Source organism: Cetorhinus maximus, unplaced genomic scaffold, assembly GCF_964194155.1.
Source record: "Cetorhinus maximus unplaced genomic scaffold, sCetMax3.hap1.1 HAP1_SCAFFOLD_1395, whole genome shotgun sequence".
Classification (NCBI taxonomy): domain Eukaryota; kingdom Metazoa; phylum Chordata; class Chondrichthyes; order Lamniformes; family Cetorhinidae; genus Cetorhinus; species Cetorhinus maximus.
The window spans coordinates 14,405-86,250 of NW_027597336.1; the positions used below are offsets into that span (position 1 = coordinate 14,405).

General features: G+C 49.5%; 3 protein-coding genes across 3 annotated transcripts in view; all 3 read left to right on the forward strand.

Moving 5' to 3' along the window:
- Positions 1-5,771, forward strand: part of LOC144676164 (CD209 antigen-like protein C) — a 10,845-nt gene extending 5,074 nt beyond the window's left edge. The window contains exons 3-6 of the mRNA XM_078536659.1: positions 78-197; positions 2,472-2,614; positions 3,594-3,700; positions 4,728-5,771. Of these exons, the coding sequence (XP_078392785.1) occupies positions 78-197; positions 2,472-2,614; positions 3,594-3,700; positions 4,728-4,902 (545 nt within the window). The 3' untranslated portion in view covers positions 4,903-5,771. The remainder of the gene's footprint in view (positions 1-77; positions 198-2,471; positions 2,615-3,593; positions 3,701-4,727) is intronic.
- Positions 5,772-36,514: 30,743 nt separating this feature from the next.
- Positions 36,515-41,576, forward strand: LOC144676166 (C-type lectin domain family 17, member A-like). The gene is made up of 5 exons (XM_078536661.1): positions 36,515-36,628; positions 37,674-37,793; positions 38,095-38,237; positions 39,377-39,483; positions 40,565-41,576. Exons 2-5 carry the CDS (start codon positions 37,682-37,684, stop codon positions 40,737-40,739), a joined length of 537 nt encoding a protein of 178 aa, XP_078392787.1. The 5' UTR covers positions 36,515-36,628; positions 37,674-37,681; the 3' UTR covers positions 40,740-41,576.
- Positions 41,577-63,878: 22,302 nt separating this feature from the next.
- Positions 63,879-66,961, forward strand: LOC144676165 (C-type lectin domain family 17, member A-like). The gene is made up of 4 exons (XM_078536660.1): positions 63,879-63,992; positions 64,252-64,394; positions 65,386-65,492; positions 65,826-66,961. Exons 1-4 carry the CDS (start codon positions 63,881-63,883, stop codon positions 65,998-66,000), a joined length of 537 nt encoding a protein of 178 aa, XP_078392786.1. The 5' UTR covers positions 63,879-63,880; the 3' UTR covers positions 66,001-66,961.
- Positions 66,962-71,846: the final 4,885 nt, after the last annotated feature.

Below are 71,846 nucleotides of genomic sequence, written 5' to 3' on the forward strand. Positions count from 1 at the left end.
AAATGGCCTCCTTCTGTGCACTTCAGACCCTGTGGTTCTTTGACCCTGTAAGTTCTGTGACCCTGTGATTCTCTCAGTCCTACAGATGGACAAGAACATGACGGGGCTGAATGGAAAGATCCGGAATATGTCCGAGACCCTTGAACAGACGCTCCAGGACCGAAGATCTTTCTGCGCCATCCTCCGGAACTACTCGGGTGAGTTGGTGCTGTCGGCCCCCACCCCCTTCCCCACTCTCCCACCATCCCACACTCTGTCCCATTGGGATCGCCCCCACCCCCTGTCTCCCCAACCCCACCCCCTCACCCACTCTCCCATTCTCCCCCGCTCTGTCCTATTGGGATCGCCCCCACCCCCTGTCTCCCCAACCCCACCCCCACCCCCAGCCCTGTCTCCCCGCCCCCACACCCCGTCTCCCTGCCCCCACACCCCGTCTCCCCGCCCCCACACCCCGTCTCCCCGCGCCCACACCCCGTCTCCCCGCCCCCACACCCCGTCTCCCCGGCCCCACACCCCGTCTCCCCGGCCCCACACCCCGTCTCCCCGGCCCCACACCCTGTCTCCCCGACCCCCTGTCTCCCCCCACCTGCCTCCCCACCCGCTGTCCCCCCACCCCACCCCCTATCTCCCCACCCCCACCCCCTGTCTCCCCACCCCCACCCCCACCCTGTCTACCCACCCCACACGTTGTCTCCTCTCCCCCACCCCCTGTCTACCCACTCCAACCCCCTGTCTACCCACCCCCACCCCCACCCCCTGTCTCCCCTCCCTCACCCCCTGTCTCCCCTCCCTCATCCCCTGTCTCCCCTCCCTCACCCCCACCCCCTGTCTACCCGCCCCTGTCTCCCCGCCCCCATCCCCTGTCTCTCCGCCCTCGCCCCCTGTCTCCCGCCCCCGCCCCGTCACCCCGCCCCCTGTCTCCCTGTCTCCCTGACTCCCCACCCCCGCCCCCTGTCTGCCCACCCTGCCCCCTGTCTCCCCACCCCCACCCCACGCCCTGTCTCCCCACCCCCACCCTCCCCAGCCTCCCCACCCCACCCCCACGCCCTGTCTCCCCACCCCCACCCCATCACCCCACCCCCACCCCCTGTCTCTCCACCCCCACCCCCTGTCTCCCCCCCCACCCCCTGTCTCCCCATCCCCACCCCCTGTCTTCCCATCCCTACCCCCTGTCTCCCCACCCCCACCCCCTGTCTCCCCCCCAACCCCGTGTCTCCTCACCCCCACCCCTTGTCTCCCCACCCCCTCCCCCCTGTCTCCCCACCCCCACCCCTTGTCTCCCCACCCCCACCCCCTGTCTCTCCACTCCCACCCCCTGTCTCCCCCCCCACCCCCTGTCTCCTCATCCCCACCCCCTGTCTCCTCACCCCCACCCCCTGTCTCCCCCCCCACCCCCTGTCTCCCCATCCCCACCCCCTGTCTTCCCACCCCTACCCCCTGTCTCCCCACCCCCACCCCCTGTCTCCCCCCCAACCCCGTGTCTCCTCACCCCCACCCCCTGTCTCCCCACCCCCTCCCCCTGTCTCCCCACCCCCACCCCTTGTCTCCCCACCCCCACCCCCTTTCTCCCCACCCCCACCCCCTGTCTCCCCCCCCACCCCCTGTCTCCTCACCCCCACCCACTGTCTCCCCACCCCCTGTCTCCCCCCCAACCCCCTGTCTCCACTCCCCCACCCCCAACCCCTGTCTACCCACCCCCAAGCCCTGTCTCCCCACCCCCATACCCTGTCTCCCCACCCCCACCCCCTGTCTCCCCACCCCTACCCCCTGTCTCCCCACCCCTACTCCCTGTCTCCCCACTCCCACCCCCTGTCTGGGGGTCTGTCCGACAGATTGAGGAGATTGGATAAGGTGCAGGCGGGTGAGCCAAACTCGAAGCCTGAGGCTGACAAACAAAACCACAGCGACCGGACCCGAGGCATTTAAAGCAATAAAGAGATTCGATTGGGTCGATGGAGAGAAACTATTTCCTCTGGTCCGGTGGGTTGTGGGGGAGCCGGGGAGGGGGAGTCGAGAACAAGCGGGAAGAAGGTTAAAATTCGAGCCAGGATGTTCAGGGGGGACATCAGGAAACACCTCTTCACACAAAGGGGAGCAGAAATCAGGAACTCTCCCCCCCAACCCCTGAAATAAACTGTGGGGGCCGGAGGTCAAAGGGGAACGTCAAAACTGAGATTGAGGGATTGTTGTTGGGGATGGAGGGTCACGGAACCGAGGGAGTTAAGGTACAGAGCAGATCCAATAGAATGGTGTAAAATACCCGAGAGGGGCTGAATGGCCTCCTCCTGTTCCTGTGTAACAGGCTCGAGAGGGGCTGAATGGGATCCTCCTGTTCCTGTGTAACAGGCTCGAGAGGGGCCGAATGGGATCCTCCTGTTCCTGTGTAACAGGCTCGAGAGGCGCTGAATGGCCTCCTCCAGTTCCTAATGTCCCGATGTATTTCTCTGAATTAAGTCTTTATAATTTTGCAGAGTCTCTCTGTCCGAACGGCTGGAAAGTTCATAATCATCATTGCTATAGATTCTCAACGGAGAGAGTAAACTGGAACTCGGCAAAACAACAATGTGAATCCCAAAATTCACACTTCATCATCATAAATACAGAACAGGAACAGGTGAGAATGACAGACGCATCTGTCAGAATGAGATAGAGAGAAAATATCCCTCTGCACCGTCCCCATCAAACATACAGCACGGGGTTAGATACAGAGTAAAGCTCCCTCTACACTGTCCCCATCAAACACTCCCAGGACAGGTACAGCACGGGGTTAGATACAGAGTAAAGCTCCCTCTACACTGTCCCCATCAAACACTCCCAGGACAGGTACAGCACGGGGTTAGATACAGAGTAAAGCTCCCTCTACACTGTCCACATCAAACACTCCCAGGACAGGTACAGCACGGGGTTAGATACAGAGTAAAGCTCCCTCTACAGTGTCCCCATCAAACAATCCCAGGGCAGGTACAGCACGGGGTTAGATACAGAGTAAAGCTCCCTCTACACTGTCCCCATCAAACACTCCCAGGACAGGTACAGCACGGGGTTAGATACAGAGTAAAGCTCCTCTACACTGTCCACATCAAACACTCCCAGGACAGGTACAGCACGGGGTTAGATACAGAGTAAAGCTCCCTCTACAGTGTCCCCATCAAACAATCCCAGGGCAGGTACAGCACGGGGTTAGATACAGAGTAAAGCTCCCTCTACACTACATGAACGAGGGTTTCAGTAGTCGATGAGCTGAGCCCGGGGTGGTTCTGGGCGATGTTACGGAGTTGTGAAGAGGCCGTCTTGGTGACGATGTGGATATGAGGTGGGAATCCCATCTCCAGGTTAAACACAACCCCAGGGTTGTGAACAGTCTGGTTCAGACTCAGAGAGTTCCCAGGATGGAGTCGGTAACTCAGGAATGGAGTTTGGAACAGAGACGGAAAAAAACAGCTTCAGTCTTCCCGATATTGAATCAGAGGGAATGAGGGAGAATTTCCTGAGGAAGGGTTTGGTGTATTTTGGGTATCAGTTGTGTGTGCGCGTTTGTGTGAGTTAAGGCAGTCATACTAACTGAACACATTCCATCATTGTATCTGCTGCAGAATTTCATAAAGAAATCTATCGAGAATAATCCTGGGGATTACTGGATCGGATTAACAGATCGACAGAGTGAAGGAAACTGGAAATGGGTGGATGGGACCCCAGTGAGGTGGGTCCCAGCGTCGCATGGAGAGAGAGAGCAGGACAAGGGGATTAGTTTGGGATTGATACAGGGCGATGGGGAGAGAGTGGGACAGTGGGATTAGTTTGGGGATTTGTACAGGACTATGGGGAGAGAGCGGGGCAGTGGGATTAGTTTGGGGATTGATACAGGGTTATGGGGAGAGAGTGGGACAGTGGGATTAGTTTGGGGATTTGTACAGGGCTATGGGGAGAGAGCAGGACAGTGGGATTAGTTTGGGATTGATACAGGGCTATGGGGAGAGAGTGGGACAGTAGGATTAGTTTGGGATTGATACAGGGCTATGGGGAGAGAGTGGGACAGTGGGATTAGTTTGGGGATTTGTACAGGGCTATGGGGAGAGAGCAGGACAGTGGGATTAGTTTGGGATTGATACAGGGCTATGGGGAGAGAGTGGGACAGTGGGATTAGTTTGGGGATTTGTACAGGGCTATGGGGAGAGAGCAGGACAGTGGGATTAGTTTGGGATTGATACAGGGCTATGGGGAGAGTGCGGGGCAGTGGGATTAGTTTGGGATTGATACAGGGCTATGGGGAGAGAGCGGGACAGTGGGATTAGTTTGGGATTTGTACAGGGCTATGGGGAGAGAGCAGGACAGTGGGATTAGTTTGGGATTGATACAGGGCTATGGGGAGAGAGCAGGACAGGGATTAGTTTGGGATTTGTACAGGGCTATGGGGAGAGAGCAGGACAGTGGGATTAGTTTGGGATTGATACAGGGCTATGGGGAGAGAGCAGGACAGTGGGATTAGTTTGGGATTGATACAGGGCTATGGGGAGAGAGCGGGACAGTGGGATTAGTTTGGGGATTTGTACAGGGCTATGGGGAGAGAGCGGGACAGTGGGATTAGTTTGGGTTTTGTACAGGGCTATGGGGAGAGAGCGGGACAGTGGGATTAGTTTGGGTTTTGTACAGGGCTGTAGGAATCTTGCTGATTCTGTGCAGGAATGTGTCGGATTTTTATCGGTATTTTTTATTTCCCCATTTCCCAGTTTTACCCGATGGGAGCAGGGTGAACCGAATAATGCAAAAGGAAATGAAAACTGCGCCATTATCAGAATGAACGGCTGGAATGATGTCAGATGTACCGATCACTTCCCTTTCATCTGTGAGAAAAGGGCACTGCCCTGCGTCGAGGCAGCTGATATTGAGAAATATTGTTCCTGAAGAGAGACTGGGACACAGAACGAGAGTGTCAGGATTGTCCAAAGATCCCCAGCCCCTCCTCCTTCCCCACAATCTCCGGCTGCCCGAGGCCACGTCCAAAAGGTGAAAGTTCACCTGTTCCCCTACTCCCCCAGGAGGAGCCCCCTACAGCGCCACCAGTGGTGGGAGGTGGGAATGACAGCGTGACGTTTGACATTGGAAAACCCCATTATAAATCCAGGCAGGAGTCCGGCGACATGGAACAGGACAGAAGTCCTGCATTTCTCTAGCAACTTTCACTAATTCAGATGATCACCAGCCTGCTTTTGCAGCCAATGAAGCAACTCCTTACAGTGCTTTCATAGTTGTCATGTCAGAAACAAGGCTTTCAATTTGCGTGCAGTAAGCTCCCACTGGACTCAGGATTAAACTCGGTCACATCTGAAATACCCTTTGGACTTTTTCTTCTCGGACTCTGTAAATCACGTCAACTCATTTCAATCTCCCTGGTTCTTGTACTGTTACTATCCATAATTGTAAAAGTTTCCTTTTTCTATCCTCCATTACTGTGTCTGTGCATTTGTGTACGTGTGTGTGTGTGTGTGTGTAAATGTCTATGTGTGTGGGTGTGTGAGTGTTTGAATGTGAGGGTGTGAGCGTGAATGTGTTTGTGTGTGTGTGTGTGTGAGTAGGCGTGTATGTGTGTTTGTGAGAATATGTTTGTGTGAGTGTGTGTGTTTGTGTGAGTGCGCATGAGAGTGGATACGTGTGTGTGTGTGTGTGTGTGAGCGGGTGTGCGAGTGTGTGTGGGTGTGAATGTGGAGGTTGACATTGTGAACATTCCTGCCCCGGGTTTTAAATGTAAATAAACTAACCCGAGTTGATCATAATGTGAGTTTGCTGTGAGTGATTAGTAAAGTGGATCAGACACACTGAGGGTTTGGGAAAACACACCACAACACACTTCACAAAGAATTCAAAACACCTTCTGCGTTCGGACAGTTGGTGAGAGACAGAAGTACAGTTTGCCTGTCTCTCTCCTGTCCGGATCAGTTCGTTCTGAGGAACCTCCCAACTCAGACATGTGTACAAGATCTCCAACTTTGTAATACTGCTCCCAACTTCTCAATTCCTTCATACACCAGCCTACATACTTTTGCTGTAACCAATCCCTTAGGCATGTTCGGTGTCCTGATGAGCAGGAAAACACAATTGCTTCTTTTACCGATTAACTGAAATCTGTGTCCCTCTCGTCCTCGCTCCTCCCCCCAACGAGACAGTTTCTCCCGATCTATCCATGATGCTGCTATCCCTTTCATAGAAACATAGAAACTAGGAGCAGGAGTAGGCCATTCGGCCCTTCGAGCCTGCTCCGCCATTCATTATGATCATGGCTGATCATCCAACTCAATAGCCTGCTCCCGCTTTCTCCCCATACCCTTTGATCCCTTTCGCCCCATGAACTATATCTAACTCCTCCTTGAAAACATACAATGTTTTGGTCTCAACTACTTTCTGTGGTAATGAATTCCACAGGCTCACCACTCTCTGGGTGAAGAAATTTCTCCTCATCTCAGTCCTAAATGGTCGACCCCATATCATCAGACTGTGACCCCTGGTTCTGGACTCCCCCACCATTGGGAACATCCTTCCTGCATCTACCCTGTCTAGTCCTGTTAGAATTTTATAGGTTTCTATGAGATTCCCCCCCTCATTCTTCTGAACTCCAGCGAATATAATCCTAATCGAATCAATCTATCAACATATGTCAGTCCCGCCATGCCAGGAATCAGTCGGGTAAACCATCGCTGCACTCCCTCTATAGCAAGTACATCCTTCCTCAGATAAGGAGACCAAAACTGAACACAATGTTCCAGGTGTGGTCTCACCAAGGCCCTGCACAATTGTAGCAAGACATCCCTGTTCCTGTACTCAAATCCTCTGGCTATGAAGGCCAACGTACCATTTGCCTTCTTTACCGCCTGCTGCACCTGCATGCTTACCTTCAGCGACTGGTGTACAAGGACACCCAGGTCTCGTTGCACATTCCCCTCTCTCAATTTATAGCCATTCAGATAATAATCTGCCTTCCTGTTTTTGCTACCAAAATGGATAACCTCACATTTACCCACATTATACTGCATCTGCCAAGCATTTGCCCACTCACTCAGCTTGTCCAAATCACACTGAAGCATCTCTGCATCCTCCTCACAGCTCACCCTCCCACCCAGCTTTGTGTCATCTGCAAACCTGGAGATATTACATTAATTCCCTCATCTAAATCATTAATATATAATGTGAATAACTGGGATCCCAGCACCGATCCGTGCGGTACCCCACTAGTCACTGCCTGCCATTCGGAAAAAGACCCGTTTCTTCCTTCTCTTTGTTTCCTGTCTGCCAACCAGTTTTCTATCCATCTCAATACACTACCCCTAATCCTACGTGCTTTAATTTTACACGCCAATCTCTTATGTGGGACTTTGTCGAAAGCCTTCTGAAAGTCCAAATGAACCACATCCACTGGCTCCCCCTCATCAACTCTGCTAGTTACATCCTCGAAAAATTCCAGTAGATTTGTCAAGCATGATTTACCTTTCATAAATCCATGCTGACTCTGTCCGATTCTGCCACTGTTTTCCACGTGCTCAGCTATTAAGTCTTTTATAATGGACTCTAGAATTTTCCCCACTACCGATGTCAGGCTGACTGGTCTATAATTCCCTGTTTTCTCTCTGACTCCCTTTTTAAATAGTGGGGTTACATTAGCTATCCTCCAATCTGTAGGAACTGTTCCAGAGTCTATTGAATCTCGGAAGATGACCACCAATGCAGCCGCTATTTCTAGGGCCACATCCTTAAGTACTCTGGGATGTAGATTATCAGGCCAACCCAATTAAAACGTATAGCAACCAACTTCCCCAACCGGAGAACCAACCTAGTATTACAGACCACCAAGAATCTTTTTTATAAAAATTACTCAAACCTTCTGTTTCAATACATAATACAAGTTAGATCACTTGGTAACAGCTGCTATATTGTTGCCGGACAATGTCTTTTTTTACAGTGAGTGGCGTGGACCCAGTCTTCCTTCCCTTTAAACTTCAGGGCCGTTCGAGTTGTTAGCAACAAAAGGTAGGGTCCTTTCCACCCTCTCATGCAATTCAGCTGCTGTTTTGCATAGAGGAAAATGAGTACAAATCCAACATTTAGTCCGATTAACTTGCGAGGCTACGGCCAGCATTCGTTGAACCGCAGAATTGGTATTCCACTCCCCGCAAGGACCACGCAGGAGAGGATCCAAATCAGAGTCAGCATTCTGACGGCTCAGTTAAATTTCTTGCACAAGCCCTTCCGTCCAAGGTCAGCGTCCACTTGACGTGCGATGTGTGGATCCACAAGGGCGCCCTTCAACCTTTACGGCCATATGGGTGGTGAGCAGGACTTGGAAAGGCCCTTCCCATCGAGGTTCCAAACAGTTCTTTCTCCTGAAGGTCTTTACAAGGACTAGGTCCCCGGGCTGGTATTGATGGCAATCTTCAATAATGGGCTTTTTCTGAGCTTCTACTACCTGTATATGTAAGCTCTTGAGAGAATTAGTGAGCACTATACAATATGTAATCATTCCCTCATCCATAGCGTGGATGTCCATTTCCCTAGCAGACAAGGGTGGGGTCACTGGGAGGTGCATAGGACATCCCATTACAACTTCATAAGGAGAGAGGGAGGTGGTACGGTTAGCGTGAGAGTGCATAGCCATGAGCGCCAAGGGTAGAGCTTCAGGCCATTTCAAACCAGTTTCTTCACATAATTTAGGTTGTTTTTCAGAATACCATTTTGTCTTTCCATCGCTCCAGTAGACTTGGGGGTGGTATGGGCAGGAAAGGTGATGGTTGCATTGTAAGGCCTTCGACAGTTCCTTTTTCACTTTAGCAGTAAAATGAACAACAATTTTACAACAACAACAGCATCATTTCGTCGGGTGAGATACGCCTCCACCCGTCGCGAGAACAAACATACTAGAACTAAAACATAATTATATTCCATACATTTAGGCATTTGTATAAAGTCCATTTGTAAGTGTACAAACGGGCACCATGGCTGGGGTCCCGTACCAGCAGTCACTGTGGGCGTCTTGCCTGGGTTATGTCATTGACATAGGTATGACAGGTATTACTAATACAATACCTATTAGCATATTACTATTCACTATACATTCAACATTCATTCTATATACACGTGTTAAACCCCTGAGCTGCCAACCGGTCAAGTCATGATTCCTGTGTCGTGAGAGATTCAATAGATGCTCATTAGTTACCCATAAAGGGACTACCCCTTCTTTAGTCTGTCTTAAATTTTCTCGGGCTTGTTCCAGTGCCCAAGATCCATAGGTGTTGCAAACATCATTTCTGCTCGCTTTGTCTGAAATATTTTTTCCTATTTCAATTAATTTATTGATAGTCCCCACATGACTTTCAAGCACGGTAGCCAGACTTTGGATTAACCAATGATGTCCAACAATGTTGAGTATCATAGTGGCATCATTTATCAGGCTGCGCTTAACACGGTTCCCTCCCAAGCCTGATCGTATCTCGCCACTGAACTGAACTGCTTCAGTCATCAATTGGCGCCTCAGAGCCGTATAGAGTGCTTGGGTATGGGTTGAGCACCATTGGGGCAGGACGACACCGGATACATTCAAGACTACGGGTACCAGCTCATGGTGTATATTATCATACAAAACTTCTGATTAACCAGTACCAAATCATTCGTCGGTCCTGGATGCATAGTCGGACAAGATGGGTCAGTCAGTGTGGTTTGAGGGGCTTCAATTATCTCTACTCAGACTGTGAAAGTAGAGGTGGGCGGTGGCTGGGTAGTGGCTCTTTTGGGCGAACCTCCCATGCTGGATCTGAAGCAAACCCTTACTACAATTTGAAAGCACTTGTTCTCCTACTGTCACATTTATCATTCCCCGTTGCGTCGCATTCGGCACTGTCCGTGCTGTACCAAAGTTCCTCCTGCGGTGCGGGATGGGCAGTGATGATCCCCGACCTTGTTGCCAGTACTGATAGGCCCACGACCAGGATCGTAGATCTGTGGAGACATTAACATCGGCTCCCGTTCTCTGGGTTACCGCTTGGTCAATTGTCATGTATCTTTAACTGTGTGTAATGCCTCCATTTACTTCCCGTTCTCATATCTACAAGTGTGCATGTATCACCTGTCATAATTACCTGGTATGGTCCATTGTTGCTCTTTGGATTTGCCTGTTTCCATATCCTTAATCACCTGTCGGTCTCTGACTTCCTCTCTCCACTCATGTAATTGCCTACTTAATTCCCTTACATTGTCCTGTATTTCTCCTTTCTGTGGCCCTACATCTCCTACTATAATACCTTCAGGTAATAGCATGGCCCTTCCTGTTATCATTTCAAATGGGGTGAACCTGTCGGTCCTGCTTGGGGTAGCCCACGGCGCATTAGAATATTGGGCTGTTCCCTGTCTCTTGATTGATGTTTTTTTTTAAGTTCAGTTCATCCTTTCCACCATCCCTGGACTCTGGGGGTGGTAAGGAATATGGAATTTCTGTTTAAGCTTCATAAGATTACACACTTCTTTAATGTCTCTCCCTGTGAAATGAGTTCCCTGATCTGAATCCATCTGGGTAAACTCCTTCCAGTTTACTCCCTCCTGCTGCTGTCTCATGTCAGACCTCAATTCCTTAAACAACTCTACAATGCACCTTCTTATCCTATCTTTCAATGGCTCAGTATTTTCACTTCCAGTGATGGTTCTCTCTGGGAACCGCTTAACTCTGCCTGTCATCAAGGTGTTAATCCTGTGGTTTTACTTTTTGTAGCTTGCAGGCACATTAATATAGTCAGTAATACATCTGTTTAGCCTTTTTCCAGCTTTCCCTTTACCTCTAAGTTTTCTTTCCTGACCATGATCATCCTAAGGTTCTCTGGAGTTCAGTTTCTCTATTGTCTTGGATTGTTTAAAATGTTTCCTTACTCTTTAGGCCATATTAACTATTCCATTTCAACGGGGATCTCTGTCTCTAGATCTTTGCTTATCTCCCCCTGTGCAGTTCCAATGCTTCAGTTGATGGCCAGATTATCAAATTCATTTCCCTTAAAACAGTTTGTACATTATGTCCTCTTTCCCTGACTCATTCTCCTACTTGCCTCATACCATATTACACTTGCAACAGCTACCATCTTATCTTGTTCATGTTGCCTGGAGAGACTTTAAAATATTCGCATAACAGTTTTAAAAACAGAAATCAGGTATTGACAAGTTTTGCTTCCTTTTCTTCTTCTCAAAGATTTTATTGTCTTAAAAGAAACCCACTAAATTGTGTCTGACCCGTTTCTTTTAGAATTATCCCAGATTCATTAACTCGGCCAAAAATTGGATTTCTGCCAAACTTTGCCAAGGTCTTGAGCTTAGCTTCATATTTTGGGAACAGACTTACAAACACAAAAGCTCGCAGCATTTGAATTAGTGCCAATTGTTGTCAGACCTTTTAAAATGAAAATTCCCTTTTGAGAACTTTATCAAGAACCAAACCTCAAATTTTTAAACTTTGTAAGAACTGTAATTTACACTATCAGAATTAAAACAACTTCTTTTTCATGTGTAACGATTTGTATCCAAGTTATAATTTCCGTATGTTTATCAACACATTCTTTATCTTAGACAGCATCCTAGTGATTCAAAAGTAACCTGTTAAATTACACTGCACTTTACATCTCAAGATTGTCCCAAATTCAAATTACAGTGCTGTTGGAAAGCAGATTTCCTTTCATATTTAATTCATCTCTTCTTAAGAAACCCCTTTTTATCCATTGGAACCATCTAGACCTTGTGTTTACGTCTTTTCATTTTCCTAGAATCCTTCTGAATTTCAAGTAATTTCTTTTTCTCAGAATTTTAGAATACAAACTCGTATGTATTAATCCCAATCAGCTTGGAAGCTGCTGATGAGGGTTATTCCCTACTAGTCTACAAGGGGGTGGTACAAAGGTTGGTTCATCTCAAGGATGAGATAAAGGCAAGCCCTGTTTTATCTTTACACTCCCTTCAAATTACGATTTTTGCCAGAAATCTCAACTCAAACCTTATACTCAAGACTTTGGAATATTTGAATAAACTTTTCCTTTAATCTAATATGGGGCTTTCGACTCTAAAGTGCCCAACTACACACACAAAAGACAATTCAGGGAAGAAAACACATTAAAGCTCACATACAAATGCTTCCTTCCACACAAACAAACACATACATAAAGGTATGTATCGATACTCCTGTAATATTGAACTTAACTCTAAACGAAGCTTCGAGTAGCAGTGGGGGGAATAAAGGGATCGTGAAGGCTCCACCTATAGGGACCTTCAAACTGACGAAAGCTCCACATTTTCTCTGCTGCTGCTTGTGAGTTACTCATTAACCCCCTAGGGGTACCCTTTCTCTCTCTCTCTCTCTCTTCAACACAAACAGCTCTTGTAACTTAGATCAATTCAATTTTTTTTTTAAGTTACAGAAAATTCAGTGGCGAACTATCTACCTCCCTTAAAACATATTATAAGCGGCTCAAATCTGTCCCGATTAAAAGTTCCAGCTGGTGGGAAGCTCTCTCCTTTACTTTGAGTCCATTTAACCCAATCAGAAACATATTGGACAATTTCAGGACCATAATGGACACAAAAGAAAACACAGAAATTACTTACTTTTCACCTCCATGGGACTCGAACCGCTGGGTATACTACTACTACTTTTTTTTAACCTCCATCCATTTTTCATTCCGTTTTCTTGCCCATCTTCAAAGTTTCTGATTTAAGCTCCGGTTTCAGTTTGTTCCTAGTACTTTGCGAAGCGGGGGGAGTGGCAGAGCCCGCTCTGCTGTTGCGATCTCCCATTTTTCTGAAAAGAAAACACAATTAACAGCGCGGCGCGTTTCCTACCCTATGCGCTCACCGGTGTTTAAGAGTTCCTGAACAAGTCCTCCAGTTCCTTGGGTCTTTTGAGTCTGGCCGGTAGCTACCCTTTTTCTAGCACTCCCCCTTTCAGCTAGGATGCTTTCACTGCAATCCCCCTCTCAGCCAGGATGCAGTTCGTACTCTCCCTAACTTAGGAGAGTTAATCCTCCCTTTCTCCGTGAGGGTTCTTTTTTTTAGAGATTCGACAGCCCAGGATTTCAATCACCTCTCCAATTTAAGAGGTTACTGGACTTCATTCGGATCCCATCCTCGTCGCCAATTTGTCGCGGAAAACGGAGTGAATACTCAGACCCAGGAGGTTTGTCTTGGAAGTCTTTATTGAATCATGATATCATAGAGAGCCCAGCAGCATACAACGGAGTTAGCCGGCACTCTGAGGAAGCATCACAGTACACACATATTTATAGTAAAAGTTGTACATATCAAAGAGCTTGAAGGTGATAAGACTGCCTAACCTTCATTAGTTAATTACATTGAGAATCATTGTCTTTGGCATGCAACACACAATTAGTCTATTCTAATTTATGACTATACAGGATATTGGGGGAAGCTCATCTGGTAATAAAAAAGTGAGACAGAGAATAGATAACCATACTTGACCTTATCTTTAGTGCTAGGGGGTGTACACTCTAGAGAACAGATGACCATTGCTTGATCCTGTCTCTTTGTGTTGGGGGCAGACATCCTAGCCTTGTCTCAAGGATTCTAGGAAGCTTGTTTATGATACTCCTTTTCTCCTTTCCTGCTCAACTAGCTGGCAGCTGCAGGTGTACCTGCTAGAACAAAAGAGGGAACTGTGCTGTAGTATTCCACTATGGTTTTAACCGTTTAACCCTTAGTTGTCCTGTAGATGTATTTTATTCTTCCACACCAACATTTCTGGTATGTTATTTGTGTCCTCCTTTGTGGAAACAGAACACAAGTATGTATTTAGTTGGTCAGCCATTTCTTTGTTCTCCATTATAAATTCCCCTGTTTCTGACTGTAAGGGACCTACATTTGTCTTCACCAATCTGTTTCTCTTCACATACCTATAGAAACCTTTACAGTCAGTTTTTATGTTCCCTGCAAGCTTACTATCATGCTCTATTTTCCCCTTCTTAATCAATCCCTTAGTCCTCCTTTGCTGAATTCTAAACTGCTCCCAATCCTCAGGTCTGTTGTTTTTTCTGGCCAATTTGTATGCCTCTTCCTTGCATCTAATACTCTCTCTAATTTCCCTCGTAAGCCATGGTTTGGCCACCTTTCCTGTTTTACTTTTGCTCCAGACAGGAATAAACAATTGTTGCAGTTCACCCATGCGCTCTTTGAATGTTTGCCATTGCCTATCCAACGTCATCCCTTTGAGCAACGTTTCCCAATCCATCATAGCCAACTCGCGCCTCATACCATCGTAGTTTCCTTTATTAAGCTTCAGGACCCAAGTCTCAGAATCAACCACGTCACTCTCCATCTTGATGAAGAATTCTATCATATTATGGTCGCTCATCCCCAAGGGGCCTCGCACAAGTAGATTGCCAATTATTCCTTTCTCATTACACAATACCCAGTCAAGGATGGGCTGTTCTCTCGTTGCTTCCTCAAAGCACTGGTCCAGAAAAACATCCCATATACACTCCAGGAATTGGTCCTCCATGGTATTGTTACTAATTTGATTTGCCCAATCTATATGCAGATTAAGGTGACCCATAATTACAGATGTTCCTTTATTACATGCGTCTCTAATTTCCTGTTTAATGCCATTCTCAACATCACCACTACAGTTTGGGGGTCTATATACAACCCCCACTAACGTTTTTTGCCCCTTAGTGTTTCTCAGCTCTACCCATACAGATTCCACATCGTCGGAGCTAATGTCTTTCCTCACTATTGCGTTAATTTCCTCTTTAACCAGCAATGCAACTCCACCACCTTTTCCTTATTGTCTGTCCTTCCTAAATACTGAATACCCCTGGATGTTGAGTTCCCTTCTTGCAGCCATGTCTCCGTAATTCCGACTATATCATACCTGTTTACATCTATTTGCGTGGTTAATTTATCCACTTTATGCGAATGCTCCTCGCATTAATGGTCAAAGCCTTAAGGATTGTCTTTTTAACACTACTTGTCCCGTTCCCACTATTTTTCACTGAGGCCCTGTTTGATTCTTGCCCTTGATTTCTCTGACTATCACTTTTCTTATTCCGCTTTCTGTCTTTTGTTCTTGTCTTTGATTCCCCTTTCTCTGACTCCTTGCATAGGTTCCCGTCCCCCTGCCATTTTAGTTTAAATCCTCCCCAACCACTCTAGCAAATGTTCCCCCTAGGACATCAGTCCCAGTCCTGTCTAGGTGTAACCCGTCCGGTTTGTACTGGTCCCACCTCCACCAGAACCGGTCACAATGTCCCAGGAATTTGAAACCCTCCACTTCACACCATCTCTTCAACCACATATTCATCTGATGTATCCTGCTATTTCTACACTGACTGGTACGTGGCACTGGTAGTAATCCTGAAATCACTACCTTTGGGGTCCTACTTTTCAACTTACTTCCTAACTCCATATATTCTGCTTTTTGGATCTCATCCCTTTTCTCACCTATGTCGTTTGTACCAATGTGCACCACGACCACTGGGTGTTCACCCTTCCCCTTCAGAATGTCCTCTAGCCGCTCTGAGACATCCTCGACCCGAGCACCAGGGAGGCAACGTACCATCCTGGAGTCTCGTTTGCAGCCACAGAAATGCCTCTCTATTCCCCTTACAATTGAATCCCCTGTAGCTGTTGTGTTCCCACACATTTTACTCCTCCCCTGTGCAGCAGAGTCAACCATGGTGCAACAAATTTGGCTGTTGCTGCTTTCTCCTGAGAGGCCATTCCCCCCCCCAACAGTATCCAAAGCGGTATATCTATTTTGCAGGGAAATAGCCACAGGAGATTCCTGCACTGCCTGCCTAGTCCCCTTGCTTTGCCTTGTGGTCACCCATTCCCTTCCTGCATGTGGACTCTTACCCTACGGTGTGACCACCTCTCTATACGTCCCTATCCACGATACTCTCCACCTGGCGGATGCTCCACCGTGTCCCCAGCCGCCGCTCCAGCTCCAAATCCCCGGCTTCCAGGAGCTGCAGCTGGAGACACTTCCCGCACACAGGCTGGTCCCGGGCACTGGAAACGTGCCCGGCTTCCCACATAGAGCAGGATGAGCACACCACGGCTTTGAGCTCTCCTGCCATGACTGACCCCTTTAAATTAAATTAAACCTTTTGGAAGATACTTAATATCAAATAATATCAATTACTCTCGGGCCCTTCATCCCTGCTCCTCGCTGTTACAGAATATAGTCCCTTACAAACGATGAACCACAAAATAAGATCTTAAACACTCTCAGCAATAAAAGCAGTAAACGCTGACCCGGCCGCACTCATTGTCCTCGAAGGATCACCTCGTTCCCGCCTCACTGAACTCCCTTAGTGACCTTTGCTCCTGCTCAACTCCCGGCTCCTCTCGCGCTTCCCTTCAACTGACACAGAGCGCGCAGGGGGCGGGGTCACACAGAGCGGGCTGGGGGCGGGGTCACACTGAGCGGGCAGGGGGCGGGGTTAGACGGGGCGGGGTTACACTGAGCGGGCAGGGGGCGGGGTCACACAGAGCGGGCAGGGGGCGGGGTGACACAGAGCGGGCAGGGGGCGGGGTTAGACGGGGCGGGGTTACACTGAGCGGGCAGGGGGCGGGGTCACACAGAGCGGGCAGAGGGCGGAGTGACACAGAGCGCGCAGGGGGCGGGGTCACACAGAGCGGGCAGAGGGCGGGGTGACACAGAGCGGGCAGGGGGCGGGGTTAGACGGGGCGGGGTTACACTGAGCGGGCAGGGGGCGGGGTCACACAGAGCGGGCGGGGGGCAGCGGGCGGGGGTCACACAGAGCGGGCAGGGGGCGGGGTCACACGGAGCCGGCAGGGGGCGGGGTCACACAGACCTCGCAGGGGGCGGGGAGACACGGAGCGCGCAGGGGGCGGGGTCACACAGGGAGGGCAGGGGGCGGGGTTAAACTGTGCGGGAAGGGGATGGGGTGATACAGAGCGGAAAAGGGGCGGGGTTATACAGGGGGCGGAGGGGGTGGGGTGACAGTGCAGGAAGGGGGCGTTGTCACAAAGAGCAGCCAGTGGGCGGGGTCAAACAGTGCGCAGGGGGCGGGGTCACACAGAGCGGGCAGGGGGCGGGGTGACACAGAGCGCGTGGGGGCGGGGTCACACAGAGCGGGCAGGGGGCGGGGTGACACAGAGCGCGCTGGGGGGGGGGTCGCACGGAGCGGGCAGGGGGCGGGGTCGCACGGAGCGGGCAGGGGGCGGGGTCGCACGGAGCGGGCAGGGGGCGGGGTGATACAGAGCGGGCAGGGGGCGGGGTTACACCGAGCGGACAGGGGGCGGGGTTACAGTGTGCGCGCAGGGGGCGGGGTTACACAGAGCGGGCAGGGGGCGGGGTGACACTGAGCCGGCAGGGGGCGGGGTGACACTGAGCCGGCAGGGGGCGGGGTGACACACGGCAGGCAGGGGGCGGGGTGACACGGAGCGAGCATTGGGCGGGGTTTTAGAGAGCGAGCAGGTGCGGGGCGACACAGGGCGGGCAGGTGCGGGGTCACACAGAGCGGGCAGGGGGCGGGGTGACACAGGGCGGGCAGGTGCGGGGTCACACAGAGCGAGCAGTGGGCGGGGTGACACAGGGCGGGCAGGTGCGGGGTCACACAGAGCGAGCAGTGGGCGGGGTGACACAGAGCGGGCAGGTGCGGGGTCACACAGAGCGAGCAGTGGGCGGGGTTTTAGAGAGCGGGCAGGGGGTGGGGTGACACAGAGCGGGCAGGTGCGGGGTCACACAGAGCGAGCAGTGGGCGGGGTTTTAGAGAGCGGGCAGGGGGTGGGGTGACACAGCGAGCAGTGGGCGGGGTTTTAGAGAGCGGGCAGGTGCGGGGTCACACAGAGCGAGCAGTGGGCGGGGTTTTAGAGAGCGGGCAGGGGGTGGGGTCACACAGAGCGAGCAGTGGGCGGGGTTTTAGAGAGCGGGCAGGGGGTGGGGTGACACAGAGCGAGCAGTGGGCGGGGTTTTAGAGAGCGGGCAGGGGGTGGGGTCACACACAGCGAGCAGTAGGCGGGGTTTTAGAGAGCGGGCAGGGGGTGGGGTCACACAGAGCGAGCAGTGGGCGGGGTTTTAGAGAGCGGGCAGGGGGCGGGGTGACACAGAAGGGGCAGGGGGCGGGGTTTTAGAGCGGGCGGGGTTTTAGAGCGGGCAGGGGGCGGGGTGACACAGAGCGCGCAGGGGGCGGGGTGACACAGAGCTGGCAGGGGGCAAGTTGATAGAAATCGCGCAGGGGGCGAGTTGATAGAGACCGGGGAGGGGGCGGGGAGGGGGCGGGGAGGGGGCGGGGAGGGGGCGGGGGGACACAGAGCGGGCAGGGGGCGGGGGGACACAGAGCGGGCAGGGGGCGGGGGGACACAGAGCGGGCAGGGGGCGGGGGGACACAGAGCGGGCAGGGGGCAGGGAGACTCAGAGCGGGCAGGGGGCGGGGGGACACAGAGCGGGCAGGGGGCGGGGGGACACAGAGCGGGCAGGGGGTGGGGGGACACAGAGCGGGCAGGGGGCGGGTTGATAGAGAGCGGGGAGGGGGCGGGGAGACACAGAGGTAGCAGGGGGCGGGGTTGCACAGAGCGGGCAGGGGGCGAGGTCAAACAAACCGCAGGGGGCGGGTTGATACAGAGCCAGCAGGGGGAAGGGTGACACGGAGCGCACCGGGGGCGGGGTCACACAAAACGCAGGGGGCGGGGTCACACAAAACGTAGTGGGCGGGGAAACACAAAACGCTGGGGGGTCACAAACCGCAAGGGGCGGGGCCACACAAAACGCAGGTGGCGCGGTGACACAGCCGGCAGGGGGCGGGGCCACACAGAGCGGGAAGGGGGCGGGGAGACTCAGAGCGGGCAGGGGGCGGGGTGACACAGAAGGGGCAGGGGGCGGGGTGACACAGAAGGGGCAGGGGGCGGGGTGACAGAGCGTGCAGGGGGCGGGGTGACACAGAAGGGGCAGGGGGCGGGGTGACACAGAGCGTGCAGGGGGCGGGGTGACACAGAAGGGGCAGGGGGCGGGGTGACACAGAGCGTGCAGGGGGCGGGGTGACACAGAGCGGGCAGGGGGCGGGGTGACACTGAAGGGGCAGGGGGCGGGGTGACACAGAGCTGGCAGGGGGCGGGGAGACAGAAGGGGCAGGGGGCGGGGTGACACAGAGCTGGCAGGGGGCGGGGAGACAGAAGGGGCAGGGGGCGGGGGGACACAGAAGGAGCAGGGGGCGGGGTGACACTGAAGGGGCAGGGGGCGGGGTTACACAGAGCGTGCAGGGGGCGGGGTGAGACTGAAGGGGCAGGTTGCGGGGTGACACAGAGGGGGCAGGGGGGGGTGACAGAACGGGAAGGGGGCGGGGTCACACGGAGAACGCAGGGGGCGGGGTCACAAGGAGAGCGCAAGGGGCGGGGTCACACGGAGAGGGCAGGGGGCGGGGTCACACGGAGAGCGCAGGGGGCAGGGTCACACGGAGAGCGGAGGGGGCGGGGTCACACGGAGAGCGCAGGGGGCGGGGTCACACGGAGAGCGCAGGGGGCGGGGTCACACGGAGAGCGCAGGGGGCGGGGTCACACAGAGAGCGCAGGGGGCGGGGTCACACCGAGAGCGCAGGGGGCGGGGTCACACCGAGAGCGCAGGGGGCGGGGTCACAGAGCGGACAGGGGGCGGGGTGAGGGGGGTCACATGTGACTTAGGAGCAGGAATAGGCCATTCGGCCCCTCGAGCCTGCTCTGCCATTCAGTAAGATCATGGCTGATCTTGTCCTTCCCCCACCCTCTCCCCATAACCCTCGAGTCCCTTGTCAATCAGAAACCCGTCTAACTCAGCCTCGAATATATTCACTGACCCGGTCTCCACCGCTCTCTGGGGGAGAGAATTCCACAGACTGACCACCCTCCGAGAGAAGAAATTCCTCCTCATCTCCGTCTTCAATGGGAAACCCCTTATTCTGAAACTGTGCCCCCCTACCCCTCGTTCTAGATTCCCCCACGAGGGGGAAACATCCTCCCAGCATCCACCCTGTTAAGCCCCTGTCAGAATCTTATATGTTTCAATAAGATGGCCTCTCATTCTTCTAAACCCCAATGGGTACGGGCCCAACCTGCTCAACCTCTTCTCATAAGACAAACCCCATCATCCCAGGAATCAGCCCAGTGAACCTCCTCTGAACTGTCTCTAAAGCAGTTATATCTATTTACTAATAAGGAGACCACAACTCTACGCAGTACTCCAGCTGCGGACTCGCCAAGGCCCTGTACAGCAGCAGTGAAACTTCCCACCCGCTTGACCTGTCCATATCCCTTTGCAGACTCTCTACCTCCTGTTGACAACTGACTTTCCCACCTATCCTGGTGTCATCGGCAGATTTAGCGACCACACATTCGCTGCCCTCATCCAAGTCACTCATATACATGGTGAATCGTTGAGGTCCCAGCACTGACCCATGAGGCTCTCTGCTCGTCACATCTTGCCATCCCGAAGAAACCCATTTACTCCTACTCGCTGATATCGGAGAAAGAGAGAGAGAGAGAGACAGAGAGAGAGAAAGGGACAGGCAGAGAGAGAACCAGGGAAAGAAACACACAGAGACGGGGGACAGAGAGAAGGAGGCAGGTAGACAGAGCGACTCAGAGAACGGGAGAGACAGAGAGAGAGTGACAGAGAGAGAAAGTGACAGAGAGCGAGAGGGTGACAGAGAGCGAGAGGGTGACAGAGAGCGAGAGGGTGACAGAGAGCGAGAGGGTGACAGAGAGAGGGTTACAGAGAGAGAGAGGGTGACACAGAGAGAGGGTGACAGAGAGAGAGAGTGACAGAGAGAAAGAGTGACAGAGAGAGAGAGTGACAGGATGAGAGTGAAAGACGGAGGGAGAGAAACCGAGTTTGAGGCGTGGTGAGAGAGATTGAGAGAGAGGGACAGAGAGAGAGAGATGGTGAGAGATTGAGAGAGAGGGAGACTGAGAGAGAGATGATGAGAGAGATTGAGACTGATAGAGACAAAGATAGATGGTGAGAGAGATTGTGAGAGAGAGGGAGACAGAGAGAGAGATGCTGAGAGAGATTGAGAGAGAGGGACTGTTGCCCCTGGAATCAGTACAAACAGCCTCTCATTCTGATCTCAGGGGAAGTGTCATTGTGAAATGGAACGAAGAGGCAGAAACAGTTTTGAGGAAGTTTTTGCCCTGAGAGAGAGAGGGGGAGGGGAGGGAGAGAGAGAGGTAAGAGAGATAGAGGTAGAGAGAGAGAGTGAAACATCAGAGAGAGAGAGACAGAGAGAGGGGAAGAGAGACAGAGAGAGAGAATGAGAGAGAGAGAGAGACAGACAGACAGAGTGGGAAGGAGACAGAGAGTGAGGGAGGGAGACAGACACAGAGAGAGAGAGACAGCAAGGGGGAGAGACAGAGACACAGAGAGAGAAACACACACACACACAGACAGAGAGAAGGGGAGGGAGACAGAGGGAGAGAGGGGGAGAGAGACAGACAGACAGAGAAGGGGGAGGGAGACAGAGAGCAAGGGAGGGAGACAGAGAGAGAGAGAGAGAGAGACAGCAAGGGAGAGAGACAGAGACACAGAGAGAGAGAGAGAGACACAAACACAAACACATACACACACAAAGAGAGAGAGGCAGAGACAGAGAAAGAGGGGGACAGGGAGGGAGAGGAACATAGGAACATATGGCTTAGGAGCAGGAGTAGGCCATTCAGCCTCTCGAGCCTGCTCTGCCATTCAGTAAGATCTTGGCTGATCTGGTCCTTCCCCGCCCTCTCCTCATAACCCTCGACTCCCTTGTCAATCAGAAACCCGTCTAACTCAACCTTGAATATATTCATGACCTGGCCTCCATCGCTCTCTGGGGGAGAGAATTCCAGAGACTGACCACCCTCCGAGAGAAGAAATTCCTCCTCATCTCCGTCTTCAATGGGAAACCCCTTATTCTGAAACTGTGCCTCCCACTCCTCGTTCTAGATTCCCCCACGAGGGGGAAACATCCTCCCAGCATCCACCCTGTCAAGTCCCCCATCAGGATCTTATATCTTTCAATAAGATGGCCTCTCATTCTTCTAAACTCCAATGGGTACGGGTTCAACCTGCTCAACCTCTCCTCATAAGACAAACCCCATCAACCCAGGTATCAGCCCAGTGAACCTCCTCTGAACTGTCTCTAAAGCCGTTGTATCTGTTTAAAAATAAGGAGACCGCAACTCTACGCAGTACTCCAGCTGCGGACTCGCCAAGGCCCTGTACAGCAGCAGTGAAACTTCCCTACTTTTACATTCCATCCCCCTCACAATAAACACCAACGCTCCATTTGCCTTCCTAATCACTTGCTGTATCTGCGGACTAACTTCTTGTGATCCCTGCACCAGGACACCCAGATCCCTCCGTACTGCAGAGTTCTGAAATCTCTCTCCGTTTAAATAGAATACTGCGTTTCTGTTCTTCCTGCCTTCTGGGCAGGTTCATGTTTTCCCGCGTTACACTCCATCTGCCAAATTTTTGCCCACCCGCTTGACCTGTCCATATCCCTTTGCAGATTCTCTACCTCCTGTTGACGACTGACTTTCCCACCTATCCTGGTGTCATCGGCAGATTTAGCGACTACACATTCGCTGCCCTCATCCCAGTCACTCATATAAATGGTGAATCGTTGAGGTCCCAGCACTGACCCCTGAGGATCTCCGCTCGTCACATTTTGCAAACCCGAAAAAAACCCATTTACCCCTACTCGCTGCTCCCTGTTAGCTGACCAATCCTCTATCCATGTTAATATGTTACCCCCTAGACCATGTGCTCTTATCTTCCGTAGTAACCTTTGATATGGCAGCTAATCACACGCCTGTCGGAGAGAGAGAGCCAAAGAGAGGGAGGCAGAGAGAGAAAGAGACAGGCAGAGAGAGAGAGGGAAAGAGAAAGACATAGAAAGAGGGAGAGAGATAGACAGAGAGAGGCAAATAGAGAGAAAGATTCAGAGAACGGGAGAGACAGAGAGAGAAAGCGACAGAGAGAGAGAGGTAGAGTGAGAGTGAAAGAGAAACAGAGACAGAGACAGAGGGAGGGAGAGAAAGGGAGATTGCGAAGTGTTGAGAGAGATTGTGAGAGAGAGGGAGACAGCGAGAGAGATGGTGAGAGAGATTGAGAGAGGAGACAGAGAGAGAGATGGTGAGAGAGATTGACAGAGAGGGAGAGAGAGAGAGATGGTGAGAGAGATTGAGAGACAGGGAGAGAGAGAGATGGTGAGAGAGATTGAGAGAGAAGGAGACAGAGAGAGAGATGGTGAGAGAGATTGAGAGAGAGGGAGAGAGAGAGAGAGATGGTGAGAGAGATTGTGAGAGAGGGAGACAGAGAGAGAGATGGTGAGAGAGATTGAGAGAGAGGGAGAGAGAGAGAGAGATGGTGAGAGAGATTGTGAGAGAGGGAGACAGAGAGAGAGATGGTGAGAGAGAATGTGAGAGAGGGAGACAGAGAGAGAGATGGTGAGAGAGATTGAGAGAGAGGAACTGCTGCCTCTGGAGTCAGTACAACCAGCCTCTCATTCTGATCTCAGGGGAAGTGTCATTGTGAAATGGAACCAAGAGGCAGAAACAGTTTTGAGGAAGTTTTTGCCCTGACATAGAGTCTGAGGAAAGACTGAGACACATCTGAGAGAGAGAGAGAAGCAGACAGGACAGGAACGGAGGAGAGAAACCTCTCAGACACAAACCATGGAGCAGGACACCGACTACATGAATATGAGACACATCAAAAACAACACGACAGCCCCCAGTGAACATAGGTTAAACTGTTCAATAGAGGGAGAGAGAGAGAGAAGCAGAAAAACACAGAGAGATAGAGGCAGAGACAGAGAGACAGAGGGACAGGGAGAGAGCGGAACATAGAAACATTTGACTTAGGAGCAGGAGTAGGCCATTCGGCCCCTCAAGCCTGCTCTACCATTCAGTAAGATCATGGCTGATCTTGTCCTTCCCCACCTTCTCCCCATAACCCTCGACTCCCTTGTCAATCAGAAACCCGTCTAACTAAGCCTCGAATATATTCACTGACCCGGTCTCCACCGCTCTCTGGGGGAGAGAATTCCACAGACTGACCACCCTCCGAGAGAAGAAATTCCTCCTCATCTCCGTCTTCAATGGGAGACGCCTTATTCTGAAACTGTGCCCCCCACCCCTCGTTCTAGATTCCCCCACGAGGGGGAAACATCCTCCCAGCATCCACCCTGTTGAGCCCCTGTCAGGATCTTATATGTTTCAATAAGATGTCCTCTCATTCTTCTAAACTCCAATGGGTACAGGCCCAACCTGCTCAACCTCTCCTCATAAGACAAACCCCATCATCCCAGGAATCAGCCCAGTGAACCTCCTCTGAACGTCTCTAAAGCAGCAATATCTATTTACAACTCTACGCAGTACTCCAGCTGCGGACTCACCCAGGCCCTGTACAGCAGCAGTGAAACTTCCCTACTTTTACATTCCATCCCCCTCACAATAAACACCAACGCTCCATTTGCCTTCCTAATCACTTGCTGCATCTGCGGACTAACTTCTTGTGATCCATGCACCAGGACACCCAGATCCCTCCGCACCGCAGAGTTCTGAAATCTCTCTGCGTTTAAATAGAATACTGCGTTTCTGTTCCTCCTGCCTCCTGGGCAGGTTCATGTTTTCCCACATTACACTCCATCTGCCAACTCTTTGTCCACCCGCTTGACCTGTCCATATCCCTTTGCAGACTCTCTACCTCCTGTTGATGACTTACTTTCCCACCTATCCTGGTGTCATCGGCAGATTTAGTGACCACACATTCGCTGCCCTCATCCAGGTCACTCATATAAATGGTGAATCGTTGAGGTCCCAGCACTGACCCCTGAGGCTCTCCGCTTGTCACATCTTGCCAACCCGAAAAAACCCATTTACCCCTACTCGCTGCTCCCTGTTAGCTGACCAATCCTCTATCCATGCTAATATGTTACCCCCTACACCATGTGCTCTTATCTACCGCAGTAACCAATGATGTGGTGGCTAATTACATGCCTGTTGGACAGACAGAGAAACAGAGAGAGAGAAAGATGGCGAGGCAGAGAGAGAAAGAGACAGACAGAGAGAGAAAGAGGGAAAGGCACAGACAGAGACAGGGAGAGAGAGAGTTGGAGTGAGGCAGACAGAGAAATTCAGAGAACGGGGGAGAGAGAGAGAGAGAGCGACAGAGAGAGAGAGACAAACAGAGAGAGAAAGAGGCAGGTAGAGAGATAAAAAGGGAAAGAGACAGACAGAGTCGGGGGAGTGAGGGAGAGTCACATAGAGAGAGAGATTCAGAGAAAGGGGGAGACAGAGAGAGTGACAGAGAGAGAGAGAGACAGAGTGAGAGCGAAAAAGAGAAGAGAGAGAGGGAAAGAGAGGGAGGGAGAGAAAGGGAGATTGAGAGAGAGGGACAGAGAGAGAGATGGTGAGAGAGATTGAGAGAGAGAGGAACAGAGAGAAATGATGAGAGAGATTGAGAGAGAGGGAGACAGAGAGAGAGATGGTGAGAGAGATTGAGAGAGAGGGAGACAGAGAGAGAGATTGTGAGAGAGATTGAGAGAGAGGGAGACAGAGAGAGAGATGGTGAGAGAGATTGAGAGAGAGGGAGACAGAGAGAGAGATTGTGAGAGAGATTGAGAGAGAGGGAGACAGAGAGAGAGATGGTGAGAGAGATTGAGAGAGAGGGAGACAGAGAGAGAGATGGTGAGAGAGATTGAGAGAGAGGGAGACAGAGAGAGAGATGGTGAGAGAGATTGAGAGAGAGGGAGACAGAGAGAGAGATGGTGAGAGAGACAGAGAGAGGGAGACAGAGAGAGAGAGGGTGAGAGAGATTGAGAGAGAGGGAGAGAGAGAGATGGTGAGAGAGATTGAGAGAGGGAGACAGAGAGAGAGAGGGTGAGAGAGATTGAGAGAGAGGGAGACAGAGAGAGATGGTGAGAGAGACAGAGAGAGGGAGACAGAGAGAGAGAGGGTGAGAGAGATTGAGAGAGAGGGAGACAGAGAGAGAGATGGTGAGAGAGATTGTGAGAGAGGGAGACAGAGAGAGAGATGGTGAGAGAGATTGAGAGAGAGGGAGGCAGAGAGAGAGATGGTGAGAGAGATTGAGAGAGAGGGACTGCTGCCCCTGGAGTCAGTACAACCAGCCTCTCATTCTGATCTCAGGGGAAGTGTCATTGTGAAATGGATCCAAGAGGCAGAAACAGTTTTGAGGAAGTTTACGCCCTGACATCGAGTCTGAGGAAAGACTGAGACACATCTGAGAGAGAGAGAGAAGCAGACAGGACAGGAACGGAGGAGAGAGACCCCTCAGACACAAACCATGGAGCAGGACACCGACTACATGAATACGAGAAACATCAAAAACAACACAACAGCCCCCAGTGAACATAGGTTAAACTGTTCAATAGAGGGAGAGAGAGAGAGAGATGCAAGGAGAGGGACAGCGAGATAGGGAGAGAGACAGAGAGGTGGAGATGGAGAAACAGAGAGAGAAATAGAGCAAGAACGAGAGAGAGAATGCCAAGAGTGAGAGAGAGAAAGAAAGATAGGGAGAGTGAGAGAGACAAATATGCATAGAGAGATGGAAAAACAGAAACAGAGAAAGAGAGGCAGAGAGACAGAAAGTGAGATAGAGAGTTTGATAAAGACAGTGCAGGGGAAGTTTTACTCTGTATCTAACCCCGTGCTGCACCTGTCCTGGGAGTGTTTGAAGGGGACGGTGTAGAGGGAGCTTTACTCTGTATCTAACCCCATGCTGTACCTGTCCTGGGAGTGTTTGATGGGGACGGTGTAGAGGGAGCTTTACTCTGTATCTAACCCCGTGCTGTACCTGTCCTGGGAGTGTTTGATGGGGACGGTGTAGAGGGAGCTTTACTCTGTATCTAACAACGTGCTGTACCTGTCCTGGGAGTGTTTGATGGGGACGGTGTAGAGGGAGCTATACTCTGTATATCACCCGTTGCAGTACATGTCCTGGGAGTGTTTGAAGGGGACGATGTAGAGGGAGCTTTACTCTGTATCTGATCCCGTGCTGTACCTGTCCTGAGTGTTTGATGCAGACAGTGTAGAGGGAGCTTCACTCTGTATCTAACCCTGTGCTGTACCTGTCCTGGGAGTGTTTGATGGGGAGGGTGTAGAGGGAGCTTTACTCTGTATCTAACCCTGTGCTGCACCTATCCTGGGAGTGTTTGGTGGGGACATGTTAGACTGACCTTTACTCTGTATCTAACCCCGCGCTGTCCCTGTCCCTGGAGAGTTTGTTGGGCACAGTGAAGAGGGAGCTTTACTCTGTATCTAACCCCGTGCTGTACCTGTCCTTGGAGTGTTTGATGGGGACGGTGTAGAGGGAGCTTTACTCTGTATCTAAACCTGTGCTGCACCAATCTTGGGAATGTTTGATGGGGACATGTTCGACTGAGCTTTACTCTGTATCTTATCCCGTGCTGTCCCTGTCCTGGGAGTGTTTGATGGGGACATGTTAGACTGACCTTTACTCTGTATCTAATCCCGCGCTGTCCCTGTCCCTGGAGAATTTGTTGGGGACAGTGTAGAGGGAGCTTGACTCTGTATCTAACCCTGTGCTGCACCAATCTTGGGAATGTTTGATGGGGACATGTTCAACTGAGCTTTATTCTGTATCTTATCCCGTGCAGTCCCTGTCCTAGGAGTGCTTGATGTGGACAGTGTGGAGGTAGCTTTACTCTGTATCAAACCCCGTGCTGTCCCTGTCCTGGGTGTGTTTGATGGGTGCGGTGTAGGAGGAGTTTTACTCTGTATCTAACCCCGTGCTGTCCCTGTCCTGGGTGTGTTCGATGGTGATGGTGTAGAGCGAGCTTTACTCTGTATCTAACCCCGTGCTGTACCTGTCCTAGGAGTGCTTGATGGGGACGGTGTAGAGGGAGCTTTACTCTGTATCTAACCCAGTGCTGTACCTGTCCTGGGAGTGTTTGATGGGGACGGTGTAGAGGGAGCTTTACTCTGAATCTAACCCCGTGCTGTACCTGTCTGGGAGTGTTTGATGGGGACGGTGTAGAGGGAGATTTACTCTGTATCTAACCCCATGCTGTACCTGTCCTGGGAGTGTTTGATGGGGGACGGTGTAGAGGGAGCTTTACTCTGTATCTAACCCCGTGCTGTACCTGTCCTGGGAGTGTTTGACGGGGACGCTGTAGAGGGAGATTTACTCTTTATCTAACCCCATGCTGTTCCTGTCCTGGCAGTGATTGACGTGGACAGTGTAGAGGGAGCTTTACTCTGTATCTAACCCCGTGCTGTACCTGTCCTCAGTGTTTGATGGGGACAGTGTAGATGGATCTTTACTCTGCATCTAACAACGTGCTGTACCTGTCCTGGGAGTGTTTGAAGGGGACGGTGTTGAGGTAGCTTTACTCTGCAACTAACCCCGTGCTTTTCCTGTCCTGGGTGTGTTTGATGGGCACGGTGTAGAGGGAGCTTGACTCTGTATCTAACCCTGTGCTGCACCAATCTTGGGAATGTTTGATGGGGACATGTTCAACTGAGCTTTACTCTGTATCTTATCCCGTGCAGTCCCTGTCCTAGGAGTGCTTGATGTGGACAGTGTGGAGGTAGCTTTACTCTGTATCAAACCCCGTGCTGTCCCTGTCCTGGGTGTGTTTGATGGGTGCGGTGTAGGAGGAGTTTTACTCTGTATCTAACCCCGTGCTGTCCCTGTCCTGGGTGTGTTCGATGGTGATGGTGTAGAGCGAGCTTTACTCTGTATCTAACCCCGTGCTGTACCTGTCCTAGGAGTGCTTGATGGGGACGGTGTAGAGGGAGCTTTACTCTGTATCTAACCCAGTGCTGTACCTGTCCTGGGAGTGTTTGATGGGGACGGTGTAGAGGGAGCTTTACTCTGAATCTAACCCCGTGCTGTACCTGTCTGGGAGTGTTTGATGGGGACGGTGTAGAGGGAGATTTACTCTGTATCTAACCCCATGCTGTACCTGTCCTGGGAGTGTTTGATGGGGGACGGTGTAGAGGGAGCTTTACTCTGTATCTAACCCCGTGCTGTACCTGTCCTGGGAGTGTTTGACGGGGACGCTGTAGAGGGAGATTTACTCTTTATCTAACCCCATGCTGTTCCTGTCCTGGCAGTGATTGACGTGGACAGTGTAGAGGGAGCTTTACTCTGTATCTAACCCCGTGCTGTACCTGTCCTCAGTGTTTGATGGGGACAGTGTAGATGGATCTTTACTCTGCATCTAACAACGTGCTGTACCTGTCCTGGGAGTGTTTGAAGGGGACGGTGTTGAGGTAGCTTTACTCTGCAACTAACCCCGTGCTTTTCCTGTCCTGGGTGTGTTTGATGGGCACGGTGTAGAGGGAGCTTTACTCTGTATCTAACCCTGTGCTGTACCTGTCCTGGGAGTGTTTGATGGGGACAGTGTAGAGGGAGCTTTACTCTATATCTAACCCCGTGCTGTACCTGTCCTGGGAGTGTTTATTGGGACAGTGTAGATGGAGCTTTACTCTGTACCTATGGTTGTTCCCCGAATCCTTCAGCTGCCTGGGCCCGAAACTGCAAAAAACTCTCGCTGAACCTCTCCGCCTATCTATCTATCTCTCTCTTTCTCTCCCTCTGCCTCAATTTCTCTGTTTCTCTCTCCTCCTTTAAGATGCTACTTGTACCGATCTCTGTGTCTGAGCTTTTGGTTTCCTGTCCCTAATATCTCCCTGTGTGACTCGGTCTTCGATTCTCTTTGATAAGCCTCCTGTACCGTGCGCTGGGATGTGAAACGAGGGATATAAATGAGTAACGTGGTTGTTGTTTCTCTCGATAAGGGAGGTAGATACGTCACCATTGTCTGTTCAGTGCAATTACACAGGCTGCTCAACATGGGCCAATCTTTACTTCTCTATTCCAGGTAAAACTGGGCAGGAACCAGCTGGAGGAAGAAGCTCACTAACTTCAACACATCTTGGCATCGCCTGCTTCATTGTCTTAATCATCAGTTTGGCTATTGCAATAGGGCTGGGAGTCCAAGGTAGGAAGTTGAACCTCACACTGAACCTGTTACAGAGAGTGAACGGAGGTTATACTGAGCTCCTTTATTTTCTCACCCTCTGTCCGTAAGCAGGGGTGTTTTCATGTTGGAAATAGGCTGTGGTGCGTTTACCCAAACCCTCAGTTTGTGAGGTCAGACTTTAAAGGGAGAAGCAGCAACATCTCTCTAGATTTAAATCAGCAGCGTAGTTTATTCATACATTCAAACCCTCTCACACTAACACTGATATATTCCACACCCCTCACTATAACACTCTGATATATCCCACACCCCTCACTGTAACACTCTGATATATCCCACACCCCTCACTGTAACACTCTGATATATCCCACACCCCTCACTGTAACACTCTGATATATCCCACACCCCTCACTGTAACACTCTGATATATCCCACACCCCTCATTGTAACACTCTGATATCTCCCACACCCCTCACTGTAACACTCTGATATATCCCACACCCCTCATTGTAACACTGTGATATATCCCACACCCCTCACTATAACACCTCTGATATATTAGGCACCTCTCACTGTAACACTCTGATATCTCCCACACCGCTCATTGTAACACTCTGATATCTCCCATACCCATCACTGTAACACTCTGATATATCCCACACCCCTCATTGTAACACTCTGATATATCCCACACCCCTCACTGTAACACTCTGATATATCCCACACCCCTCATTGTAACACTGTGATATATCCCACACCCCTCACTGTAACACTCTGATATATACCACACCCCTCACTGTAATACTCTGATATAACACACACCCCAAACAGTAACAATGTGATATGTCCCATTCCCCTCACTGTCACACATTTATATATCCGATTCTCCTCAGTGTAACACTCTGATATGTCCTACACCATTCTCCCTAATATTCTAATGTATCCCACACCCCTCACTGTAACACGATGATATATACCATATCTCTCACTGCAATACTCAGATATATCCCAAATCCCTCACAGTAACACTCTGATATATCCCACACCCCTCACAGTAACACTCTGATATATCCCACACCCCTCACAGTAACACTCTGATATAACCCACACCCCTAACTATAACAATCTAATATGTCCCACACCCCTCACTGTAACACTCTGATGTATCCCACACCCCTCACAGTAACACTCTGATATACCCACACCCCTCACAGTAACACTCTGATATATCCCACACCCCTCACTGTAACACTCTGATATATCCCACACGCCTCACTGTAACACTCTGATATATCGCACTCCCCTCACTGTAACACTGATATATCCCACTCCCCTCACTGTAACACACTGATATATCCCACACCCCTCACTGTAAAACCCTGATATATCCCACACCCCTCACTGTAACACTCTGATATATCCCACACCCCTCACTGTAACACTCTGATATATCCCACACCCCTCACTGTAATACCCTGATATATCCCACACCCCTCACTGTAACACCCTGATATATCCCACACCCCTCACTGTAACACTCTGACATATCCCACACCCCTCACTGTAACACTCTGATATATCCCACACCCCTCACTGTAACACTCTGACATATCCCACACCCCTCACTGTAACACTCTGATATATCCCACACCCCTCACTGTAACACTCTGATATATCCCACAAACCTCACCTCGAGACGGGCTGTATGGGCCTCCTCCTGATTCTTTGTAACAGGGTTGAGAGGGGCTGAATGGCCCCTTCCTGTTGCTGTGTAACTGGATCAAGAGGGGCTGAACGACCTCCTCCTGTTCCTAATGTTTCGATGTATTTCCCTGAATTAAGTCTTTACAATTTTGCAGTCTCTCTGTCCGAGCGGTTGGAAAGTTCGTAATCATCATTGCTTTGAATTCTTAACAAAGAAAGTTAACTGGGACTCGGCAAACCTACAACGTGAATCCCAAAATTCACACCTCATCATCATAAATACAGAACAGGAACAGGTGAGAATGACAGACGCATCTGTCAGAATGAGATAGAGAGAAAATATCCCTCTGCACCGTCCCCATCAAACACTCCCAGGACAGGCACAGCACGGGGTTAGATACAGAGTAAAGCTCCCTCTACACTGTCCCCATCAAACACTCCCAGGACAGGGACAGCACGGGATTAGATATAGAGTAAAGCTCCCTCTACACCGTCCCCATCAAACACTCCCAGGACAGGTACAGCACGTGGTGAGATACAGAGTAAAGCTCCCTCTACACTGTCCCCATCAAACACTCCCAGGACAGGTACAGCACGGGGTTAGATACAGAGTAAAGCTCCCTCTACACTGTCCCCATCAAACACTCCCATGGTAGGTACAGCACGGGGTTAGATATAGAATAAAGCTCCCTCTACATGAACGAGGGATCCAGCAGTCGATGAGCTGAGACCGGGGTGGTTCTGGGCGATGTTACGGAGTTGGGAAGAGGCCGTCTTGGTGACGATGTGGATATGAGGTGGGAATCCCATTTCCAGGTTATACATGACCCCAGGGTTGTGAACAGTCTGAGTCAGACTCAGGGAGTTCCCAGGATGAAGTCAGTAACTCGGGAATGGATTTTGGAACAGAGACGGAAAAAAACAGCTTCAGTCTTCCTGATATTTAATCAGAGGGAATTAAATGTTTGAGTATGTTTGAGTGTGTGTGTGTGTGTGTGTGTGTGTGCATGCACGCACGGTGGGTCGGGGTGTGTGTATGTGCCTCTGTGTGTGTGTATGTCTGTGCATGTACATCTGTGTTTCTTTGTCTCTGTGTGTGCGCATTTGTGCTTGTGGGCATGTGTGTGTGCAAGTGTGTGTGCATGTGTTTGTGTGTGTGCAAGTGTGTGTGCATGTGTTTGTGTGTGTGAATGTGTGTGTGTGTGTGTGTGTGTATGCGTGTGAGTTTGTGAGTGTTTGTGTGTGTGAGAGAGAGCTTTAGAGTGTGTGTGTGGTCCAGAGTGTGACATTATGAACACTCCTTCCCCGGGTTTTAAATGTAAATAAACTAACCCAAGATGATCATAATGTGAGTTTGCTGTGAGTGATTAGTAAAGTGGATCAGACACACTGAGGGTTTGGGAAAACAAACCACAACACACTTCACAAAGAATTCAAAACACCTTCTGCGTACGGACAGTTGTTGAGAGACAGAAGTACAGTTTGCCTGTCCCTCTCCTGTCCAGAACAGTTCGTTCTGAGGAACCTACCAACACAGACATGTGTACAAGATCTCCAACTTTGTAATACTGCTCCCAAATTCTCAATTCCTTCATACACCAACCTACGTACTTTTGCTGTAACCATTCCTCTCCCGACGCTCTGTTATGACACAGCAGATGATGTGTGCCAGGCGGATCAAATCCACGAGGGAATCCTGATCATGTGGTCACAACTGTTTTGCAATTTATATTTTAATTCGAGATGCCTGCCCTGAATTCAGTAATAATAAGTCCACCAAGACTCTAGAGATTTTTTTACTAACCTAAATTAAACATTCATTAACAAATGAAATGATTGTAAGCACATACACGGGTCGACACATTACTACTATAATAACTCAAAAAAGCCCCTAATTAATCGAGCTTCCAGCTACACCCCCATTAAGGCAACAGGAAAAATCAATTAGACTTTCAAACAGATCCAGGCAAATCATGACAATACGGTGTACAGTAGAATCCAAAGTGTGTTTTTCCCAGCTTCAGTTTCTGTAGACAGCAGCTTAATGCTGGAGGCTTTTCACACTTCTGGTAGATCTTGCAATGCCTTTCTCTGTGACACACAGCTTCTTCTCCTTTATACACGTTTCTCCCTTTTAATGTAAATCCCATTGTTCCCAAAAGTCTTTGGATCTTTACCTTTCTCATAATATAAATCTCTTTATGGTGCTAATACTATCAGTAACCATAGGGAAAAATAAACACACTGTTTGGCCTCGCTTCTCTGGCAAGGCATGCACATCTCTTTGAAATTCAAACTACTCTGATTTATCTAAAAATGCAAATTCTCCTCACCGCACATTCTAAAACTTCAGCCATGTTTACCTATTTTAAACCGAGCTTCTTTTCATGAATCTCAGCCTCCAGACCAGCTGTCTCCAAGCCGATTAAACACAGAAAAACGATCCAAACCCCACTTTGCACCTACTTTTACAATAAATCACAATAACATTCTGAGAATGATTATACTTCCATAACAGCTCTTTGCCGGTGTCTCCGAGTTTTTATTTATTAGTTCATGGGTTGTGGACACCCCTGGCTTGGCCAGCATTTATGCCCATCCCTAATCGCACTTGCTCAGAGGGCATTTAAGGGTCAACCTCATTGCTGTGGGTTTGATGGGGGTGGTCTGCATCTCGAAACTTACAAATTACAAAAATGGGTTGTAACAGTTGTTTCAAGTTTCCGTCTGGGATTTGAATTTGAAGCCCTCGGCCTTTACCCTTGGCTGTGACATAATAAGGTTACATTCAGATCAGACATGGTCTTACTGAATGGTGGGGCAGGCACAACGGGCTGAATGGCCTCCTGCTGCTCCTGGTTCCTATGCTCACATGTTCGTATGGATGCACCTACGCTCACTGCCTGGTCAGTGAAGGCAAGATCTGACTTCAATGCTCACCAGGAGGACCAATAGGAAGAATAACCTTCCACTTTGGAATAAAATGACAAGTGATATTTGCTCCCAGGTTATTGGTTAGTGTTTCCAGGAGGGTTCAGAGGGTCATTCAGTGTATGTGTGTGTGTGTGTCAGTGTGAGTGTGTGTGTCAGATTGTGTGTGCATGTGAGTGTGTGTCAGTGTCTGAGTGTGTGTGTGTGTGTGTGTGAGTGAATGTGTGTGTGTGTGTCAGTGTCTGTGTGTGTGTGTGTGTGTGTGTGGGTGGGTGTATGTGCGTGTGAGTGTGTGTCAGTGTTTGTGTGTGTGAGTGTGTGTGTGTGTGTCAGTGTCTGTGTGTGTGTGTGTGTGTGTGAGTGTATGAGTGTGAGTGTGTGAGAGTGTGTGGGTGTGTGTGCATGTGAGTGTGTGTCAGTGTCTGTGTGTGTGGGTGAGTGAGTGTATCGACCTTTTCCAGTTATAACAAGCAGTCGAGATGCTTGTGAAATGATTTTGAATTCTGCCGATGTTCCCTGAAGCCAGGTTGGCTCTCCCTGTGCTTGGCAAAAATGTAAAGCCTTCATCAGCTGCTGTACATGGTTAACTGAACCAGTTTGTCACACAGATCTCAGAGGAAGTGGCATTATAAAAAGGAACAAAGTAGAAACAGTTTTGAGGAAGTTTACGCCTTGGCATCGAGTCTGAGGAAAGACTGAGACACATCTGAGAGAGAGAGAGAAGGAGACAGGAAAGGAACGGAGGAGAGAGACCCCCTTCCACACAAACCATGGAGCAGGACACCGACTACATGAACATGAGACACATCAAAAACAACACGACAGACCCCAGTGAACGTAAGTTAAACTGCTCGACAGAGGGATAGAGTGAGAGAATTAAAGAGAGGGACAACGAGATAGAGAGAGACAGAGAGAGGTGGAGATGGAGAAACAGCGAGAGAAATAGAGCAAGAATGAGAGAGAGGTCAACAAGAGTGAGAGAGAGAGAGAAAGGGAGAGTGAGAGAGACACAGAAGCATAGAGAGCGAGAGGGGAAAACAGATAGAGAGAATACGAGAGACAGAGAGTCAGAAAATGAGATAGAGTGTTTGATAAAGATAGTACAGGGAAAGCTTTACTCTGTATCTAACCCCATGCTGTACCTGTCCTGGGAGTGTTTGATGGGGACAGTGTAGTGGGAACTTTACTCTGTATCTAACCCCGTACTGTACCTGTCCTGGGAGTGTTTGATGGGGACAGTGTAGTGGGAACTTTACTCTGTATCTAACCCCGTGCTGTACCTGTCCTGGGAGTGTTTGATGGGGACAGTGTAGAGGGAGATTTACTCTGTATCTAACACCGTGCTGTACCTGTCCTGGGAGTGTTTGATGGGGACAGTGTAGAGGGAGCTTTACTCTGTATCTAACCCCGTGCTGTACCTGTCCTGGGAGTGTTTGATGGGGACAGTGTAGTGGGAACTTTACTCTGTATCTATGTTTATCCCCGGAAGCCTTCAGCTGCCTGGGCCCTGAGCTGCAGAGAAATCTCACTAAACCTCTCCTCCGAAATATATGTCTCTCACTCACTCTGTCTCTCTTTATTTCTCTCTCATTGTCTCCCTCTTTATCCGTCTCTCTCTATCTGTCTGTCTCTCTCTCTCTACCCTCCTTAAGACTCTCCTTGTACCAATCTCTGTGTCTGAGCTTTTGGTTTCCTGTCCCTAATATCTCCCTGTGTGACTCGGTGTTCGATTCTCTTTGATAACCCTCCTGTACCCTGTGCTGGGATGTGAAACGAGGGATATAAACGAGTAACGTGGTTGTTGTTTCTCTCGATAAGGGAGGTAGATACGTCACCATTGTCTGTCTAGTGCAGTTACACAGGCTGCTCAACATTGGCCAATCTTTACTTCTCTATTCTAGGTAAAACTGGACAGGAAACAGCTGGAGGACGAAGCTCAATAACTTCAACACATCTTGACATCGCCTGCTTCATTGTCTTAATCATCAGTTTGGCAATTGCGATAGGGCTAAGAGTCCAAGGTAGGAAGCTGAACCTCACACTCAAACTGTTACAGAGAGTGAACGGAGGCAATACTGAACTCCTTTATTTTCTCACCCTCTGTCCGTAAGCAGGGGTGTTTTCATGTTGGAAATAGGCTGTGGTGTGTTTACCCAAACCCTCAGTTTGTGAGGTCAGACTTTAAAGGGAGAAGCAGCAACATCTCTCTAGATTTAAATCAGCAGCGTAGTTTATTCATATTTTCAAACCCTCTCACACTAACAGATATATTCCACACCCCTCACTGTAACACCCTGATATATCCCACACCCCTCACTGTAACACCCTGATATATCCCACACCCCTCACTGTAACACTCTGATATATCCCACACCCCTCACTGTAACACTGATATATCCCACACCCCTCACTGTAACACTCTGATATATCCCGCACCCTCACTGTAACACCCTGATATATCCCACACCCCTCACTGTAACACTCTGATATATCCCACACCCCTCACTGTAACACCCTGATATATCCCACATCCCTCACTGTAACACTCTGATATATCCCACACCCCTCACTGTAACACCCTGATATATCCCACATCCCTCACTGTAACACTCTGATATATCCCACACCCCTCACTGTAACACTCTGATATATCCCACATCCCTCACTGTAACACTCTGATATATCCCACACCCCTCACTGTAACACCCTGATATATCCCACATCCACATCACTCACTCCAGCTCTGTTGTGACATAGACAGGTGTCGGAGTGGGCAGGTAGGGGATTGACAAATTTTGACACAGAGAAGTGTGAAGTGATTGATTTTGGCTGGAAGAATATGTAGAGTCAGGTTCAATCGAGGCATTCAAGGGGGCATTGGATGGTTATTTGAACAGATAAAATGTGCAGGGGTACAGTTGAGAAAAGGCAAGGTGATGGCACTGGGTCCTAATGCTCATTTGGAGAGCCGGTGCAGACACGATGGGCCAAATGGCCTCCTTCTGTGTGCTTCAGACCCTGTGGTTCTTTGATCCTGTGAGTTCTGTGACCCTGTGATTCTCTCAGTCCTACAGATGGACAAGAACATGACGGGGCTGAACGGAAAGATCCAGAACATGTCCGAGACCCTTGAAAAGACACGTCGGAACCTCAGATCCATCTGCACCGCTCTCCGAAACTGCTCGGGTGAGTTGGTGCTGAATGGGCCTCCACCTGCTCCCATGTAACAGGCTTGAGAGGGGCTCAATGGCCTCCTCCTGTTCCTGTGTAACAAGCTCGAGAGGGGCTGAATGGCCTCCTCCTGTTCCTGTGTAACAGGTTCGAGAGGGGCCGAATGGGCTCCTCCTGTTCCTGTGTCACAGGCTCGAGAGGGGCTGAATGGCCTCCTCCTGTTCCTGTGTAACAAGCTCGAGAGGGGCTGAATGGCCTCCTCCTTTTCCTAATGTCCTGATGTATTTCTCTGAACGAAGTCTTTAAAAATTTGCAGAGTCTCTCTGTCCGAACGGCTGGAAAGTTCATAATCATCATTGCTATAGATTGTCAATGGAGAGCAAGGAATGGAACTCGGCAAAACTACAATGTGAATCCCGAACTTCACACCTCATCGTCATAAATACAGAACAGGAACAGGTGAGAATGACAGACGCATCTGTCAGAATGAGATAGAGAGAGAGAATATCCCTCTGCAACGTCCCCATCAAACACTCCCAGGACAGGTACAGCACGGGGTTAGATACAGAGTAAAGCTCCCTCTACACCGTCCCCATCAAACACTCCCAGGACATGTACAGAACGGGGTTAGATACAGAGTAAAGCTCCCTCTACACCGTCCCGATCAAAGACTCCCAGGACAGGTACAGCACGGGGTTAGACACAGAGTAAAGCTCCCTCTACACCGTCCCCATCAAACACTCCCAGGACAGGTACAGCACGGGGTTAGATACAGAGTAAAGCTCCCTCTACACCGTCCCCATCAAACACTCCCAGGACAGGTACAGCACGGGGTTAGATACAGAGTAAAGCTCCCTCTACACTGTCCCCATCAAATACTCCCAGGACAGGTACAGCACGGGGTTAGATACAGATTAAAGCTCCCTCTACACCGTCCCCATCAAACACTCCCAGGACAGGTACAGCACGGGGTTAGATACAGAGTAAAGCTCCCTCTACACTGTCCCCATCAAACACTCCCAGGACAGGTACAGCACGGGGTTAGATACAGAGTAAAGCTCCCTCTACACTGTCCCCATCAAACACTCCCAGGACAGGTACAGCACGGGGTTAGATACAGAGTAAAGCTCCCTCTACACTACATGAACGAGGGTTCCAGCAGTCGATGAGCTGAGCCCGGGGTGGTTCTGGGTGATGTTACGGAGTTTGGAAGAGGCCGTCATGGTGACGATGTGGATATGAGGTGGGAATCCCATCTCCAGATTAAACACGACCCCAGGGCTGTGAACAGTCTGGTTCAGACTCAGAGAGTTCCCAGGAAAGAGTCGGTAACTCGGGAATGGAGTTTGGAACAGAGACGGAAAACAAAGCTTCAGTCTTCCCGATATTTAATCAGAGGGAATGAGGGAGAATTTCCTGAGAAAAGAGTTTGAGGCATTTTGTGTATCAGTTGTGTGTGTCAGTGAGTGTGTGTGTCCCTGTGTGTGTGTGCGAGTGAGTGAGTGTGTCCGTGTGTGTTTGTGTGTGTGTTTTCTGTGTCACTGTGAATTAAGGCAATAAAACTAACTGTTCACACCAGATCATTATATCTGCTGCAGAATTTCATAAATAAATCTGTCGAGAACAATCTTGGGACTTACTGGATCGGACTAACAGATCGAGAGACTGAAGGAAACTGGAAATGGGTGGATGGGACCCCAGTGAGGTGAGTCCCAGCGTCGCATGGAGAGAGAGAGCAGGACAGGGGGATTAGATTGGGATTGATACAGGGCTATGGGGAGAGAGCGGGACAGCGGGATTAGTTTGGGGATTGATACAGGGCTATGGGGAGAGAGTGGGGCAGTGGGATTAGTTTGGGGATTGATACAGGGCTATGGGGAGAGAGCAAGGCAGTGGGATTAGTTTGGGATTGATACAGGGCTATGGGGAGAGCAGGACAGTGAGATTAGTTTGGGATTGATACAGGGCTATGGGGAGAGAGCAAGGCAGTGGGATTAGTTTGGGATTGATACAGGGCTATGGGGAGAGAGCGGGACAGTGGGATTAGTTTGGGATTTATACAGGGCTATAGGGAGAGAGCGGGGCAGTGGGATTAGTTTGGGGATTGATACAGGGCTATGGGGAGAGAGTGAGGCAGTGGGATTAGTTTGGGGATTGATACAGGGCTATGGGGAGAGAGCGGGACAGTGGGATCAGTTTGGGGATTGATACAGGGCTATGGGGAAAGAGCAGGACAGTGGGGTTAGTTTGGGATTGATACAGGGCTATGGGGAGAGAGCGGGACAGTGGGATTAGTTTGGGATTGATACAGGGCTATCGGGAGAGAGCGGGGCAGTGGGATTAGTTTGGGATTGATACAGGGCAATGGGGAGAGTGCGGGGCAGTGGGATTAGTTTGGGGATTGATACAGGGCTATGGGGAGAGTGCGGAGCAGTGGGATTTGTTTGGGGATTGATACAGGGCTATGGGGAGAGAGTGGGGCTGTGGGATTAATTTGGGGATTGATACAGGGCTATGGGGAGAGAGTGGGGCAGTGGGATTTGTTTGGGGATTGATACAGGGCTATGGGGAGAGAGTGGGGCTGTGGGATTAATTTGGGGATTGATACAGGGCTATGGGGAGAGAGTGGGGCTGTGGGATTAATTTGGGGATTGATACAGGGCTATGGGGAGAGAGCGGGACAGTGGGATTAGTTTGGGATTTGTACAGGGCTGTTGGAATCTTGTTGATTCTGTGCAGGAATGTGTTGGATTTTTATCGGTATTTTTTATTTCCCCATTTCCCAGTTTTACTCGATGGGATCAGGATGAACCGAATAATGTGAATGGTAATGAAAACTGCGCCATTATCAGAATAAACGGCTGGAATGATGCCAGTTGTACCGATCGCCTCCCTTTCATCTGTGAGAAAAGGGCACTGCCCTGCATCGAGGCAGCTGATATTGAGAAATATTGTTCCTGAAGAGAGACTGGGACACAGAACGAGAGTGTCAGGATTGTCCAAAGATCCCCAGCCCCTCCTCCCTTCCCCACAGTCCCCGACTGCCCGAGGCCACGTCCGTAAGGTGAAAGTTCATCTGTTCCCCTTCTCCCCGAGGAGGAGCCTCCCGCAGCACCACCAGTGGTGGGAGGGGGGAATGACAGCGTGAAGGTTGACATTGGAAAACCCCATTATAAATCCAGGCAGGAATCCGACAAAATGTTACAGGACAGAAGCCCTGCATTTCTCTAGCACCTTTCACTAACTCAGGAGATCCCCAATGTACTTTTTCAGCCAATGAAGCAACTCCTTACAATATTTTCATAGTTGTCATGTTAGAAATGAGGCATTCAATTTGCGTGCAGTAAGCTCTTTTCTTCTCAGACTCTGGAAATCATGTGAGCTCAATTTCATCTCTGTGGTTCTTGTACTGTTATTATCCATAGTTGTAAAAGTTTCCTTTGTCTATCCTCCATTACTGTGCCTGTGTGTGTGTTTGTGTGTATCCGTGTGTGCGTATGTGTGTCTGTATATGTGTGCGTCTGTGTGTGTGTGTGTGCGTGTGTGTGCGTGGGGCAATGTTTTTTTGTGTGTGTCCGTATGTGTATGTATTTTTGTATGTGTATGTTTGTGTGTATATGTCTGTGTTTGTGTGTATGAGTGTTTGCTTGTGTGAGTGTCTGTATGTGTCCGCGTGTGAGTGTGGGTGTTTGTGTATATGTGGTGTGTGACTTGTGTGTGTGTGTGAGTGTGAGTGTGACATTGTGAACATTCCTGCCCCGGGTTTTAAATGTAAATAAACTAACCCATGTTGATCATAATGTGACTTTGCTGTGAGTGATTAGTAAAGTGGATCAGACACACTGAGGGTTTGGGAAAACACACCACAACACACTTCACAAAGAATTCAAAACACCTTCTGCGTACGAACAGTTGGTGAGAGAGAGAATTGCAGTTTGCCTGTCCCTCTCCTGTCCGGAACAGTTCATTCTGAGGAACCTACCAACTCAGACACATGTACAAGATCTCCAACTTTGTAATACTGCTCCGAACTTCTCAATTCCTTCATACACCAGCCTACGCACTTTTGCTGTATCCAATCCCTTAGGTGTGTCCGGTGTCCTGATGTTTATCCAGGAAGTGACCACAATGAGCAGGAAAACACAATTGCTTCTTTTACCGATTAACTGAAATCTGTGTCCCTATCTTCCTCGCTCCTTCCCCTAATGGGACAGTTTCTCCCCATCTATTCACGTTGCTGCTATCCCTTTCATCCCATGGGCTATAACTTTGCTCACAAGCCTGTTGTGTGGCACTGTATCGAATGCCTTCTGGAGGTCCATGTGCACCACATCTACAGTGATACCCTCATCGACCCTCTCTCTTCCCTCATCAATATAACTCCAGCAAGTTGTTTAAACAGTATTTTCCCTGAACAAATCCGTGCTAGATTTCCTTAATTCTCCTGCGTCTGTCCTTGTGATGATTTAATTTTCTCCTGGTTATTGTTTCCAGAAGCTTCCCCACCGTCGAGCTTAAACTGTCCGGCCTGTAGGTGCTGGGTTTATCTTTTCACCCTGTGTTGAGCAAGGGGGTAACGCTTGCAATTCTCAAGTCCTCTGGAAACACCCCAGAGTAATATTCTTTTAGAATTTGTGCCTATGTGTACATTGAAAAACACCAACAAATTCAACAACAACCTCAACATTGAAAAACACCAACAAATTCAACAACAACCTCAACAAATTCAATAACAACCTCAACACTGAAAAACACCAAATTCAACAACAAACCCAACATTGAGAAGCACCAACAAATTCAACAACAACCTCAACAAATTCAACAACAACCTCAACATTGAAAAACACCAACAAATTCAACAACAACCTCAGCATTGAGAAGCACCAACAAATTCAACAACAACCTCAACATTGAGAAACACCAACAAATTCAACAACAACCCCCACATTGAGAAGCACCAACAAGCTGGACTCGAGCTCTCGGGCGCTGCCCTCCTTGTATCACAGACGGGGTGAGGGGGGGTATTTGGGGGTAGGGAGAAGCCAACCCACAAACTGCAGGGACATACAGAGAGAGAAAGGGAGAGAGAGAGAGAGGGGGAGAGAGGGAGAAAGAGAGAGAGGGAGAAAGAGAGAGAGGGAGAGAGAGAGAGAGGGAGAGAGAGAGGGGGGGAGAGAGAGGGAGAGAGAGAGAGAGGTGGGGAGACAGGGAGGGAGAGAGAGAGAGAGAGGAAGAGAGAGGGAGAGATAGATGGTGAGACAGATTGAGAGAGAGGGAGAGAGAGGGAGAGATGGTGAGAGAGATTGAGAGAGAGGGAGACAGAGAGAGAGATTGAGAGAGAGGGAGACAGAGAGAGAGATGGTGAGAGAGATTGAGAGAGAGGAAGACAGAGAGAGAGATGGTGAGAGAGATTGAGAGAGAGGGAGACAGAGAGAGAGAGATGGTGAGAGAGAGGGAGACAGAGAGAGAGAGGGTGAGCGAGATTGAGAGAGAGGGAGACAGAGAGAGAGATGGTGAGAGAGATTGACAGAGAGGGAGACAGAGAGAGAGATGGTGAGAGAGATTGAGAGAGAGGGAGACAGAGAGAGAGATGGTGAGAGAGATTGAGAGAGAGGGACTGCTGCCCCTGGAGTCAGTACAACCAGCCTCTCATTCTGATCTCAGGGGAAGTGTCATTGTGAAATGGAACGAAGAGGCAGAAACAGTTTTGAGGAAGTTTTTGCCCTGACATCGAGTCTGAGGAAAGACTGAGATACATCTGAGAGAGAGAAGGAGAAGCAGACAGGACAGGAACGGAGGAGAGAGACCCCCTCAGACACAAACCATGGAACAGGACACCAACTACATGAATATGAGACACATCAAAAACAACACAACAGCACCCAGTGAACGTAGGTTAAACTGTTCAATAGAGAGAGGGATAGAGAGAGAGGGAGAGCGAGAGGGAGAGAGAGCGAGAGGGAGAGAGTGAAAGAAAGAGGGAGACAGAGAGGGATAGAGAGAGACTGACGGGTCGGGGGACAGATGGAGGGTCAGTAAAAGAGGTCAATAGAGAAAGAGAGCCAGAAAGACAGAAAGAAAATGAAAATTATAGAGAAACCGAGAGACAAAGACAGAATAAAAAGGAATGGAAAAGAGAGACAGACTGTCAGACAGAGAGAGAGAGACAGGGAGAGAGAGATGATGAAAGAGATTGAGAGAGAGGGAGACAGAGAGAGAGATGGTGAGAGAGATTGAGAGAGAGGGAGACAGAGAGAGAGATGGTGATAGAGATTGAGACAGAGGGAGACAGAGAGAGAGATGGTGAGAGAGATTGAGAGAGAGGGAGACAGAGAGAGAGATGGTGAGAGAGATTGAGAGAGAGGAACTGCTGCCCCTGGAGTCAGTACAACCAGCCTCTCATTCTGATCTCAGGGGAAATGTCATTGTGAAATGGAACCAAGAGGCAGAAACATTTTTAAGGAGGTTTTCGCCCTGACATTGAGTCTGAGGAAAGACTGAGACACATCTGAGAGAGAGAGAGAAGCAGACAGGACAGGAACGGAGGAGAGAGACCCCCTCAGACACAAACCATGGAACAGGACACCAACTACATGAATATGAGACACATCAAAAACAACACAACAGCACCCAGTGAACGTAGGTTAAACTGTTCAATAGAGAGAGGGATAGAGAGAGAGGGAGAGCGAGAGGGAGAGAGAGCGAGAGGGAGAGAGTGAAAGAAAGAGGGAGACAGAGAGGGATAGAGAGAGACTGACGGGTCGGGGGACAGATGGAGGGTCAGTAAAAGAGGTCAATAGAGAAAGAGAGCCAGAAAGACAGAAAGAAAATGAAAATTATAGAGAAACCGAGAGACAAAGACAGAATAAAAAGGAATGGAAAAGAGAGACAGACTGTCAGACAGAGAGAGAGAGACAGGGAGAGAGAGATGATGAAAGAGATTGAGAGAGAGGGAGACAGAGAGAGAGATGGTGAGAGAGATTGAGAGAGAGGGAGACAGAGAGAGAGATGGTGATAGAGATTGAGACAGAGGGAGACAGAGAGAGAGATGGTGAGAGAGATTGAGAGAGAGGGAGACAGAGAGAGAGATGGTGAGAGAGATTGAGAGAGAGGAACTGCTGCCCCTGGAGTCAGTACAACCAGCCTCTCATTCTGATCTCAGGGGAAATGTCATTGTGAAATGGAACCAAGAGGCAGAAACATTTTTAAGGAGGTTTTCGCCCTGACATTGAGTCTGAGGAAAGACTGAGACACATCTGAGAGAGAGAGAGAAGCAGACAGGACAGGAACGGAGGAGAGAGACCCCTCAGACACAAACCATGGAGCAGGACACCGACTACATGAATATAAGACACATCAAAAACAACACGACAGCCCCCAGTGAACGTAGGTTAAACTGTTCAATGGAGGGAGAGAGAGAGAGATGGAGGGAGAGAGAGAGAGGCAGAGATTCAGAAAGAGAGAGGCAGACAAATGGAGAGGTTGAGAGTGAGTGAGACAGAGAGATGGTGACAGAGATTGAGGGTGAGAGTGAGAGGGAGAGAGTGAGAGTGGGGAACATAGTGAGATTGAGAGAGAGGGGGAACTTTATGCAGTATTTAGCCCAATGCTGTACCTGTCCTGGCAGTGTTTGATGGGGACAGTGTCGAGGGAGCTTTACTCTGTATCTAACCCCGTGCTATACCTGTCCTGGGAGTGTTTGATGGGGACGGTGTAGAGGGAGCTTTACTCTGTATCTAACCCCATGCTGTACCTGTCCTGGGAGCTTTGATGGGGTCGGTGTAGAGGGAGCTTTAGCTTTATCTAACCCAGTGCTGTACGTGTCCTGGGGGTGGTTGATGGGGGCAGTGTAGAGGGAGCTTTACTCTGTATCGAACCCCGTGCTGTACCTGTCCTGGGAGTGTTTGATGTGGACGGTGTAGAGGAAGATTTACTCTGTATCTAACCCCGTGCTGTACCTGTCCTGGGACTGTTTGATGTGGACGGTGTAGAGGGAGCTTTACTCTGTATCTAACCCCGTGCTGTCTCTGTCCTGGGAGTGTTTTATGGGGACAGTGTAGAGGGAGCTTTACTCTGTATCTAACCCCGTGCTGTCCCTGTCCTGGGAGTGTTTGATGTGGACGGTGTAGAGGGAGCTTTACTCTGTATCTAACCCCGTGCTGTCCCTGTCCTGGGAGTGTTTGATGTGGACGGTGTAGAGGGAGCTTTACTCTGTATCTAACCCCGTGCTGTACCTGTCCTGGGATTGTTTGATGGGGACGGTGTAGAGGGAGCTTTACTCTGTATCTAACCCCGTGCTGTACCTGTCCTGGGATTGTTTGATGGGGACACTGTAGAGGGAGCTTTACTCTGTATCTAACTCTCATCCATTGTATAGTTTCTGTTTCCGTTTTCCAGACGATCCGGAGATCTTGTACGCGGAGCTGAATCTTCTTCCTGCTTCCGGGACATCTAAGGTCCGTACAACAGGTTAGTTACGGATATCGTATGTCAGTCGTAAGATACTGATTTGTGTCAAACCTGCTGCACTTTAGTTGTTTCTCAGTTGCGTTGTACATGATGCATTAGGTAGACCCTGATTCTTTCAGTTTCATCTTAGGTTACACCTGAGTCAATATCGTACCTGATCCATCTCCTCTCTGCCTGTTACACGTTAGTTACGTATCTGTTTGACCTTAGTTATGGGTCTGCTAATCTCTGTTTGGAAATCGAATACCCTCTGACTGTCACAACTGTGCGACGCCCCTCTTCCCTGTCATTTACATCTCAGTTACGTTTCCGTTGCATCGTAGTAACATCACAGTTAAGCATGAGTCCTGTCCCTGTTGTACTCCTGTAGTGTGTCACTTGCTTCTTAGTTGCATGTGTGTTACGTCTCAATTACACTTCGCTTACATGTCCATCACACATCCATTGTATCTTAGCTGTGTTTCTGTTAGACCTCAGCCACGTGATGATCACACCGTATCTATGTGCCTGCTGTTCCTCGGTTTCCATGCCTGCTTGTTTTGTGTTACACTTGTTCTATTGGTGAATTAAGTCTTTGCTAAGTCGCATTTACGTGTCAACTGCCTGTAGCTGGTAAAGCAAGAATTCAAGAAGCACCTGGCTACATTCTGGTTAGGTCTTGGTGTGCTCCAGAGCTGAGTGACATGTCGGTGTGCGTGTTGTTGCTCCGTCATTGTCCTCTGCTTCCCACCTACGTCACACGCACTGACCAAACTGTCCTCACGTTCTTCATTGCTTCTCATTCCCTCGCTCCATCTCTCTCGGTTCCTGTTCACCTACGAGAGTCCAAGTTACGCCCAAGTCAACTTCACTCCGTGGAGTCTGCAGCAGAACCAAGGCCCAGAGGTGACCCCGGGCAAAGGTCAGTCAACCTGGGAGTATGGGGTCAGAGGTCAAAATGGTTCAGGGTAGTCGAGGGGAGGGACGTGGTGAAGGGTGAAGGGATTCACCTCACCATCTCTGTAACCTCCTCCAGCCCCTACAGCCCTCCCTATCTCTGTAACCTCCTCTAGCCCCTACATCCCTCCCTAGCTCTGTATTGTCCTCCAGCCCCTGCAATGCTCCCTATCTCTGTAACCTCCTCCAGCCCCTACACCCCTCCCTATCTCTGTTACTTCCTCCAGCCCCTACACCCCTCCCTACCTCTGTATCCTCCTCCAGCCCCTACAACTCTCCGTATCTCTGTAACCTCCTCCAGCCCCTATACCCCTCCCTATCACTGTAACCCCCTCCAACCCCGACAACCTTCCCAAACTCTGTAACCTCCTCCATCCCTTTCAAACCACCCTATCTCTGTAACCTTCTCCAGACCCTACACCCATCCCTATCTCTGTAGCCCTCCTCCAGTACCTACAACCCTCCCTATCTCTGTAACCTCCTCCAGCCCCTTCAACCCTACCTATTTCTGTAACATCCTCCATTATCTACAACCCTCCCTATCTCTTTAACCTCCTCCAGACCCTACACCCCTCCCTATCTCTGTAACCTCCTCCAGCGCCTACAACCTACCCTATCTCTGTAACCTCCTCCAGCGCTTATAACGCACCCTATCTCTGTAACCTCCTCCATTACCTACAACCTTCCCTATCTCTGTAAACCCCTCCAGCCACGACACCCCTCCGTATCTCTGTAAACCTCCTCCAGTACCTACAACCCTCCCTATCTCTGCAACCTCCTCCAGACCCTACACCCCACCCTATCTCTGTAACTTGCCCCAGCCCATAAAACCCTCCCCATCACTGGACCTCCTCCATTACCTACAAACCTCCCTATCTCTGTAACCTCTTGCAGCTCCTACACCCCTTCCTATCTCTGTAACCTCCTCCCGCCCCTACAACCCTCCCTATCTCTGTAACCTCCTCCAGCCACTACACCTCTCCCTATCTCTGTAACCGCCTCCAGCCACTACACCCCTCCCTATCTCTGCAACCACCTACAACCCCCTGAGTTCTTGGTGTTCCTCCAATTCCGGCCTCTCGTGCGTTCCCCGATTACCATCGCTCCGCCATTCGCAGCTGGGATTTCAGCTGCCTGGGGGCCTAAACTCTGAAATTGCTTCCCACAACCTCTCCCTCTCTGTCTCGATCACTGTCTCTGTCTCGCTCTCCCATCCTCTCTCTCTCTGCCTCACTCTCTGCTCCTTTCCCTCTCTCTCTCTCTGTCTCTCTGTCTCCTCCTTTAAGATGCTCCTTGTACTGATCTCTGTGTCTGAGCTTTTGGTTTCCTGTCCCTAATATCTCCCTGTGTGACTCGGTGTTCGATTCTCTTTGATAAGCCTCCTGTACCGTGCACTGGGATGTGAAACGAGGGATATAAACGAGTAACGTGGTTGATGTTTCTCTCGATAAGGGAGGTAGATACGTCACCATTGTCTGTTCCGTGCAGTTACACAGGCTGCTCAACGTGGGTCAATCTTTACTTCTCTATTCCAGGTAAAACTGGGCAGGAAACAGCTGGAGGAAAAAGATCAAAAAAATCCAGATGTCCCATCGTGGTCGGACTCATTGACTTAATCTGCAACTTCGCAATTATTACAGGTCTCTCAGTCCACGGTACGGGGAGGAACATCTCACTGTAACACCCTGATACATCCCACACCCCTCACTGTAACACTCTGATATATCCCACACCCCTCACTGTAACACTCCGATATATCCCACACCCCTCACTGTAACACCCTGATACATCCCACACCCCTCACTGTAACACCCTGATACATCCCACACCCCTCACTGTAACACCCTGGTACATCCCACACCCCTCACTGTAACACCCTGATACATCCCACACCCCTCGCTGTAACACTCTGATATATCCCACACCCCTCGCTGTAGCACTCTGATATATCCCACACCCCTCGCTGTAGCACTCTGATATAACCCACACTATCACTCACTCTGCCTCTGTCTCTCAATTCTACAGATGAACAAGGAGTGCGGTGGTGCTGACCCCCTGAACCGGACCTTGGCCATTGCCCTGCAGAATCTGACAAAGCTGGATGGAAAGTTCCAGAAATTGTCCGAGACAGCGCGATCGCTCTGCCCAATGCTCCAAAGCTGTTCAGGTGAGTGGGAGCTGCCGGCCGTACTCCTGCCCCCTCCTGCAACATCCCACGCTCTGCCCCTTTGGGGTTGCCACCACCTCCTGTCTCCCCGCCCCCACCCACTGTCTTCCCACCCCCACCCCCTGTCTCCCCACCCACATCCCCTGTCTCCCCATCCCCACCTCTTGTCTCCCCACCCCCACCCCCTGTCTCCCCATCCCCTGTCTCCCCACCCCCACCCCCTGTCTCCCCACCACCACCCCCTGTCTCCCCATCCCCACCCCCTGTCTCCCCCCGCCACCCCCTGTCTCCCCACCCCCGCCCCCACCCCCTGTCTCCACACCCCCACCCCCTGTCTACCCACCCCCACCCCCACCCCCTGTCACCCCGCCCCCACCCCCACCCCCTGTCTCCCCGCCCCCACCCTCGGACTCCCCGCCCCACCCCCACCCCCACCTCCTGACTCCCCGCCCCCACCCCCTGACTCCCCGCCCCCACCCCCTGACTCCCCGCCCCCACCCCCTGACTCCACGCCCCCACCCCCTGACTCCCCGCCCCCACCCCCTGACTCCCCACCCCCACCCTCCCCATCCTTCCCTCCTCAATCTCCAAGCGGGGGAAGGCCGCACTATCCTGGCCTCTGCCTCCTGGAGTTTGGGACAGGCAAGGAGATGAATCGATCGGGGGGGTGGGGTCTGTCCGACAGATTGAAGGGATTGGATAAGGTGCAGGAGGTCGATCCAAGCTCGAAGCCTGAGGCCTACAGGTGAAACCACGGCGACCGGACCCGAGGCGTTTAAAGCAATAAAGAGATTCGATTGGGTCGATGGGGAGAAACTATTTCCTCTGGTCCGGTGGGTTGTGGGGGAGCCGGGGAGGGGGAGTCGAGAACAAGGGGGAAGGTGGTTAAAATTCGAGCCAGGACGTTCAGGGGGGACATCAGGAAACACCTCTTCACACAAAGGGGAGCGGAAATCAGGAACTCTCCCCCCACCCCCGAAATAAACTGTGGGGGCCGGAGGTCAAAGGGAAACGTCAAAACTGAGATTGAGGGATTGTTGTTGGGGATGGAGGGTCACGGAACCGAGGGAGTTAAGGTACAGAGCAGATCCAATAGAATGGTGTAAAATACCCGAGAGGGGCTGAATGGCCTCCTCCTGTTCCTGTGTAACAGGCTCGAGAGGGGCTGAATGGCCTCCTCCTGTTCCTGTGTAACAGGCTCGAGAGGGGCTGAATGGCCTCCTCCTGTTCCTGTGTAACAGGCTCGAGAGGGGCTGAATGGCCTCCTCCTGTTCCTTATGCCCCGATATATTTCTCTGAATTAAGTCTGTATAATTTTGCAGAGTCTCTCTGTACGAGCGGCTGGAAAGTTCATAATCATCATTGCTATAGATTCTCAACGAAGAGCAAGGATTGGAACTCGGCAAAAGTACATTGTGAATCCCTAAGTTCACACCTCATCATCATAAATACAGAACAGGAACAGGTGAGAATGACAGACGCATCTGTCAGAATGAGATAGAGAGAGAATATCCCTCTGCACCGTCCCCATCAAACACTCCCAGGACAGGTACAGCATGGGGTTAGATACAGAGTAAAGCTCCCTCTACATCGTCCCCATCAAACACTCCCAGGACAGGTACAGCGCGGGGTTAGATACAGAGTAAAGCTCCCTATACACCGTCCCCATCAAACACTCCCAGGACAGGTACAGCACGGGGTTAGATACAGAGTAAAGCTCCCTCTACACCCTCCCCATCAAACACTCTCAGGACAGGTACAGCACGGTGTTAGATACAGAGTAAAGGTCCCTCTACACAGTCCCCAGCAAACACTCCCAGGACAGGTACAGCACGGGGTAAGATACAGAGTAAAGCTCCCTCTACACCGTCCCCATCAAACACTCCCAGGACAGGTACAGCACGGGGTTAGATACAGAGTAAAGCTCCCTCTACACCGTCCCCATCAAACACTCCCAGGACAGGTACAGCACGGGGTTAGATACAGAGTAATGCTCCCTCTACACTACATGAACGAGGGTTTCAGTAGTCGATGAGCTGAGACCGGGGTGGTTCTGGGTGATGTTACGGAGTTGGGAAGAGGCCGTCATGGTGACGATGTGGATATGAGGTGGGAAGCCCATCTCCAAGTTAAACACAACCCCAGGGTTGTGAACAGTCTGGTTCAGACTCAGGGAGTTCCCAGGATGGAGTCGGTAACTTGGGAATGGAGTTTGGAACAGAGACGGAAAACAACAGCTTCAGTCTTCCCGATATTGAATCAGAGGGAATGAGGGAGAATTTCCTGAGGAAGGGTTTGGTGTATTTTGGGGATCAGTTGTGTGTGCGTGTTTGTGTGAGTTAAGGCAGTCATACTAACTGATCACATTCCATCATTGTATCTGCTGCAGAATTTCATAGAGAAATCTATCGAGAACAATCCTGGGACTTACTGGATCGGACTAACAGATCGAGAGAGTGAAGGAAACTGGACATGGGTGGATGGGAGCCCAGTGAGGTGAGTCCCAGCGTCGCATGGAGAGAGAGAGAGCGGGACAAGGGGATTAGATTGGGATTGATACAGGGCTATGGGGAGAGTGCGGGGCAGTGGGATTAGTTTGGGATTAATACAGGGCTATGGGGAGAGAGTGGGGCAGTGGGATTAGTTTGGGGATTGATGCAGGGCTATGGGGAGAGAGCGGAATAGTGGGATTAGTTTGGGGATTTGTACAGGGCTATGGGGAGAGTGCGGGATAGTGGGATTAGTTTGAAATTGATACAGGGCTATGGGGAGAGAGCGGGACAGTGGGATTAGTTTGGGATTGATACAGGGCTATGGGGAGAGAGCAGGACAGTGGGATTAGTTTGGGATTGATACAGGTCTATGGGGAGAGAGTGAGACAGTGGGATTAGTTTGGGATTGATACAGGGCTATGGGGAGAGAGCGGGACAGTGGGATTAGTTTGGGATTGATACAGGGCTATGGGGAGAGAGCGGGACAGTGGGATTAGTTTGGGATTGATACAGGGCTATGGGGAGAGAGCGGGACAGTGGGATTAGTTTGGGATTGATACAGGGCTATGGGGAGAGAGCGGGGCAGTAGGATTAGTTTGGGATTGATACAGGGCTCAGGGGAGAGAGCGTGATAGTGGGATTAGTTTGGGATTGATACAGGGCTATGGGGAGAGAGCGGGGCAGTGGGATTAGTTTGGGATTGATACAGGGCTATGGGGAGAGAGTGGGGCAGTGGGATTAGTTGGGGATTGATACATGGCTATGGGGTGAGAGCGGGAAAGTGGGATTAGTTTGGGATTTGTACAGGGCTGCCGGCAATTTGTTGAGTCTGTACAGGAATGTGTTGGATTTTTATCGGTATTTTTTATTTCCTCATTTCCCAGTTTTACCCGATGGGAGCAGGGTCAACCGAATAATCTATTATTATGAAGACTGCGCTATTTTCAGAACCAATGACTGGAATGATGTCCGTTGCACCCATTACTTCCCTTTCATCTGTGAGAAAAGGGCACTGCCCTGCGTCGAGGCAGCTGATATTGAGAAATATTGTTCCTGAAGAGAGACTGGGACACAGAACGAGAGTGTCAGGATTGTCCAAAGATCCCCAGCCCCTCCTCCCTTCCCCACAATCCCCGACTGCCCGAGGCCATGTCCGAAAGGTGAAAGTTCATCTGTTCCTCCTCTCCCCCAGGAGGAGCCCCCTGCAGCGCCACCAGTGGTGGGAGGCAGGAATGACAGTGTGACGGTTGACATTGGAAAACCCCATTATAAGTCCAGACAGGAATCCGGTGAAATGTTACAGGCCGGAAGTCCTGCATTTCTCTAGCACCTTTCACGAACTCAGGAGATCCCCAATGTGCTATTGCAGCCAATGAACTTTGCAGCCAAAAACTTTGTTTTCATAGTTGTCATGTCCAAAACGAGGCATTGAATTTGCGTGCAGTAAGCTCCCACTGGACTCAGGATTGAAATCGTTCACATCGGAAATAACCTTTGGACTTTTTCTTCTCCGACTTTGGAAATCATGTGAACTAATTTTCATCTCCGTGGTTCTTGTACTGTTACTATCCATAGTTGTAAAAGTTTCCTTTTTCTGTCCTCCATTACTCTGTGTTTGAGTGTGTGTGTGTGTGTGTGTGTATGTGTGTGTGTGCATGCACGCACGGGGGGTGGGGGTGTGCGTATGTGCATCTGTGTGTGTGTATGTCTGTGCATGTACATCTGTGTTTCTTTGTCTCTGTGTGTGCGCATTTGGGCTTTTGGGCATGTGTGTGTGCAAGTGTGTGTGCATGTGTTTGTGCGTGTGAATGTGTGTGTGTGTGCATGTGTTTGTGTGTGTGAATGTGTGTGTGTGTGAATGTGTGTGTGTGTATGCGTGTGAGTTTGTGAGTGTTTGTGTGTGTGAGAGAGAGCTTTAGAGTGTGTGTGTGGTCCAGAGTGTGACATTATGAACACTCCTTCCCCGGGTTTTAAATGTAAATAAACTAACCCAAGTTGATCACAATGTAAATTTGCTGTGAGTGATTAGTAAAGTGGATCAGACACACTGAGGGTTTGGGAAAACACACCACAACATTCTTCACAAAGAATTCAAAACACCTTCTGCGTACGAACAGTTGGTGAGAGACAGAAGTACAGTGTGCCTGTCCCTCTCCTGTCCAGAACAGTTCGTTCTGAGGAACCTACCAACTCAGACACATGTACAAGATCTCCAACTTTGTAATACTGCTCCTAAATTCTCAATTCCTTCATACACCAGCCTACGTACTTTTGCTGTAACCATTCCTCTCCCGACGCTCTGTTATGACACAGCAGATGATGTGTGCCAGGCGGATCAAATCCACGAGGGAATCCTGATCATGTGGTCACAACTGTTTTGCAATTTATATTTTAATTCGAGATGCCTGCCCTGAATTCAGTAATAATAAGTTCACCAAGACTCTAGAGATTTTTTTACTAACCTAAATTAAACATTCATTAACAAAAGAAATGATTGTAAGCACATACACGGGTCGACAAATTACTACTATAATAACTCCAAAAAGCCCCTAATTAATCGAGCTTCCAGCTACACCCCCATTAAGGCAACAGGAAAAATCAATTAGACTTTCAAACAGATCCAGGCAAATCATGACAATACGGTGTACAGTAGAATCCAAAGTGTGTTTTTCCCAGCTTCAGTTTCTGTGGACAGCAGCTTAATGCTGGAGGCTTTTCACACTTCTGGGAGATCTTGCAATGCCTTTCCCTCTGACACACAGCTTCTTCTCCTTTATACACGTTTATCCCTTTTAATGTCAATCCCATTGTTCCCAAAAGTCTTTGGATCTTTACCTTTCTCATAATATAAATCTCTTTATGGTGCTAATACTATCAGTAACCATAGGGAAAAATAAACACACTGCTTGGCCTCGCTTCTCTGGCAAGGCGTGCACGTCTCTTTGAAATTCAAACTACTCTGATTTATCTAAAAATGCAAATTCTCCTCACCGCACATTCTAAAACTTCAGCCATGTTTACCTATTGAGCATTTCAAACTGAGCTTCTTTTCATGAATCTCAGCCTCCAGACCAGCTGTCTCCAAGCCGATTAAACACAGAGAACCTGTCCAAACCCCACTATTCACCTACTTTTACAATAAATCACAATAACATTCTGAGAATGATTATATTTCCATTACAGCTCTTTGCCGGTGTCTCCGAGTTTTTATTTATTGGTTCATGGGTTGTGGACATCCCTGGCTTGGCCAGCATTTATGCCCATCCCTAATCGCACTTGTTCAGAGGGCATTTAAGGGTCAACCCCATTGCTCTGGGTTTGATGGGGGTGGTCTGCATCTCGAAACTTACAAATTACAAAAATGGGTTGTAACAGTTGTTTCAAGTTTCCGTCTGGGATTTGAATTTGAAGCCCTCGGCCTTTACCCTTGGCTGTGACATAATAAGGTTACATTCAGATCGGACATGGTCTTACTGAATGGTGGGGCAGGTACAACGGGCTGAATGGCCTCCTGCTGCTCCTGGTTCCTATGTTCACATGTTCATATGGACGTACCTACACTCACTGCCTGGTCGGTGAAGGCAAGGCCTGACCTCAATGCTCACCGGGAGGACCAATGGGAAGAAAAACCTTCCATTTTGGAATAAAATGACAAGTGATATTTGCTGCCAGGTTATTGGTTAGTGTTTCCAGGAGGTTTCAGAGGATCATTCAGTCTGTGTGTGTGTCAGTGTCTGTTTGTGTGAGTGTGTGTCTGTGTGTGTGTCAGTGTCTGAGTGTGTGTCAGTGTCTGAGTGTGTGTGTCTGAGTGTGTGTCAGTGTGTGTGTCAGTGTGTGTGTGTGAGTGTCTGTGTGTGTGTCAGTGTGAGTGTGTATCAGTGTGTGTGTGTGTGTCAGTGTGTGTGTGAATGTGTGGGTGTGTGAGTGTGTGTCAGTGTCTGTGTGTGTGAGTGTCTGAGTGTGTGTCAGTTTGTGTGTGTGTCAGTGTGTGCGTGTGAGTCTGTGTGTGTCTGAATGTGAGAGTGTGAGTGTGTGTCAGTGTCTGAGTGTGTGTGTGTGTGTGCGTGTGAGTGTGTGTCAGTGTCTGAGTGTGTCTGTGTGTGTGTCAGTGTCTGAGTGTGTGAGTGTCTGTGTGTGTGTCAGTGTCTGTGTGTGTGAGTGTGTGTCAGTGTGTGTTGGTGTGTGAGTGTGTGTCAGTGTCTGTGTGTGTGTGTGTGTGAGTGTATGAGTGTGAGTGTGTGTCAGTGTGTGTGGGTGTGTGTGAGTGTGTGTCAGTGTCTGTGTGTATGAGTGTGAGTGTGTGTGTGTGTGTGTGGGTGTGTGCGCGTGTGAGTGTGTGTCAGTGTCTGTGTGTGTTGGTGTGTGAGTGTATAGACCTTTTCCAGTTACAACAAGCAGTCGAGATGCTTGTGAAATGATTTTGAATTCTGCCGATGTTCCCTGAAGCCAGGTTGGCTCTCCCTGTGCTTGGCAAAAATGTAAAGCCTTCGGCAGCTGCTGTACATGGTTAACTGAACCACTTTGTCACACAGGTCTAAGGGGAAGTGGCATTACAAAAATGAAGAAAATAGAAACAGTTTTGAGGAAGTTTACGCCCTGACATTGAGTCTGAGGAAAGATTGAGACACATCTGAGAGAGAGAGAGAGAATCAGACAGGACAGGAACGGAGGAGAGAGACCCCCTCAGACACAAACCATGGAGCAGGACAGCGACTACATGAATATCAGACACATCAAAAACAACACGACAGCCCCCAGTGAACGTAAGTTAAACTGTTCAATGGAGGGAGAGAGAGAATTAAAAAGAGGGACAGCGAGATAGAGAGAGACAGAGAGAGGTGGAGATGGAGAAACAGAAAGAGAAAAAGAGCAAGAATGAGAGAGAGGTCAACAAGAATGAGAGAGAGATTGAAAGAGAGAGTGAGAGAGACACATGCATAGAGAGAGAGAGGGAAAAACAGAAAGAGAGAATAAGAGAGACAGAGAGTCAGAAAGTGAGATAGAGTGTTTGGTAAAGATAGTACATGGGAAGCTTTACTCTGTATCTAACACCATGCTGTACCTGTCCTGGGAGTGTTTGATGGGGACGGTGTAGAGGGAGCTTTACTCTGTATCTAACCCCGTGCTGTACCTGTCCTGGGAGTGTTTGATCGGGACAGTGCAGAGGGAGCTTTACGCTGTATCTAACCCCGTGCTGTACCTGTCCTGGGAGTGTTTGATGGGAACAGTGTAGAGGGAGCTTTACTCTGTATCTAACCCCGTGCTTTACCTGTCCTGGGAGTGTTTAATGGGGACGGTGTAGAGGGAGCTTTACTCTGTATCTAAGCCCATGCTGTACCTGTCCTGGGAGTGTGTGATGGGGACAGTGTAGAGGGAGCTTTACTCTGTATCGAAGCCCATGCTGGACCTGTCCTGGAAGTGTTTGATGGGGACGGTGTAGAGGGAGCTTTACTCTGTATCTAACCCCATGCTGTACCTGTCCTGGGTGTGTTTGATGGGGACAGTGTAGAGGGAGCTTTACTCTGTATCTAAGCCCATGCTGTACCTGTCCTGGGAGTGTTTGATGGGGACGGTGTAGAGGGAGCTTTACTCTGTATCTAACCCCGTTCTGTACCTGCCCTGGGAGTGTTTGATGGGGAAAGTGTAGAGGGAGCTTTACTCTGTATCTAACCCCAGGCTGTACATGTCCTGGGATTGTTTGATGGGGAAAGTGTAGAGGGAGCTTTACTCTGTATCTAACCCCAGGCTGTACATGTCCTGGGATTGTTTGATGGGGACAATGTAGAGGGAGCTTTACTCTGTATCTAACCCCGTGCTGTACCTGTCCTGGGAGTGTTTGATGGGGCAGTGTAGAGGGAGCTTTACATTGTATCTAACCCCGTGCTGTCCCTGTCCTGGGAGTGGTTGATGGGGTTGGTGTAGAGGGAGCTTTACTCTATATCTAACCCCAGGCTGTACCTGTCCTGGGAGTGTTTGATGGGGACAGTGTAGAGGGAGCTTTACTCTGTATCTAACCCCGTGCTGTACCTTTCCTGGGAGTGTTTGATGGGGACAGTATAGTGGGAATTTTACTCCGTATCTATGTTTATCCCCAGAAGCCTTGAGCTGCCTGGGCCCTGTGATGCAGAGAACTCTCGTTAAACCTCTCCTCCTATATATCTGACTCTCACTCTCTGTCTCTCTCCATTTCTCTCCCTCTTTATCCGGCTCTCTCTCTCTCTGTCTGTCTCTCTCTCTCTCTACCCTCCTTAAGACGCTCCTTGTACCGATCTCTGTGTCTGAGCTTTTGGTTTCCTGTCCCTAATATCTCCCTGTGTGACTCGGTCTTCGATTCTCTTTGATAAGCCTCCTGTACTGTGCGCTGGGATGTGAAACGAGGGATATAAATGAGTAACGTGGTTGTTGTTTCTCTCGATAAGGGAGGTAGATACGTCACCATTGTCTGTTCTTTGCAGTTACACAGGCTGCTCAACATGGGTCAATCTTTACTTCTCTATTCCAGGTAAAACTGGGCAGGAAACAGCTGGAGGAAGAAGATCAATAACTTCAACACATCTTGGCATCGCCTGCTTCATTGTCTTAATCATCAGTTTGGCTATTGCAATAGGGCTGGGAGTCCAAGGTAGGAAGCTGAACCTCACATTGAAACTGATACAGTGAGTGAACGGCAGCAATACTGAACTCCTTTATTTTCTCACCCTCTGTCCGTAAGCAGGGGTGTTTTCATATTGGAAATAGGCTGTGGTGCGTTTACCCAAACCCTCAGTTTGTGAGGTCAGATTTTAAGGGAGAAGCAGCAACATCTCTCTAGGTTTAAATCAGCAGTGTAGTTTATTCATACATTCAAACCCGGGGGGGTCATCACAACTTCATACACACACATAAACACATAACAGGAACATCGGAAAAAGCTTTTTTACGGCTTTCAATAACTTAATCGAAGTTGTTTGGTTGAAGAAGGGCCACTTTTCAAATAAAGCAAAAGCAAAAGTTTACGATCCCTTTCAAACACGACACAGCCAATGATATATCACACACTCCTCACTGTAACACCCTGATAAATCCCACACCCCTCACTGTATCACCCTGATATATCCCACAGCCCTCACTATAACACTCTGATGTATCCCACACCCCTCACTGTAACACTCTGATATATCCCACACCCCTCACTGTAACACCTTGATATATCCCTCACCCCTCAATGTAAGACCCTGATATAACCCACACCCCTCACTGTAACACCGATATATCCCACACCCCTCACTGTAACACTCTGATATATCCCACACACCTTACTGTAACACACTCTGATATATCCCACACCCCTCACTGCAACACTCTGATATATCCCACACTCGTCACAGCAACACTGTGATATACCTCACATCCCTTACGGTAACACTGTGATGTACCCCACACCCCTCACTGTAACACTCTGATATATCCCACACCCCTCACTGTAACACTCTGATATATCCCACACCCCTCACTGTAACACTCTGATATATCCCACACCCTTCACTGTAACACTCTGATATATCCCGCATACCTCACTGTAAATCTCTGATAAATCCCACACCCCACATTGTAACACTCTGATATATCCCACACCCCTCACTGTAATACTCTGATATATCCCACACCCCTCACTGTAACACTCTGATATATCCCACACCCCTCACTGTAACACTCTGATATATCCCACACCCCTCACTTTAACACTCTGATATATCCCTCAACCCTCACTGTAACACACTGATATATCCCGCATACCTCACTGTTACATTCTGATATATCCCGCATACCTCACTGTAAATCTCTGATATATCCCACATCCCACAATGTCACACTCTGATATATCCCACACCCCTCACTGTAACACATTAATATATACCACACACCCCACTGTAACACACTGATATATCCCACACCCCTCGTTGTAACATTTTGAAATATCCCACACCCCTGACTGTAACACTCTGATATATCCCACACACCTCACTATTACATGCAGATATAACCCACACCCCTCACTGTAACACACTGATATATCCCACACCCCTCACTGCAACACTCTGATATATCCCATATCCCTCACTGTAAGTCTCTGATATATCCCACACCTCTCACTGCAACACTCTGATATATACCAGACCCCTCACGGCAACACTGTGATATACCCCACATCCCTCACGGTAACACTGTGATGTACCCCACACCCCTCACTGTAACTCTCTGATATATCCCACACCCCTGACTAACACTCTGATATATCCCACACCCCTCACGGTTACAGTCTGGTATATAACCCACACCTCATTGTAACACCCTTATATATCCCACACCCCTCGCTGCAAAACTCTGATATACCTCACACACCCACTGTAGCTTTGTGGTATATCACAGATCACTCACTTTAACACTGCAATATATCCCACCCGCCTCTCAGTAACATTGTGATATATCCCATACCCAAGACTTTACCTCTGTGATATATCACACACTCCTCACTGTAACACTCTGATATGTCCCATTCCCCTCACTGCAACACTCTGGTATATCCCACACCCCTCACAGTTACAGTCTGGTATATAACCCACACCTCACTGTAACACCCTGATATATCCGACAGCCCTTGCTGCAACACTCTGATATACCTCACACACCCACTGTAGCTTTGTGGTATATCACAGATCACTCACTTTAACACTGCAATATATCCCACCCGCCCGTCTGTAACATTGTGATATATCCCATACCCATGACTTTACCTCTGTGAGAAATCACACACTCCTCATTGTAACATTCAGATATATCGCAGACACCTCACTGTAACACTCTGATATATCCGACAGCCCTTGCTGCAACACTCTGGTATACCTCACACACCCACTGTAGCTTTGTGGTATATCACAGATCACTCACTTTAACACTGCAATATATCCCACCCGCCCGTCTGTAACATTGTGATATATCCCATACCCATGACTTTACCTCTGTGAGAAATCACACACTCCTCACTGTAACATTCTGATATATCGCACACAACTTACTGTAACACCCTGATGTATCCCGTGCCCCTCACTGTAACACACTGATGTATCCCGTGCCCCTCACTGTAACACCCTGGTGTATCCCGCGCCCCTCACGTTAACACCCTGGTGTATCCCGCGCCCCTCACGTTAACACCCTGGTGTATCCCGCGCCCCTCACGTTAACACCCTGGTGTATCCCGCGGCCCTCACGGTAACACCCTGCTGTATCCCGCGGCCCTCACGTTAACACCCTGGTGTACCCCGCGGCCCTCACGTTAACACCCTGGTGTATCCCGCGCCCCTCACGTTAACACCCTGGTGTATCCCGCGGCCCTCACGTTAACACCCTGGTGTATCCCGCGGCACTCACGTTAACACCCTGGTGTATCCCGCGCCCCTCACGTTAACACCCTGGTGTATCCCGCGCCCCTCACGTTAACACCCTGGTGTATCCCGCGCCCCTCACGTTAACACCCTGGTGTATCCCGCGCCCCTCACGTTAACACCCTGGTGTATCCCGCGCCCCTCACGTTAACACCCTGGTGTAATCCGCGCCCCTCACGTTAACACCCTGGTGTATCCCACGCCCCTCACGTTAACACCCTGGTGTATCCCACGCCCCTCACGTTAACACCCTGGTGTATCCCAAGCCCCTCACGTTAACACCCTGGAGTATCCCACGCCCCTCACGTTAACACCCTGGAGTATCCCACGCCCCTCACGTTAACACCCTGGTGTATCCCACGCCCCTCACGGCAACACCCTGGTGTATACCACGCCCCTCACGGTAACACCCTGGTGTATCCCACGCCCCTCACGGTAACACCCTGGAGTATCCCACGCCCCTCACGGTCACACCCTGGTGTATCCCACGCCCTTCATGGTCACCACCTGGTGTATCCCACGCCCCTCACGGCCACACCCTGATGTATCTCACGCCCCTCACGGCCACAATCTGATGTATCCCACGCCCCTCACGGCAACACCCTGATGTATCCCACGCCCCTCACGGCCACAATCCGATGTATCCCACACCCCTCACTGTAACACCCTGGTGTATCCCACGCCCCTCACGGCAACACCCTGATGTATCCCACACCCCTCACTGTAACACTCTGATATATCCCACACCCCTCACTGTAACACTCTGATATATCCCACACCCCTCACTGTAACACCCTGGTGTATCCCACGCCCCTCACGTTAACACCCTGGTGTATCCCACGCCACTCACGGCAACACCCTGGTGTATCCCACGCCCCTCACGCCAACACCCTGGTGTATCCCACGCCACTCACGGCAACACCCTGGTGTATCCCACGCCCCTCACTGTAACACCCTGGTGTATCCCACGCCCCTCACTGCAACACCCTGGTGTATCCCACGCCCCTCACGGCAACACCCTGGTGTATCCCACGCCCCTCACGGCAACACCCTGGTGTATCCCACGCCCCTCACGGCAACACCCTGGTGTATCCCACGCCCCTCACGGCAACACCCTGGTGTATCCCACGCCCCTCACGGCAACACCCTGGTGTATCCCACGCCCCTCACGGCAACACCCTGGTGTATCCCACGCCCCTCACGGCAACACCCTGGTGTATCCCACGCCCCTCACGGCCACACCCTGGTGTATCCCACGCACCTCACGGTCACACCCTGGTGTATCCCACGCCCCTCACGGTCACACCCTGATGTATCCCACTCCCCTCACGGTCACACCCTGATGTATCCCACGCCCCTCACGGTCACACCCTGACGTATCCCACGCCCCTCACTGCAACACCCTGACGTATCCCACGCCCCTCACTGCAACACCCTGATGTATCCCACGCCCCTCACTGCAACACCCTGATGTATCCCACGCCCCTCACTGCAACACCCTGATGTATCCCACGCCCCTCACTGCAACACCCTGATGTATCCCACGCCCCTCACTGCAACACCCTGATGTATCCCACGCCCCTCACTGCAACACCCTGATATATCCCACGCCCCTCACTGCAACACCCTGATATATCCCACGCCCCTCACTGCCTCACCCTGATATATCCCACGCCCCTCACTGCAACACCCTGATATATCCCACGCCCCTCACTGCAACACCCTGATATATCCCACGCCCCTCACTGCAACACCCTGATATATCCCAGTCCCCTCACTGCAACACCCTGATATATCCCACGCCCCTCACTGCAACACCCTGATATATCCCACGCCCCTCACTGTAACACCCTGATATATCCCACGCCCCTCACTGTAACACCCTGATATATCCCACACCCCTCACTGTAACACTGATATATCCCACACCCCTCACTGTAACACTCTGATATATCCCACACCCCTCACTGTAACACTCTGATATATCACACCCCTCACTGTAACACTCTGATATATCCCACACCCCTCACTGTAACACTCTGATATATCCCACACCCCTCACTGTAACACTCTGATATATCCCACACCCCTCACTGTAACACTCTGATATATCCCACACCCCTCACTGTAACACTCTGATATATCCCACACCCCTCACTGTAACACTCTGATATATCCCACACCCCTCACTGAAACACTCTGATATATCCCACACCCCTCACTGTAACACTCTGATATATCCCACACCCTTCACTGTAACATTCTGATATATCCCACATCCACATCACTCCAGCTCTGTTGTGACATAGACAGGTGTCGGAGTGGGCAGGTATGGGATTGACAAATTTTGACACAGAGAAGTGTGAAGTGATTGATTTTGGCTGGAAGAATATGTAGAGGCAGGTTCAATCGAGGCATTCAAGGGGGCATTGGATAGTTATTTGAACAGATATAATGTGCAGGGGTACAGGGGGGAAAAGGCAGGGCGATGGCACTGGGTCCTAACGCTCATTCGGAGAGCCAGTGCGGACAAATGGCCTCCTTCTGTGCGGTTCAGACCCTGTGGTCCTTTAATCCTGTGAGTTCTGTGACCCTGTGATTCTCTCAGTCCTACAGATGGACAAGAACATGACGGGGTTAAACGGAAAGATCCAGAACATTTCCGAGACCCTTGAAAAGATGCTCCGGAACCTCAGATCCCTCTGCACCGTTCTCCGAAACTGCTCGGGTGAGTTGGCGCTGAATGGGCCTCCACCTGCTCCCATGTAACAAGCTCGAGAGGTGCTGAATAGCCTCATCCTTTTCCTGTGTAATAGGCTCGAGAGGAGCTGAATGGGCCTCCTCCTGTTCCTGTGTAACAGGCTCGAGAGGTGCTGAATGGGCCTCCTCCTGTTCCTGTGTAACAAGCTCGAGAGGGGCTGAATGGCCTCCTCCTGTTCCTAATGTCCTGATGTATTTCTCTGAACTAAGTCTTCATAAATTTGCAGAGTCTCTCTGTCCTAGCGGCTGGAAAGTTCATAATCATCATTGCTATAGATTGTCAACGAAGAGCAAGGAATGGTACTCGGCAAAACTACAATGTGAATCCCAAACTTCACACCTCATCGTCATAAATACAGAACAGGAACAGGTGAGAATGACAGACGCATCGGTCAGAATTAAATAGAGAGAAAATATTACTCTACACTGTCCCCATCAAACACTCCCAGGACAGGTACAGCACGGGGTTAGATGCAGAGTAAAACTCCATCTACACCATCTCCATCAAACACTCCCAGGACAGGTACAGCCTGGGGTTACAGATTATAGCTCCCTCTACACTGTCCACATCAAACAATCCCAGGACAAGAACAGAACGGGGTTAGATACAGATTAAAGCACCCTCTACACCGTCCCCATCAAACACTCCCAGGACAGGTACAGCACGGGGTTGGATACAGAGTAAAGCTCCCTCTACACCGTCCCCAACAAACACTCCCAGGACAGTTACAGCACGGGGTTAGATACAGAGTAAAGCTCCCTCTACACTGTCCCCATCAAACACTCCCAGGACAGGTACAGCACAGGGTTAGATACAGAGTAAAGCTCCCTCTACACCGTCCCCATCAAACACTCCCAGGACAAGTACAGCACGGGGTTAGATACAGAGTAAAGCTCTCTCTACACTACATGGACGAGGGTTTCAGCAGTTGATGAGCTGAGCCCGGGGTGGTTCTGGGCGATGTTACGGAGTTGGGAAGAGGCCGTCTTGGTGACAATGAGGATATGAGGTGGGAATCCCATCTCCAGGTTAAACACGACCCCGGTTTGTGAACAGTCTGGTTCAGACTCAGAGAGTTCCCAGGATGGAGTCGGTAACTCGGGAATGCAGTTTGGAACAGAGACGGAAAACAACAACTTCAGTCTTCCCGATATTTAATCAGAGGGAATGAGGGAGAATTTCCTTAGAAAGGGTTTGGTGTATTTTGGGTATCAGTTGTGTGTGTGAGTGAGTCAGTGTATCCCTGTGTGTGTGTGTGTGTGTGTGAGAGTGTGTCGGTGTGTGTGTGTGTGTGTCTGTGTCACTGTGAATTAAGGCCGTAAAACTAACTGCTCACACCCCATCATTGTATCCACTGCAGAATTTCATAGAGAAATCTATCGAGAACAATCCTCGGGATTACTGGATCGGACTAACAGATCGAGAGAGTGAAGGAAACTGGAAATGGGTGGATGGGACCCCAGTGAGGTGAGTCCCAGCGTCGCATGGAGAGAGCGGGACAGTGGGATTAGATTGGGATTGATACAGGGCTATGGGGAGAGATTTGGACAGTGGGATTAGTTTGGGGATTTGTACAGGGCTATGGAGAGAGGGCGGGACAGTGGGATTAGTTTGGGATTTGTACAGGGCTATGGGGAGAGAGCGGGACAGTGGGATTAGTTTGGGATTGATACAGGGCTATGGGGAGAGAGTGGGACAGTGGGATTAGTTTGGGATTTGTACCAGGCTGTAGGAATCTTGTTGATTCTGTGCAGAATGTGGTGGATTTTTATCGGTATTTTTTATTTCCCCAATTCCCAGTTTTACTCGATGGGAGCAGGGTGAACCGAATAATGGGAGTGGTAATGAAAACTGTGCCATCATCAGAATAAACGGCTGGAATGATGTCAGTTGTACCGATCGCCTCTCTTTCATCTGTGAGAAAAGGGCACTGCCCTGCATCGAGGCAGCTGATATTGAGAAATATTGTTCCTGAAGAGAGACTGGGACACAGAACGAGAGTGTCAGGATTGTCCAAAGATCCCCAGCCCCTCCTCCCTTCCCCACAATCCCCGACTGCCCGAGGCCACGTCCGTAAGGTGAAAGTTCATCTGTTCCCCTTCTCCCCCAGGAGAAGCCTCCTGCAGCGCCACCAGTGGTAGGAGGGGTGGAATGACAGTGTGACGGTTGACATTGGAAAACCCCATTATAAATCCAGGCAGGAATCCGACAAAATGTTACAGGACAGAAGCCCTGCATTTCTCTAGCACCTTTCACTAACTCAGGAGATCCCCAATGTACTTTTGCAGCCAATGAAGTAACTCCTTACAATGTTTTCATTGTTGTTAAGTCAGAAACGAGACATTCAATTTGCGTGCAGTAACCTCTCACTGGACTTGGGACTAAACTCCGTCACATCGGAAATAGCATTTGGACTTTTTCTTCTCATACTCTGGAAATCATGTGAACTCATTTTCATCTCCGTGGTTCTTGTACTGTTACTATCCATAGTTGTAAAAATTTCCTTTGTCTATCCTCCATTTCTGTGTGTGTGTGTGAGTGTGTGTGTGTGTGTGTGTGCGTATGTGTGTCTGTGTATGTGTGTGCATGTGTGTATGTGGGTGCACTTTTTTGTGTGTGTGTTTGCATGTGTATGTATTTTGGTATGTATATCTTTGTGTGTGTATGTCTGTGTGTCTGTGTGTTTGTGTGTGAGTGTTTGCTTGTGTGAGTGTGTGTGTCTTTATGTGTCTGTGTGTGAGTGAATGTGTGGGTGTGTGTGTGAACGTGTGTGTATATGTTGTGTGTGTCTGTGTGTGAGTGTTATGTGTTGTGTATATGTGGTGTGTGTGTGTGGGTGTGTGAGTGTGTGTGTGTGTGTGTGGGTGTGAATGTGGAGGTTGACATTGTGAACATTTCTGCCCCGGGTTTTAAATGCAAATAAACTAACCCGAGTTGATCATATTGTGAGTTTGCTGTGAGTGATTAGTAAAGTGGATCAGACACACTGAGGGTTTGGGAAAACACACCACAACACACTTCACAAAGAATTCAAAACACCTTCTGCGTACGGACAGTTGGTGAGAGACACAAGTACAATTTGAACAGAACAGTTCATTCTGAGGAACCTACCAACTCAGACACATGTACAAGATCTCCAACTTGGTAATACTGCACCTAACTTCTCAATTCCTTCATACACCAACCTACGCACTTTTGCTTTAACCAATCCCTTAGGTGTGTTCGGTGTCCTGATGTTTACCCAGGAAGTGACCACAATGAGCTGGAAAACACAATTGCTTCTTTTAACGATTAACTGAAATCTGTGTCCCTCTCGTCCTCGCTCCTTTCCCCAACGCGGCAACTTCTCCCTATCGATTCACGTTGCTGCTATCCCTTTCATCCCATGAGCTATAACTTTGCTCACAAGCCTGTTGTGCGGCACTGTATCGAATGCCTTCTGGAAGTCCATATACACTACATCTACAGTGGTACCCTCATCGACCCTCTCTGTTCCCTCATCAAAAAAACTCCAGCAAGTTCATTAAACAGTATTTTCCCAGAACAAATCTGTGCTGGTTTTCCTTAATTCACCTGCATTTGTCCTTGTGATGATTTAATTTACTCCTGGATTATTGTTTCCAGAAGCTTCCCCACTGTCGAGGTAAAATTGACTGGCCTGTAGTTGCTGGGTTTATCTTTTCACCCTGTGTTGAGCAAGGGTGTAATGCTTACAATTCTCCAGTCCTCTGGAACGACTCCAGAGTAATGTTTTTAGAGACTGTGCCCATGTCGTCTGTTCTGGAGCATAAAGAGTTAACAGGTGTGATATGTTCATGTATGACATAGATGATGATATGTCAATAACCTCAATCAGTCATGAGTTAGACTCTTGAAAGAGAGAGAGGAGTTGGAAACAGGCCTAGGTGTAATGTGCCTACTCTGTAACCCGTTCACAAGTCGTACTAGTAAACAACTGTTGATCAGATACCAAAGAGAATCTACAGGGTGCCCAATAGCCAAGTCCCATGCCTAGAGGCCAAGATGGAAGGACCATTATATAACATGGTGGCAGCCGTGGAGACATTGATGCGTAAAACACAAGGTTGTTCTCGAAGGAACCACAGGGTGACAGCAGCTCGATAGCAGCTTGTAACACATCGATGGAAGAAGGAAGAACACTGGAGGGAGGAAAGGATGACCATCCCTGGTTAGCAGTCCCTGCCCCAACCTGGTCCATTTAACCGCCCCGAGTGCCTGCGGAGAGGCCAGCAGTGGGAGTTATGGAAACACCATTGTCTCCAGTATGGAGCAGCGTCAGGCCTTCACGTGAAAGAGCAGAAGCTTCAGGTCAGGACCTTTCTGTATGCAGTAGGTCCAGTGGCAGATGGCATTGTCATAGGACAGGGGAGTCGACAGCGAATTTTAAGCTCACACTAAACACCTTTGACACTCACTTAAGCCTGAAGCAAGACTTCGTAATTCAACAAATACATTCTAACCAGCCCTCGTAGCAACCTGGGGAATCTATTGGATTATTCCTAACCGACCTATACATTCAGGTGAGTCCTTGCAGAAACAGGGAGCTGACTGATGAGCGAATCCGTGATCACAGGGTCGTGGTGTCCAGGATGAAAAACCCTCCAACATTTTGCAGAAGACAGATGATCTTATTTCAGATCAAGCGTTCCAGTGTGCGAGGCAAGGTTGTATAACATCAAGATCGCAAAACAACGATAACTTCAACAACAACCTCAACCTTGAAAAACACCAACAAATTCAACAACAACCTCAACCTTGAAAAACACAAACAAATTCAACAACAGCCTCAACCTTGAAAAACACAAACAAATTCAACAACCTCAACATTAAAAAGCACCAATAAATTCAACAACCCCAACATTGAGAAGCACCAACAAATTCAACAACAACCACAACATTGAAAAGCACCAAAAAATTCAACAACAACCTCAACACTGGAAACACCAAGAAATTCAACAACAACTCCAACGTTACAAAACACCAACAAATTCAACAACAACTCCAACATTGAAAAGCACCAACCAATTCAACCACGTCAACGTTGAAAAACATCAACAAATTCAGCAAAAACCACAACTTTGAAAAACACCAACAAATTCAATAACAACCTCGACATTGAGAAACACCAACAAATTCAACAACAACCTCAACACTGGAAACACCAACAAATTAAACAACAACCTGAACATTGGAAACACCAACAAATTCAACAACAACCTCAACACTGAGAAACACCAACAAATTCAACAACAACTTCAACATTGAAAAACGCCAGCAATTTCAACAACCCCAGTACTGGGAAACACCAATAAATTCAACAACAACCTCAACCTTGAGAAACACCATCAAATCCAATAACAACCTCAAAATTGAAAAACACCAACCGATTCAACAACAACCTCAACATTGAAAAACACCAACAAATTTAACAACAACCTCAACATTGAAAAGCAGCAAGAAGTTCAACAACAACCCCAACATTAAAAAGCACCAACAAATTCAAAAACCACCCCAACATTGAAAAACACCAACAAATTCAAAAACAACCCCAACATTGAAAAACACCAACAAATTCAACACCAACCCCAACATTGAGAAGCACCAACAAATTCAACAACAACAACATTGAAAAGCACAAACGAAAATCAATAACAACCTCAACACTGGAAATACCAACAAATTCAACAACCTCAACATTGAGAAACACCAACAAATTCAACAACAACCTCAACATTGAAAAGCACCAACAAATTCAACAACAACCTCAACATTGAGAAGCACCAACAAATTCAACAACAACCTCAACATTGAGAAACCTCAACAACCTCAACATTGAAAACACCAAATTCAACAACAACCTCAATATTGAAAACACCAACAAATTCAACAACAACCTCAACATTGAAAAGCACCAACAAATTCAACAACAACCTCAACATTGAGAAGCACCAACAAATTCAACAACAACCTCAATATTGAGAAACACCAACAAATTCAACAACAACCTCAACATTGAAAACACCAACAAATTCAACAACAACCTCAACATTGAAAACACCAACAAATTCAACAACAACCTCAACATTGAGAAGCACCAACAAGCTGGACTCGAGCTCTCGGTCGCTGCCTTCCTTGTATCACAGTCCGGCAGGGGGGCTTTGGGGGGTCGGTGGGGGGGGGGCTTTGCGGGTCGGAGGGGAGGGGGGGCTTTGGGGGTCAGAGGGGAGGGTTTGGGGGTCGGGGGGGGTTTGGGGGTCGGGGGTTTGGGGGTCGGGGGGAGGGGGTGTTTGGGGGTCGGGGAGAGGAGGGGTTTGGGGGTCGGTGGGAGGAGGGGTTTGGGGGTCGGGGGTTTGGAGGTCGGGGGGGTTTGAGGGTCGGGGGGGTTGGGGGTCGGGGCGGGTTTGAGGGTACAATCTTCTTTTTTCTTACAATCTATAGATATTTAAAATCCATTTGGTATCAACTAACCACTATGACTTGGTTAACTTGTTGTCTCTCCTATTCTTTGCAACTTTGGTTAGGCCCTTGCTATGCCTTTGATCTTCCATCCACGTTTCTTAACGTAAAACATAACTGTGTTGCTGTAGCTTCAGCCATCGATAATAGCCACCCTTTCTTAACATACATCATGACTGTAGGAGTCTAGTGATATTTATAAACTGCATATTTTTATTCCTATGTTCGTCTTGCCTGTTAGTTTTGAAAGAAATAAAGCGACCATATCCAAGATGAGAAAAATTGTCAATCTTCACAAAGTTGACCTGAAATTAATCTGTTCTGGTCATGCCTGGTCACAACTTTGGTTTTCTTTCCATTCTAAATATTTATATGCATGTTCTTATTTACACAATAGCTTTCCAAAATAACCAGGGAGCTTTTATTTGTCATTAGCTAGGGTACTTCAGTTTACATTACATCAACGTAAAGTTAATTTGGAATTCTTTCAACACATTCACTTGTTTTGGATCCAACATCAGATCGGAGGTATGATGGATGATGGGTTGCATCTGCCGAATCATTTTTTATTCACTCAGGAGCATCACTGGCTAGGCCAGCATTTATTGCCCATACCTAACAGTCCTTGAGAAGGAGGTAGTGAGCTGCCAGGCACAAGTCAAGAGTGTGATGGAATACTGTTAGGAAGGGAGTTCCAGGGTTTTGACCCAGTGGCAGTGAAGGAACAGCGATATAATTCCAAGTTGGGATGCGTTGTGGCTTGGATGGGAACTTGTAGGTGGTGGGGTTCCCATGTACCTGCTGCCCTTATTCTTCCAGGCAGTAAAGTTTGTGGGTTTGGAAGGTGCTATCAAAGGAACCTTGCCAAATTGTTGCAGTGCATCTTGAAGATGGTACACACACTGCTGCCTGTGGAGGGAGTGAATGTTTATGATGGCACATGGGATATCGATAAAGTGGGCTGCTCTGCCTTGGATGGTGATGACTGTTGATGCAGCTGCAGTCATCCAGGCAAGTAGATCATACTCCTGACTATGCCTTGTAGATGGTGGACAAGGAAGTCAGAGGTGAGTTACTTGTCGCAGAATTCCCAGCCTCTGACCTGCTCCAGTTAAGTTTCTGGTTAATAGTAACCCCCAGGATGGTGATAGAGGCGGATTCAGTGATGGCAATGCCATTGAATGTAAAGGGGACATGACTATATGCTCTGTTTTTGGATATGGTCATTGCCTGGTACTTGTGTGGTGCGAATGTTATTGCCACTTATCAGCCCAAGCCTGAACGTTGTCCAAGTCTTGCTGCATGCAGGCACGGATTGCTTCAGTATCTGAGGAGTTGCAAATA

Bases quoted from the DNA above. Each gene is read 5' to 3' on its own strand.
- LOC144676166 (XM_078536661.1), top strand. From the start codon at position 37,682: ATGGACAAGAACATGACGGGGCTGAACGGAAAGATCCAGAACATGTCC. The intron at 38,238-39,376 runs GTGAGAATGACA...TATCTGCTGCAG, and splicing joins TAAATACAGAACAGGAACAG to AATTTCATAAATAAATCTGT. The intron at 39,484-40,564 runs GTGAGTCCCAGC...CCCATTTCCCAG, and splicing joins GTGGATGGGACCCCAGTGAG to TTTTACTCGATGGGATCAGG.
- LOC144676165 (XM_078536660.1), top strand. From the start codon at position 63,881: ATGGACAAGAACATGACGGGGTTAAACGGAAAGATCCAGAACATTTCC. The intron at 63,993-64,251 runs GTGAGTTGGCGC...ATAAATTTGCAG, and splicing joins CGTTCTCCGAAACTGCTCGG to AGTCTCTCTGTCCTAGCGGC. The intron at 64,395-65,385 runs GTGAGAATGACA...TATCCACTGCAG, and splicing joins TAAATACAGAACAGGAACAG to AATTTCATAGAGAAATCTAT.